The sequence below is a fragment of the Vidua chalybeata genome, chromosome 15 (assembly GCF_026979565.1).
Source record: "Vidua chalybeata isolate OUT-0048 chromosome 15, bVidCha1 merged haplotype, whole genome shotgun sequence".
NCBI lineage: Eukaryota > Metazoa > Chordata > Aves > Passeriformes > Viduidae > Vidua > Vidua chalybeata.
This window is the reverse complement of record NC_071544.1, coordinates 15,884,545-15,954,611: the sequence shown is the minus strand read 5'-3', so window position 1 is coordinate 15,954,611 and position 70,067 is coordinate 15,884,545. Positions and strand designations below refer to the sequence as shown.

The window sequence follows — 70,067 nt, the reverse complement described above, 5'->3', positions numbered from 1 at the left end:
AGGAAGAGGGAGCCTGTCCCAGCCTTCCCCCTCAGGCCTCTGACTGCTGCAGTTTGCTTTGCTAAGCACAGGAACAAAAACTGCAACCATGAAATTATTTTAACAAGACCATGAAAAAGAGGAAAAAAAAAAAAAAGAGAAGAAAAAAGGATGGTGACAACAACAACAATTTGCCCAAGTGATGCTTGGAAAAAAATAAATTCCTCTCTCTAAACTAATTAAACTGTACTATGTGTCCTTGTGCAGTTCCTGGTGTTTTTCTGGTTCACTCAGTTTCAATAGATGCACAAGGACCGGAGCCAGAGCTCCTGAGTGACTAGTTCAGAACAAAAGCAACTCTCCTGAGTACTCCTGAGCAGCCAGCAAATTGAGGGAAAGTTATTTTGGGTTAATCAATGTACTTCAGTTGCAATCACATTTGGCTTCTAACAGAGGAGCCTGCAAACAAGGAATTACTGTTCTGGGCTCAGCTATGGATGGCACTGGAAACACTGGAAAGTGGAAAGTGTTACTGGCTAGACTGTGCTCTTCTCAGTGCCTCCCTTTTTTATTTTTTTTTTCCTTCCTCCTTCTTTCATTTGTGTCCTGAATTTGGTTTGGCAGTTTGATGTGTCCTCTCCGTTTGCATGTTCCCCCCCCCCCCCCAGTTTATTTATTTATTTATTTATTTATTTATTTATTTATTCCTGGCACCAGGAGCCTGGGAAATTATTGGCAGTTGCTTAAAAGTCCCTGCAGGGGAGAATTGCTGCCATGTTCTAGTCAGGCCTGCTGTGTGGAGCTCGAGCAGTTGTGCTCAGCCTCCCAGCAGTGAATCCCTGATTTCTGGAGGTGGATGGCACTGGGAATCCCTGAGGGCTGGGGAGGCAGTGGGAAGGTGCCTCCAGCATCCCCAGGGACAGGCAGGGTGGATCAGGCTCCCAGGTGAACCTACCAGCCCGTGCTGAGCTGTGCAATTCTGAAATGGCTTCAAACTGACAGAGAGCAGGTTTGGAGTGGATATGGGGAAGAAATTCTTCTCTGTGAGGGTGGGGAGGCCCTGGCACAGGGTGCCCAGAGCAGCTGTGGCTGCCCCTGGATCCCTGGCAGTGCCCAAGGCAAGGCTGGATGGGCTTGGAGACACCAGGGACAGTGGAAGGTGTCCCTGGCCATGGCAGGGGGTGGGATGGGATGATCTTAAAGGTCCCTTCCAACCCAAACCATGAAAATTATTTCTTTTGACAATCACTTCTCCTCTGGAGTATCCTGAATACTGGAAAATGCATTTCCCTTCCCCCCCAGCGACTTTTGCTGATCTGAGGTGTAAAGAGCTCACGGGGGTGACCTGGGTGAGGGTCCCCGATGTGACTCTGGGATGCTCGGCCTCGTGTGCCTCTGCAGCCCTTTTTGGGGCAGCAGAGCTGCTGCAGTGCCTGGCCCAGCCCCACCGAGGCTCTCTGGCCCCATGACCTGAAGTTTTGTAGGTATTTACAGCCCTGAAAGCCATCATGTGTTAAACGGGCTCCTAAATGATTGCTCCTGCTGCAGCTTTTCATCCAGCCACTCCTTGTCACTCAGGGATGTGCTGTTCCACACAAAAATGCCAGCTGTCCGGGCACTCAGGCTGTGCTGGAAGAACCAGTTCAATAGATCTGTATCTGCCAGTTCCTGCTCTGCCTGCAATCCCCAAATCCAGCTCCTCCATCCTTCAGGAATCCAGCCTTTCCTACCCGCAGTGAGGGTCCTGCCTGCTCACACCCCAGCCCTGATGTTTCATTCACCTGCTCAGAACTTGGTTGGTTACAAGGTTGAGATGCCCAGAGCCGACTGAATTCATGCAGGATTTTGGGGTTTCCAAACCACAGGTCTGCATGTTACCTAATCTCTTGCAATTAAATTATATGGAAAGATAAAAATCCAGGCAGCTTCCCAGAGAAGTTTGGATGTTTCACATCCCATCTGTCCTCCCAGGAAGATACATAACACTGGTTTAATCACCTGTAAGCTTTCACTTTACAAGGTTGCTCTCCAGGTCAACAGAATCCTGTTATTGGGAGCCTTTTAGAATGAAAAAAACATGTTTTCATTCAAAAAGAGCCCCAGAGCAGCATTGTTGTGCAACAGTGTTCAGAACGTGGCTGTGCCTCCCTTCCAGCCTGTGCCTCCCCAAACTGGGCTGCACAGCAATGGTCCAGCTCTCTCTCAATGGTTTGAAGTGTGATTTCTGCTCCAGATACCAATGAATATTGGATCTAAACCCCTGCTCTGCAGCTTTATGTGCCAGGGTGATTTAAGCACAGCTGGCAGAGTCCCTCTGTCCCACACCCTGGGCAGGGCAGGGTGCCCCCTTGGGCACTGGTCCCACAGAACACCTCGACCCGAGCCCCAGGCAGGCTGAAGTGCCACTCTGTGCCACGGGCACAGGCCTGGCAGCACTCAGCCCAGCTGGTTAAACCCCCACACTGCGTGCTGAGGCTCTCAGCCTCACAGAGGTAAGAGAACACGAGCACATCCAGATCTACAAACCACGAGCACATCCAGATCTACAAACGCTGCTTTTGTTGTCGCTCGTACTCCAAGGAAGGGTAGAAACTTCTGTGGGTGAGACCTTCTGTTTCAGAGACTTACAGTCCATCTGCTCTGGGATACATGTGAACATTTTCTAGTTCAGCTCCTTCTGTTAATTTTTGTTTAGAGGGGCTGTTTAAAAATGTCTTTATCTGGGTTTGCATGTGCCATGCTTGTAGGATTCTTGGGTGGAAGCCACGTCTTGGAATCCCATAACTTTCTCAGGCATGTTTTTCACTGCTTACCGTGCTCTGCTGCCATTATTTTCTTGGCTTTGAAATAAGTATTTTTATCCTTTTTTTTTTCATCCTTTTCCTTTAGCATCAGAAAGCAGCTTTCCTCCAGCTCCCTTGATTAAATGTATAGTTGGACATTCTGCTTTCTGGAGCTGCATCTGAACCAGGAGTGCAGACCTGAGTGGTGAGCAGCAGGCTGAGACAAAACTCTGCTTTGTCCTTGGCACTCACATTTTCTGAGACTGTTTTGTTGAGACCACATCAAAATGCAAAACAGAGATCTGGACCTGTAAGTGTGAAAACTTGCTTACTTAATTGCAGGTGGTTTTGAAGGGCTGTTTATAAACACTTGAAAACTGAGTGTTACAAGAGTCGCCGTGCCAAGGAACAGTTAAAACTTTGAAAAGTCTCAGTGATTGAGAGAAACTAAAGGTTTTGGCATGGAGACCAAGCTTTAGTACCTCTAGGCAATTGTGTAAGACCAAATCAGTTTGGCCTTGAGTTCACCCCCTGGTTTTGGGGTTTTATACACTGAAATACTTGGTCTGCCAGGGCCGTGTCAGGGCTTAAACACTCCAAGCCCTTCACAGGGTGTTAACCACACCTTTAAGGCAGCAGGAAATGTGCACAACCAACCCCAAAGACTCTACACACAGAGCTGAAAGCAGGAGAACCCGAGTTTAATTTGCACTGGGAGAGGAGAGGATTTGACTTCTGAGTGCTTGTGCTCCCACGCTGTCCCCAAAGCCAGCACGTGTCAGCTGGGGCAAAGAGGTGCCAGGTCAGGAGGGTTCTGCTCCAAGGGCTCCCCAGTGACCAAATGACCTCTTTGAGCTGCAGCTTTTCCACCCAAACTCTGCTGGCCTGAGCCTCAATCAGTGCCAGCAGAGCTCTCCGTGGAAAATGCTCCCCGAGCTTGGGGTGCTCCTGCAGCTGCTGGGCATGGCCCCAAAGCAGGACCAGCAAACAGAGGGGTCTGTTCTGCCCCTGCCCCTGCAGCTCCTCACCTCTGGGTCAGAGCCCTCTTTCCCTCCCCTTCACCTTCCCCTCACACAGCTGCCTGCAGTCTCACTACAACCAGCATCCATTTGACTCCAATGAGTAGCTCTAATTAAATTAAGCTGCTTCTATGACCAGCAGGTCAAATTTCTCAACTACAATTGACATTTCCATTCTTATTGTGTCTTCCTTATTGGATTAAGGCTTGATCAAGGAAGATCATTTACTGGGGCAGCATCCAGAGGGACAGAACCACGTCCTGGAGCCTGGTCCCTGCTCGTGTGGTGTGAGAGGCATCTCGGGCTGGGGGGTCACACAGGGCTGTTTTCCACAGCCCTTTGCTGGCCAGTGGTCAACTACAATTTTTCTTGACTGAAAGCTGTTAGCATTCAGGTAGATTTATTTATGGGCTTGTTTGTGCTGGCTGTGGCATGGATGTTTATGATTTCAGCTCCTCTGCTCTCTCCAAGAATGTCCCATTCTGCTGGCAGCGTTCACAAAGGCCAAGGGGAGACCATGTCTTGACAATAAATTTTCTGTCAGAAACCCTTGCAAGGTCAGACCTGAAATATCTGTTATGTAGATTGCATTATGTTTATTTTTCTGTGTGACACATATATATATTCTGAATGTTGAAACACCAACACTTAGCTCTGCAGCCCCCAGGTTCTCCTGCAAAAATGAAAACCTTCTGGTTAAAAAATGCCATGAACTTTAGCTTCTCTCTCTTTTCTTTTTTTTTTTTTTTTAATTTTCTTTAATAGGGATGTTTGGGCTGAGTTTAAAAAAGAAAATTATTTAACTTCTGATTTATGAGGCTTCAGGGTCATGTTTTTAAGCTTTTCTTTGCAGTCATGATATCTAGGGAAAAAAATGAAAGCTAAGACTTTCAGTTAATGAGAATAGTCCAGCAGTTTAGACTTCATGAAAAATACCAAATTCCACAAGGCTTGCAGGAAAATTGCTGGGGGTGTGAACCCCAGCCATGCCCTGGGGAGGGCTGTGAGGAAACACTGGCTGGGCTTCTATCAAGTGAGGAACTTTTCGGGGAACAAAGGGGAAGGGTTTGTACCTCCAGGCCAGTGGTGCACCCCAAACCTTGGTTGAGTTGAGTAAAGGAGGCTGAATTATTGATGTATTCCAGAGGTTCCCAGCTGCATCACAGGCTGGCAAATCCCCTGGAAAACCTTCAAGGCCAGGTTGGACAGGGCTTGGAGCAACCTGGGACAGTGCCAGGTGTCCCTGCCCATGGCAGGGGGTGGCACTGGATGGGCTTTAAGGTCCCTCCCAACCCAAACCTGTCCATGATCCCAATTCATGGCATCTCTCCCCCTCCTCCACCTGCAGCAAGTGATTCTGTGCTACCAAGGCAGGAATTTACAGCTCTCAGCCCTGCTCTGCTCAGGTGTTCAGCTGTTGGTTTCCATCCTCCTCCATCCCCAGCTTGCTGAGGGACAGCAGCTCCAAACCCTGTTTCCTGGGTGGCACCAGAGCCAGCACTTCTGCTCATCCCAAACCCCCTGGGCCACCTCCAGGGCTCAGTGCCAGCTCTCCCAGGTGCCCCAGGAAGCTGCAGGGAGCAGCTGGAGCCCTGCACACCCCGAGGCTGCCTGGGCTGAGGCAGGGATGCTGCTGTGACAAACGAGGTCTGTGCAGGCAGCTCCTCATTTCTATGGTAACGCTGTTCCTGTTCCTGTTCCTGCTCCTGCTCCTGTTCCTGCTCCTCCCTGGGCACGCACAGTCCGGGCTGCTCGGCCCCATCCACCATTCCCAGTCCTTGCATTGCACCAGTCCCAGCCCTTCACCACTCGGGCCAGGATTTAGAAATGCCCCTTTGTCGCAGGGACATCCTTCTCTCTTTCAGGATTTTTCATAGAGCAGCACAGAGGAAAGAAAGAGAAAACAATTTCTATTTCTGCTCCTTGTTTTTCCCATGTGGGATGTGTTTGGGGAATTGTTTACCTGGGGTGATTGCTTGGTTGGATTCTGGTGAGGATTGTTTGGGCTGGTGGCCAATCCAACCCAATCCAACCCAATCCAATCCAATCCAATCCAATCCAATCCAATCCAATCCAATCCAGTCCAATCCAATCCAATCCAATCCAATCCAATCCAATCCAATCCAGTCCAATCTAGTCCAATCCAATCCAATCCAATCCAATCCAATCCAATCCAGTCCAATCCAGTCCAATCCAATCCAACCCAATCCAATCCAATCCAACCCATCTGTGGCTGGACTCTCGGAGGGTCACGAGTTGTGAATTAGATATGGTAGTTAGAAAAGTAGGTTTGTAGTTTTAGTATCTCCTTTAAATAGTATATTAATGTATTTTAGCATAGTTCTAATAAAGAAATCATTCAGCCTCCTGAACTGGAGTCAGACATCAGCATTTCTTCCCACCAGCTTCACCTACATTTGCAATATCCCTTCTCCTCAATTCCTGTAGTGAGGAGGAAACAGGAACGCTCAGGGTATGGGATTTCTCTGAATTATTAATTATCAAAGGTTTTCTGGCCACGAGTAAGGAAAACAGAGCATGGCTTCTCCTTGGGACTTTGCAGGAGGAAAGAAGGTGATGGCTGTGCTACAAATGGACTGGTTTAGCCAGCTTTTGATTGTTTTGGATACACTCAGGGATGCTGCAATGACTCAGAGAAAATTGCTGCTTTGTTGGAGAGACACGTTTACTTCTCAGGGTAATGAGTTGATCTCTCTGATTAGATTTCTCTGCAGTGCTCCTCACCAGTGGGTGTTGGCAGCCATGGGAGTGGTGGAAGTTTTAACTCAAAGGAGAGAGCACAGAGGAACCTGCTTTGCAAAGGGATATTAAAATAATAATAATTTTTAAAAAATTTTTAAAAAGAGCATTAATTGCAGCATAAGCTGATCATATATAACAGCCACATCTTCCCACCTCGGCTCAACTTCTTCAGCTTGAAGCAGCCTGATCTCTGTCAGCTCTGGAGATCAGCAGGAAGCAGAGGTGATTTACAGCCCTACCAACACCTCCCTCAGCTGGCAGAGTCATGGGTCCCACCAGGGCAGCTCAATTCCCAGCACAGAGGGTGCAGAGAGCCTCATCCCTGCCAAGCTGGGGTGGGAGCTGCCTCTGAGCAGGGAAGGAGCTCAGGAATGGCTCAAACCGAAGCACATCCAGCCCTGTGGAGCTCATCCCAAGCTCCAGCTGCTGGGGAATGTCACTGCTGAGTATTCATCTTCAATATTATGATTCACTACAGAGCACGGGAGAACTTTGTTTCAGGCAAACATGACATAAGAGTACAGCTGGCTGAATAATAGCAGTGACATTTTCTACAGCAATTAATTAGAACTGAAATTCCAGTCGGATCTGCCCCTCTTCAAAGGCCTTCTCCAGGCATTCCCACACAGCCACGTTGTGCTTGCACAGGTGGAAATACTGAGCTCACGTAGGCAAGGGCTTGCAGAGGAACAAACTTTGTTTGTTTGGGGAGTTTTTCACAGAGGGAAAAACTCCCCAGCAGTTTTATTTCTCACATTACAGAGCAGGAATGAATTCCAGCCGACACCTGAATATCAAATAATAATAATAATAATTAGAGGGTGAAAAGTAAATAGCTTGTGAAATGGTTTTGAATAATAGACAAAAGCACTGCTTATGCAGGGGGTGTTTCAAATGGAGGGAGAAAAAGGCTTCCCTTGCCCAGGTTTCTCACAGCCCATGTGTGACAGGCCAGAAGGGTGGTTGTACTTTCAAGGCTTCCCTCTTCCTTTCCACATTCTTCCTCAAAATCCTCCTCAGCCCAGCAGGGCACTGGGAACCTCGGCAGTGTTTTGGCAGCTGCCATGTCACCTGGACAGCAAGGCTTGTTTCCATGAGATCTTTGCAGGGAGCGGGACAAGATGCTTTGCCTCCAGCCCAGTTGTTCCTTCCTGCAAGGAAATAAAATTTGGAAGGATAAGATTTTCCAAAACACCATTTTGGCTTAATTTTGAAAAAGGCACAAAAATGTCCAGACCATTTCAATTGACATTTAAAACACATCTTTTTTTCTTTTTTTCTTTTCCTTTGGTTTGTTTTTTAAACCTTGTTTTGATTCAGGCTGACTCTTCATTTAAAAATGCTCTGGAGTTTGGTTATTATGAAGTCCAGTGGGAAACATTTTTTTGCCCAGTGCCAAGCTGCCTCTTTATAACTTCTAAAATATCAAACAAAATTACTCATTTGTGTTTACAGAATTGTCAGCCATCTGAAAACTCCCCTGCTGGTCTGTCTGTACCCATTCCTCTCATCCATCCTTGCCACATTTTGGCTGGGAAGTGCTGATGCACCACAGCTCAACGCAGCCTCCTTCATTCCCAAGGCACACTGGGCTCTGTTTATTACAATAATAATAATATTTAGTGATTTGATCCACTTCACTGGGAAGCCAGGAGATGTCCAGCATTGTGTCTCTTCCCATTTCAAGCCACGCCATTAAAGGTCTGAGGAATTCTCACTTTCCTGAGCTTTTTTCCCCCTGTGCTGCCCAGTGCTCCTCAGCTGCTGCCCCAGAGCTCCTGGCTGGGCAGAGGCTGAGTGCCAGCCTGTCAGATGGAAATGGTTTCCAATCATTCTCCAGAGGGTTTTTCTGGGAGCAGGCAGAAATTCCAGTCTCATTTCAGTCTCTATCTGGCACATTACAATCCCAAATCCTATTACTGGCTACTCTGCACCAGCAGAAATTGCCTCTTCAGCATTTCAGAATACAACTAGTGAGTTCTAGCTCTGAAAAAGAAAACAAGAAGTTTTATCAGGGTTTTGTTTTTATTTTATTTATCAGAGATGATCCCTTCCTCTCACAAAATGCATCCAAGTCAGGATGCTCCCCCAAGCTCATCCTGCTGGGATGAGCCCAGGATGGGAGAGCTGTGCCTTCAGCTGAGGGAATGTTCCTCGTGGTAGGAAAAATGTTTTCCTCCCTCTCCCCCTCTCTCTGCACGTTCTCCCTGTGCACTGACAAACCCAACAGCAGCGAGCTGTGTGTGAGCACAGGGGATGTGTTTGTTCTCCTGCAGGGGAACAAATCACAGATTAATCAGGCTTCTGCTTCTTTCATTGCCCAAGGAAACCTGCAAACCTTAAATAGCATTTGTGGTCTTGTTCTTTACATTCTGGAGGGGATTTTTACAAATTGCTGAGCGCTTTGCTTTGGTGGGCAGGTTAGTTCATGTTGCAGCATTACTGGCTAGTGCTGTTAGGGCAAAGGATCAATAGCATTTTCCACTGGGAATGTGCCTCCCCTCCTTCTCCAGTCCCCTCCAGTCTTTTTGACTTTGTGGATTCTGGCTTCAAGGCAAGCAGTTCCCTTTGCTTTGGGAAGCAGCATCTTCTCCCACATAAAAAATCAGTTTAGCTTGGGATTTTTCAGTTCAGCCTAAGATGTGTAGGTGCCCAAACCCCCAAATTAGATTAATCTAAATCCCAAAGCAACTCTGAAGCATCTCTTGTCGAGGTTCCTTTTATCACTAAGGGACTTAAAAGCAGAATAAGTTGATGATGACTTTGGGTGGCTGATTTAATGCCTAGAATATGTTAGTTCCTCGTTTTTTATCTATTTCAGTGGAATGGATGGATGCCTCAGCAGCAAGTGGGTTCCCCACTTAGCCTGCAGGGCTCAGACCTTCTCTGGTGTTTGGGCAACAGTGTGAGAGTCTGGGGGCACTGAAGTTGACGTGGAAAAGAAACAAAGCTGGTGGACAGCAGGCCATGTGGAGCTGCTTCTCTGTGGCACTGCCACGTCCACAGACGGCACAGAGGTGTCAGAAGTGGACACAGACCCCAGTGGGGCAGAGCTTGCCAGGCTGGGGCACAGCAGGGCAGGGCACAGAGGTGCAAAGCAGCAGGAGAGGTTTCAGGTAAGGACTAAGGCATGAAAGCCACGTGGGCAGGGCCAGAGGCAGGTGGGGGAGAGCGCTGCTTTCCCTGGCAGAAGTGTTTTGACAGCTGTGGGAGCTGGGAACTGGCAGAGCAGGGTGTGCAGAGCTCGGGGCAGGAGCAGCGGTGCCTCGGCAGGGCTGAGGCAGCCCCTGCTGCCAGCAGAGCTGTGTTTCACTGCCCAGAGCTTCCTCTGCAACCCCCTCTCCTCACCCTGCATCTTCCACCTGCTTTTCCATCAGCACTGCATGCAAAATGCCTGGATGGGAGGGCGTCAGCAGTGGGAGGCTGTGGAGCAACAGGAAGAACGGCCGGGTGGCTTTGAACAGGTAATTCCGGCATTGGGGCACGAAGGAGGGGTTGGCTACAGGCAAGTCACCAGGCAGTTTGTGTTTGGGCTCCTCCTGGCACTGTGGGAATAGAGGAAAGGCTGAGATGGAACACGTGGCAGGAGAAATGACGCAGATTCCGCGTAATGCTGAGTCAAAGACTGAGACAAGGAGGAGGCTGAGGCTCGGACTGGTGAAGAAGGGACATTAGTGCCTTCTGCAAAATAAAAACACACAAGGAGAGAAGGTTTGGGGGGGAAGGATTGAGCACATCCTTGGATTCTTGGCCTCTGAGGACAGTTGTCCTGTGCTGTCACCCAGTGAAGTGAGCCCTGGCCTGTCTCAGGGTAGGAGTTCCCTGTATTGAGGTGGTAAAACCCACCCCTGTCCTAATAAAAGAGAGAGAAACCCAGAACCTCCCCAGTGAACATCTCCTAAGGCAGTCAAAAAAACACTTTGTGAAGAGCTCAGGAAGTTATTCCCAGAGGCAATCTTCCTCAGGGGACTGTCACAACACACTCACTCATGAATTCACTACACGTAGTAACAGGTGAGGAATGCACAGAATAAAGCTTTTTTTCTAAAGACAGCTGAGAAAAGCCGAGTTTTTTCAACGTGGATCTGCAGCTTTTTCACTCAAATCAGCAAAGCCAACAACAGGGCCTGAATCAGGACCATCCTGTTTGGAAAGCAGGGCCCTGGGAATGGGAACAGGAACAGGTACATAACCAAAGTGGAAATCATTACACTACAGGCTTGCATGTGCATGGCTTAAAGAAGGCATTCAGGTCAGTCTCCACCCAGGAGGGATCCAAGCACACTCTGTACTGGGAAGGGAAAAGTCTGAGCCAACTATGTAATCATTCTCCACCTTATCATTGCCCCAACATGACTAATGAGCCAGGGACAGACTACAGGGAATGAGGAACATGGAAGCAGCAGCAAAAACAAAGTAGGTGTTTGCAACACCTCTTGTTCTGAACAAGTGCACTGAAATCATTGCCACGCAGCAATCCTTCCTGCAAAGCAGGGGAAACGACCCTAAATCAGGTGTTTGGGTGGTTTTTTAACTTGTCCCCCAAATTAGCAGTAGGTTTTTATCCCGTTGAGGGGGGTGTGAGGCGAGAATGAAGGAGCTGTTGTTCTAAACTTAACTTTTATCTGATTGTCTTGTCCCGTGCCTTCATTTCAGCAGACCCCAGGAGTGGAAATGAGATCAGATGGACAACGGGAGCTGCTGGCTCTGTGCACCAGGTGCTCACCACAGCTGCTCGCTGCTTTGGAGCCAGGGCTGAGCCAGGCAGGGCTGTGAGACCCTGCAGGGCAGGGCTGGGCTGTGCCTGCCACTGCTGCTCATCTTTCTTTTCAAGTGCTGGGCGGGGGGAGATCCTCATCTCCAGTTATTTATAAAGTGTCTTTTGACAGAGCTGTGAGTGAGGGAAGACTTGGCTGTACTGTCAGTGACCAGAGGTATAAAAAAAGCCCTGGCTTTCAGGAACACTAAATTAACTGTGAAATAAATAAATAAAATGAAGAGCTCACTCTCGTTATTGTGCTGCAGGCATCATTTATTAGATGCTGCTGTGCTGTGGAGTCCTTATCTCTCCCTCCAGATAGTGTAAATCAGAACTCCTGTTGCTGACACCCCGAGAGCATTCTCATCTGTCAGAGATTTAGCTGCCCTTTCCTCGTGTGTTTTCCTGGAGAGTGATTTTTTATTTTCACTTTAACCCTCGGCGCTCTCATCATTCATGGCTTACACTCTCAGCAAATAAAGGGCTGGGGAGGGATGCTCCAAGGTCTTTTGTTGCTGTTGATGAACGTTTCTCTCTGTCCTCAGTGAGAGCAGCTCTGTCACAGGCAGATGCTTCAGCCACACTAAAAATGTGCTGCTTTATGCAGGGTAACCCACAGGTTTCTCCCTCTCTCCCCAGCCCAGCTGCAGCCATTGAGTTTTCCCCCTCCCTGCACTGTGCCTTTCAATATTATTCCTTTAATGGGCTTAATGATTTTTCCACTCCTGAAACATGAATCAAATATACAAATTACTCTTGAAGGTACTCGGGAAAAGCTGTGGTTTTATTGAACTCTCAGTGAGAAGCAGCAGCACCTCAGCCAGAGGCAGGAGGAGCAGATCCCACGTGAGGGGTGATCCATCTCAGCCAGGCAGCAGATTTGGTGATTCATCACTGTTTACCATGTTTAAACACATTTTCCATTCATCTTGATGATTTACTGTGGCAATGGGGCTAAAAAATCTACTTTAAATGAGAGGCTGTCAGACTGGCTGGACTCTAGGAAAGATGTCAACTTCTCTTCACAGTGCTAAGGGACTTTGTGCAAAGTCACAGAGCATGGGCTTTAAGTGATAACTCTGCTTTTGGTGGTATTATTTAAATGCTTGTGTGTGTGCATACTTTTATGGCCTTTCTCATTTCTCTCTTGTCACTGGGTGTCTTGGCTTTATTAAAATTGATGTATTTCTCCAAAGTCAATCCAATCTTCCCTCCTTTTGCCATCATGCTCATAACATTCATAACTCAGCTGTAAAAGCTGTCAATAAGGAAACAAATGAGTTTTAAGGGGAAAAGGGCAGTGCCTTCTCTCCCATGAGACTGTATAGAAACTGTTTGGGTAAAAGCCCCAGATTTGGACTGCAGCAAAGAAGTTTGTGCCTTCCTTTCAGCAAAGGTCCTGAGCAAACCAATCTGCTGGATCTGCTTTCACCCATTTTTAATCTGTCTGTGAAACAGAGATGTCCTCAGGTTCTACTGCCCAACCAGAAGGATAGAAAGGGACTTTCTGAGGAACTCAGATTTAAAATTAGGGTAACGTGTTGACAAGCAATCTGAGTTACGATTGAGACATCCAAAAGTGTAAATGGATGGGATGTTTTTGGTGACCAGGGACTGTGAAAGATTAGGTTGTGCTTGGCTCTCTCTCAGTGTTCTGACAGCTAAGCCACACACCTGAATGCAAAACCAGGTGTGTTTGTATACTCTGTAAATATATTTATATACACCCGTGGCTTTAATGATGATAGAAGTGTATATTGTGTGTGTGTGCTCCATACATTCTGGACTGAGATAGCTCCAGTCTTAGTGCAAATAAATTGTGCCAAACACCCTGTTTTTCATACTTGAATCATTCAGAGACAGATTCAAATAGTTGTTTTGTGCCCAGAAAATAGTGCTCTCAGGAGATGGAGGGTCACCAAATCCAATTCCCTTTTATGGTGATTCTGATCCAGCTGTATTTAGCTCCCAAAATTGCTTAAAAATCCAAACAAAGCAACCCATTATTGGAGGAGAACTTCAGAAAGCAGCTCTGAATCCTCCCAGCAACAACTGCTCCACGCTCTGCAGGTTGGTGCTCCTGTTTTCAGCACAGGGAGCACAATCCATCACCAATCCCAACACCCAGTGCTGCAATTCCCAGCCCAGTTGCTGGGGCTCAGCAGGGTTTGACTGTTGCAACACACTTTGCACAAAGAGCAAGAGTTTGGCTACAGAGCCTTGGATGAATTTCAGCCCACAGCCTACAGTAGCAGGAGAAGCCTCAGGAAAGCTGCCAGAATTAAGTCAAGGTTGCACAAGAAGTGGTTTTTTGCTGGCCCAGCAGGTCAAATGTAACACCTCTACTGTCCTGAAGAACATTTATTAGGATCCCAAACCCTCAGTTTGTTCTTTTGGGTGCCAGCAGATGACCTGGGGACACTTGAATTGCTTTGCCAGAGATTTATTGGGTGAACTGTGTCCAAGTCAAGTGGGTCAAGGTAGTAAAAGTTGTTTAGAGGTTTGGTACAGTTGATACCAAGACAGATTAAATTCCCAGTTCCTGTTTAGGAGCTCACCTAATCGCCCTCCACTCCAGCTTGTCAGATGTGTCCTGTTTAATTTCCTTGCTTGTTCTTCATAGGGTGCCAGGGAGAAGAGACTGAGAGGCACCTGCTGCAGGGGTAAGCAGCCATTTAGAAGATGTGTGTACAAAAGTAGGTCTGATAGATCAAAATTGATACAGCAGGAGATAATAAAACCACAGGTCAAATTTGGCTGGCCTGTAACAGATTGGGATGTGGCTACTTTTCTTTTCTAGTGTTGTACTGTAGAATATGTTTGAGGTTTTTTTATTCTTTTTCTTTTTTTTTCTTTTTTTTTCCCTTCCTTTTAAGCTGATGCTTTTAATGCTGTGATTAAAAGATTATTGTCAGAATGAAAATTAATCACATGCAGTGCACTTGGCCCAGGTATTGTGAGAACTTGGAAAACATCTCCGAGACGTGCCTTTGGAACAGAGAGTGTTCAAAAAGCACCAGGACACCAGCCCTGAGGATGATGCAAGTGCCCTTCAAGAGAGGACCTGCCTCCAAAATATAGAATTGTGTTGATACTGAAGCTTAGCAAAGGTATTTGCAAACCTGTCAGCATGGTCTGGCTCATAGGACTAACTGCCAGTCAGTGTGTCCTGCTGCCACCTCGTTAAATTTACTGATAATTGTTGATTTCCATATGTTTTGGAATTAGCTATATTCTGAAAAGGTGGATAAAAGTGAGGAATGAATCAGACGCAGGAAGTCAGCAGAGTCAGCTGTGGGTAACATAACCTGGAAACACACTACAGCTCAGAAACAGCCCCAAGGATATAGATAGCAGCTTTTATCTCCCTCAGATATAGGTCAGAGCAGCAAAGTTCAGATCTAGTTTTGGATCTGAACTAGTTCAATAACATCCAGCAGGAACCTGACCCCAGCAGATTCTGTGTCTGTCTTGGGAGGTTTTGGATCTGCTTCCCTTGCACCTCCATCAGACCACGTTTCACCCATAGCAAGTGTAAAACTGGGTCCAGATCTGCCACCCACAGAACAGGAAAACCACAGGGAACATCTTCTGCCTTTTTAGGAGGTGGAGTTTAGTCTGCAGGGAAACTCAGTTCTGCTGCTCAAACATTCAATTATTGCATTTCTGCTTATTGCTAGAGGCTTTTGGGACATCAATATGTTGTGGGTTATGTGCAAACCCAAGGGAAGGAATGGTCTGGAGAAAGCAGAGGGGAGAGAAGGGTTAGGATGAGCTGGAAGGTCCCCTAAGGTAGAGAAGCCACCATGGTATGTAGGATGATTTGTGTAAGGCAGCAATGCAAGAAGCTGTGGCAGAGGACACTTGAAATTCCAAACTAGGACTGCAGATATTGGACATTTCATGTTCCTGATGGTTGGGGTTTTTTTTTTTTTTTGCTCCTCTCCCTTTGCACGGCACACCTTCCATTTATTTTTCAGAATTTCAATTGTAAGCTTCTAATTTTCCCCCTCACCCTGCCTTTCTCTTATTTACATCCCAGAGATTCTGTGCTTCTCTGAGGGCTGACATGCCCTGGCTTAAACTGGAGCTGCCCTGAGGACAATTTTATATTTAGTAGCTCCTTATGAGCTGCTCTCATTTGAAGCAGCCCAGACTGCCTGATACAATATTTACTGCAGAAATCTCTCTTGCCTCTCCTGATTGCAGTCTAATGATAAGGCTGAGCTTGAGAAGGGGCCAGGGCCTTGCCCAAAGTGTGCCAGGGCAGCAGAGCCTTGCAGGGCACAGTTCCTACCCCCTTTATGCCTTCAGAGTAACCCACAAGATCCATGGTAAGGGATGAAATCTGTCCCACAAAAACTGCTGCCAGGAGAGCACAGCTCTCAGCTTTTATCATTCAGGAGAGGCCTAACCAAGTGCAACCTCTGATATTTTCCTCTCGTATGCTGATATTTTTCTGCATTTATTACAGACTGGCCTTTTTAAGAGTGGTGTATTGATTTAAAGGGTTTAAGAGAAAGATGTCTCCTGCAGCAGGGGTACGAACGCAAAGTCACTTGGTTTCTCCCATCCTCGGGGTGCCAGCTTTTAACAGGGAGCTTTCTGTGTCTCAGTTTTATACTAAGCTCCTGGTTGGAGTATCCAGGTGCTCTGATCTGACTGTTACCAAATCCTGGTCGTAGTGATGGGGTGAAGCTCCAACCTGCAGCTCTCCTCTTTCCAATGGAAAAGTCAGCACTGCAGGTTCACAGAACAGTGCAAGACTCTCAGCTCTCCCCCCAGAGATCCCCCTGGGCTGCTGCAGACAGACCAATCCCTTTAAAACAGCCCCAATTTTGAGCCTGTGATGCTTTTAAGCCTGCAAGCATGTTGGGGGGAGGTGATGCATCACACAGAGCAGTGCCTCAGCTCTGACATCCCGAGCCTCTGGAATAAAGGACCAGCACAGCATTGCCCCTGTGGAGAGCTCCCTTCCTGGAACAGCTGAGTGGAGCAGCCAGGTGCTAACACAGCCTGCTCTCTCCTGATTGTGTTCCTGGAAAAGCTGCTCCATTATCAATAAAGTTTGCACCGATAGCACCAAAAGCCAACGAGGCTCTTGCTGGCCTTTAATAATTTCTTACTCAGCAGATCTTTCACTTCCAGCTCAGCAGAGTGGGCACTGCAGGCACATCAGCTGAAATACAATCTCCGTGCTGGACAGACAGACTGCCAGGCTGTTCCATTTGCAGGCTAGGAAGGAATACAGAGCTGGCACCCCGGGCACTCTGCTCTGCACAGCGGAGCTGCCATCGTGCTCTTGGCACTGCCAGCTTCTCCTTCCTGCTGAGAATGTTGGGTCCTTGTTCATTGTTCACAGCTGCTCTGGGCTTCCTCCTCCCCCACTCACCACATCTGCTGGAAAGGAGGATTTCCCAATAAAGGTGAAGAGAAGGGACTGGTACTCACGTTCCAGATCTAAACTAATTTAGCCAGCACTGCCCCAGCTAGGAAATCTGCTGCTGGTTTGTGCATGGTATAGTGCTGACAGACATTGCAGGGAGGAGCATTAACCCCCTCTGTCCCTTGCAGGAGGTTTACTATTCCAAAAGACCTTCTGTCATTAAAGAGAAAGCTTTAAGCCTAAAAATCTCTTTGACATCTCAGACTGTCTTGGGTTTGTCCCTGTGAATGTGCCCTGTGGAATCAGCACCAAGTGGGAAGCAGAGTGAAGTTTTGGAGGACCCTTGAGTTTGGGCCCAAAGTTGAACTGTCACCTGAAATAAATGCATATGAAGAGTTCCTTTTTTTAACCTGTATTGTTCATAAATATTTCTGAGTGTCCTGGTGGCTGCCATTCACCTAATTCATGGGATCACTGGCTGCCTGTGACATAAGGAGGCTAATGACTGAGGCTCATTAGAAAATGGGAAAGACTCTTGTATCAGCAGATCTGAATGTCAGGCAGGGCTTCCCATCACTTTCAAAACGTGAGAGCTGAAACTTCCCAGAAATTCCAGGTGGTGCTGCAATATCCAAACAGCACTCCAGGGTCACGCCTGGGGAAAGATCCCCCTGGCTTTCACTGCAGCATTTCCATTTTGTCTGAGGTCTCTGCAGCCTCAGGAGCTGCAGGCTCCTCAACCTGCATGGTGGCTGGTCTCCCACTTCCCCTCAGGTGTGACAGCCAGGGGTCCCTGGGTGCTTAAGGAACCTGTTTGGGGTGCACAGGTGACGTGCCAGGTTCCAGCTCCACAGCTGCTGCTCTCTTGGAGGTAGATGCAAACATTGGGTTGCCAGCGCTGCTGCGTCACTGATGCAAACAATTTTCATCAGGGCAAAAGCCCGGATGAAACCACCATGGCAACCAATTTTAAATAGAAACAATAGCCCAGCTCCTTCACTGAAATAAAGGCACAGGACCCAGGGATCTGGTTCCATGTTCCTACAGCAGACAATGCCATTTTTTGAGCATTCATATTTTCTGGGTTTTTTTTGCGTCTTTCAGAGCATCTCAACGAGCTGTTTGCAAATTATACACAATAAATACTGGTGGAATGAAGCCATCTCTGTGGGGCCAGCAGCAGTCAGAGAGCAGCATGGTGGATAAAGCAAGTTCTTGCCAACTCCTTTATCTTTCCAGTTCCAGGATCTCTTAAGTCCCACGCAGAGAAGTCAGTCCAGTTTTTCTCTTGAAGAGCTGCAGAAAACAAACAACAAATCATTAAAACTGAAAAGATGAAATGCTGAATCATGCCTTCCACTCTTTAGAACCCTATGTTCCACTGAGTCTAATTATTTCACACTTGCTACCTAAATCTTTGAGCAGTCTCTCCCAAGAATATTCTCGATGAGGGTTGGAAAAGAAAAAGTTCTGATGAACAGTCTGATAGGGGGACAGTAGTTCTGGTCAAACTCCCTGGAAATTAATGTTGGCTTAGCTCATAAGAATGGGATTTTATTTGGCCCAAACAACCTCAAGCAAACTTGAAATTGCACTGAGGCCAGTACAGTCAATGTGCAGCTGAATGAGGGAAGAGAAACTGCCAGGAAATATCAAACATATTTTTAAGCATTTAAACCAGTGTCTTTTGAGTATCTGAAATGAGGTGAAAATACATTAAAATCCAACCAGATCCCTCTCTCTCCCTTGCTGCAGCCAACCCTGAATAGAGTCAGTGGGTGTAGAAATAGGAAACTACATTTTGCTTTTGCTTAGGTAGTGGGGGTTTACTATTTAAAAAAATCAAAATTAAAAAAAAAAAAAAAAGCCTGACCTACAGCACATTCTGGAAGGGCACATATCGAATATCCTCAGCTCTTAATCTAAGAAGGAACTTCAGTGCTCTGGCATTGTTCTCCCCTGTGCCATTCTTATCTGACACGTAGTATCAGTTGCCAGAAACGCTGTGGGTTTATTCTGTACTTTGTATTCTAATATAAATGGAGCTGAATAGTTGTCATAGTCCTCTGGGCAGGGCTCCTTGCTGCTGCAGAGTTTAATATTGAGGTTGGCAGCACGAGGGTGGCTGATGTAATCCCTTCCATTACCGATATTTACGGCACACCACGTTACAATACAAAGGTTTGGAGACTGGGAGGATGTGACAAGCCAAAAAAGCCAAGCCATTCAAAACTGAGCCTGGCTCTGCAGGGGTCGATTCCCCTCACTGGACGTTCACTGAAATGTCTTTTAATGCCTTCAGGAGCATTTGTGATGCAAAATTCAGGCATAAAGCCCTGATGGCAAAGTCCCCATTGCACACCCCACATCTGACTGCGGGTCTGATTTCAGCATGAGCCAGTGACTCAGGATCACCAGCAAGTGTTGTCCAGAGTCACTCCTGGGTTTCACCATTCTTTGGCCAAACATCACAAGCCTTGGTGTACTGTAACACAGGGGGAAGGGGCAGCACAGAGGAGGGCTTGTTCCTCTTTCCAGCAAACTCCTTCTACTCCTGCAGCAGCCCAGGAGCTGATACAGTGATCTGTACGAGTCAGAAACTACGTGCTGCTTATTTGTGCTTTCAAAGTCCAGGATATTTCCTTCTATTTCTTATTTGCCTCCAAATTTCATCAAATCTGCAACTTCTTCCCGAGGGGCAGAGCAGGGGCAGCACAGATCTCTGCTCCTGGGACAGGGACAGGGCCCAGGGAGGGGCTGGAGCTGGGCCAGGGGAGGGTTGGGGTGGATTTTGGGAAAGGTTCTTCCCCCAGAGGGTGCTGGCACTGCCCAGGCTCCCCAGGGAATGGGCACGGCCCCGAGGCTGCCAGAGCTCCAGGAGGGCTTGGACAGCGCTCCAGGGATGCACAGGCTGGGATTTTTGGGGATCTGTGCAGGAACAGGAGATCCCTGGGATGATCTTTGTGAATCCCTTGCAGCTCAGGATATTCTGTGCTTCCACAAAACCTCCTCAAGCAGCTCTTTCAGGTTCAAGGGTGGCAGCTGAGTGACTCCCCACACGTTTAAGAGCCCATTTCTGTCCTAGAGCTCTCCTGGAGGATTTGCAGCATGTCTTCTGCAGAATCAGCACTTTTGTTGGTCTTAATGGAGCCATTTCTTGTGGAAGACACTGGAAAGGTTTCGTGTGGAAATGAGTAATTTCTATTCCAGGCCACGGAGGAGAGAATACAGCCCACCCTGCCTGGTGCTTGTGATCTAATGTGAAAATAACTCTGCTGGTGTGGTGGGAATGCAGCGTGGTGTTTCCCACACAGATGGGCCCAACCCAAGGGCTTTTTTCCCCAAATTTCTTGAAGTTCAAAGGAGGTTGGAACCAAAGTGCTTCCCTGAACAGTCTAATTTTGTGTTTTAGTTGCTATAGAAGTGGCAAAATGGACTTTATCAAACAAATGCTCTTTGCCTTACCATTCAATCAGTTTCTTGCCATTTGCAATGGCTTCCTTGTGCTGTTGGTAAAAATAATGTTGCTTTTCCAGTATGTCATGTAAAGTGATTTCAGCTATGTTTTTTCCACTCCTGACCTCTGCAATGCTTGCATTTCAGGCAGTTTTACACATTTATTGATTACATGAGGTACTGTTCTAATTTCTAGGAAGTAAGAACATAGCCCTTAAATCATCCATACTCTGAAATGTTTTAATTTCCTCAAGTAAATAGAGCATATTTTGCCAGGAATCTTAAATGCATGATACATGGATTTGATTCCACTTTCACACAGGTCTTGTATAACTCTCTTCACTTCAGTGAAATGACTCCTGATTAGCATTGAGAAACAGGTCCAGAATATGGGGAGGGGAGTGGGTTAATGCCATTTTTTCTGACACTGAGTGCTCTAAAAGCACTCTGAGACTGTAAACCATTACCATTTCTCAGTAAGTGTCCTTGAGAGGACTGGGGAGGATTGAGGAGTTTTTAACCAGTAAGTCACCTCAGTTCTTTCACAAAAGAGTAGAGATTTAGCCTTTTCCATCTCACGGCTGTCTGGTGATTACGTGGAGTCGGAAAACTGGCGGTCTTGTCATCTGCTGAGACCACAACTGCTGCCATCGGGTTAATTCCTTTCCTGGCAGCCTGGAAGCACAGGTCAGGTCCTCTTCTCAGGCTTTGCAAGTTTTCCTGTCAACCAGGAAGGGAAGGGTTTTACAGAAGTGCTCTACAGAGGTGTATTCCTTGCCTGCCGCGGGCTCGTCGTGCCTCAGCGCCTCAACGCGAAGGCTGTTATTCTCCAACAACGCCGTCAAACTCCCACACCTCGATGACTGCTCAAAGTTATGAGCACTCCCAAAATAGGGCTGGATTTTCACAGTGATAATTGAGAGCCATAACTTTCCATCAGAGAGGCTCTGTAGGTGGGAGCAGCAGCACAGACAGCAGTATCAACAGAGTTGAGGCTTTTTATCAGGATGTTATCTAATTTTATTGCAGCATTTATCCCATAATCCTATCAAGGTAGAGCCTTTCTTTAAGGGATGTCTCCTGTGCACAGTTTTGGACCCATCTTTGGCCTATGTGTGAAAAACCCTTTGGGGAGCTAGCTAAAAAAAAACGACTTTATGATGGCCCTAAGCCTTGGTTCAGAAAAATGCTCATATTCAGGAAGGGGTTTAAGCTTTTTGAACATTGTTGAATACTGCTGGCTTCAGTGAACTGATGACTAGAAAAAAATGCTCATGCAGGGTTTTGTTTTCCTTCAAAAGAACTTCCACTGCTCAGGAAACCCACTCATTAGCTCACTTCTGATGCAAATATCAGAATATTTAAATGCAAGTTAATAGCAGAGTGATATTCTCAGTCACTGGAAAAAAATAATTGTTCTTCTTTTAGGGCTACGTGGCCAGAAAGGCTGAATCAAAGAACATTTATGGGCCTCATTCTTATCTGGTGCTCTGCCACCTCCATCAAATAACGCCAGAGCAGCACTGCAGCAGTTGCTGTTGAGATCAGAATCTGCATATAGATATTGTGTCTCTCAAGTTCTAAAAGTACTGTTACATTTGAAGTCAAAGAGAAAAGAGAGAACAAATAACACAATTTACTGCTGCAGATTATTTTTATGCCTGTGTGCTCCACTTAAGAGAATACTCTGTAAATGACTTATTATCAAGAAAAGTTATTTGTTTGCACTAATCAAGCCTTAAACTTGGAGGCATAATACGGAACTAATTATTTTTAACTAACTAATCAACATGTTTCATTCATAAGTTGGGATTTATCAATATAGCACATGAAAGGAGAGAACATATTATTATTTCAATTTAGATAATATGCAAAAAGCAGTGTGTTTGTAATGACCTGCTTTCACTGAATATAATCAAGCTCCAAAGCTCTATTACAGGCTGGAAATAGCAGCAGCTTACTTTAATGAGATTTCTGGCTCTGGGCCCCAGCTGTTCTACGCAAGGCTCTCCCTTTGCTCTATGACCTACCAATATGTGCTGTCACCAGTAATGAGACAGGACCTATTTCCTAACATGGGGAAAAATTGGAAAGCACGAGTTCATTCTATTCTGAGGAAACACACCCTGTTCCCCCTGCAAGGCACGAGGAGGGGAACACTGAATATGCAACATTGCCCCTCTTCCCTCGCCAGCAGAAATGTGACATGAAACCCATCAGGTAAGGAACTCCAAGGGAAAACTGGAAGTCTCTCCTGAACTGCTTCCCTCAGCACACAGAAACCCAATATTCATTAAACTCATCCAGAATATCTTTGTCCCCTTCAAGGACCCCAGCAAAGGACCTCCCATTACCTGCAAGGCACGGGAAGGGGGAACAGTGGCAGCCATGGGCTCTGAATCTTATGGATTTTGTGGATTTATGCTCATCTCAGGGCTGCATTGGGAATGTGCCAGGAGCCAAAGAGCTGCACTTAATTTGCCTAAAATGGAGCAGATTACCACTGCTCTCCTGTTTAATAATGGAGATGCAGCCTGGAGACTACAGATTCCAGCAAGCAATGCTCCAAAAGGAGCCAGGAGATCCAGGGGCTGGAGGTACTCTGGCTCCCAGGTGGAAAACAAGGCCAACCACATTTTGGTCTCTCTGAATTGGACTCCTAATACTGTTCTTTTTGCCTTTTTTTATTATTATATACCAAACTAGTCAGAAATTCTGTTCTAGAAAATATTTGACTAGCTACCATTTGGGGGGGAAGGGAGGGTTATGCTATTTTTATTCGTAAGCTGTCACTTGGGTTCATTAACACTTTGCACGTGAATCTGGGTTTTTTAGGACAAGAAGCCTGTGGTTTTTTCCCCTGAATAACGTTGTCAAGTATTTCAGGAATCTAAAATCCACAAACTATTTCTGTGCCCTGAATATAAACCTCTTTGGAAAAAGCCAACGAACATTTTAGTCAGAAAATTGGAAGGCGTGTGCTTAATGCACTTTGAAATTAAATGATTTGATGCTTTTCAATTTGTCTTTTTGCCCTTCCCAAATACCCAAAGGCACTAGCCCACTTTGTAAATGAGCAGGCTATGAAATCTTACTTTGAGAAATGAAGGTGTCACCGAGTTGCAGTAAAAATTATACTCAGCACCAGCGTACTTTGAAAGCCCTGGCTAATCGGCCCCTGACACAGCCCCGCATTCCTCCTTTATTAAGAGGAATTAAATAAGCAATTATTTATTTGAGAAGTGGGGGGAAAAAACTTCCAGCTCCCAAGAGATTGAGAAGCTTACTCTCCATGGGATAAACAGCTTCTTTCCCATGGAATTCACTGGATGGCCATCGCTCTCCAGGTGCCTCTGGTGGTGTCCCTGGACATGCTGTCTTGGCTCATCCCCTGGGTGCTTCTTTCCTTCTACAATTTCAAAAATAAGATTACAAAGTGAGTTTTCAAATTTGAAACTCTGTGCCTGTGTGGAATTTTTTTTTTTTTTTGTCCAGCTCAAGGAAGAATTCTTAAATGAAAGAAGAACAGCACACTTGCAAAGGTCACATCGACGGATTTTGAAGTGCAGTGGTAAGAACACCACAGCCTTTGCAACACTACCTATTTCCTCTTCTCAATTATTTATGTATTTATTGTATTTTACATGAGCCATGGAAGCTAGAGGCATTTTTGCAGTGTCAGGTCATTCTAAAGTACATGCCATACAAAGAATAGGGCTAGAAAATAGTTGTATGTAATGCTGTTCATTAATATTACATAATTACTGCACACAAAATAGTTCTCTGGGCAGTGATAAGGATTTTTTTCATAAAAACTAAAGACTCCAAGGCAATTTATTCCATTAAAGGGTTGCTTAACATATGAGGGCATATCAATATATAGTACCTTCACCCAGCTGCAGCAAAATGACGAAGCCAGCTTAGTCAAATGAAGCTATTAGCATGTATAATGTGCTTTACACAAGAGTTAAAAGGTTTATAAAATCCTACTTTGATATTGCAATGACCAAGCTGAGATAGGATCTAGCAAGCAGCAGTTGCAGCTGCATCAGCACAAAAATGAACTGCTGGGTTTTCTCTGCAGTCTAGAGAACATTTTCTGCAGTCTTCGGAAATTGCTCTGGAATTAAAAATTTTTCTGTACGTGTAGGCTAATATTAGCTACTGACAGCTTGCCTGGGGTTTTTAGTTCAGCCTTCCTGGAGCAATTGTTTAGGAAAAAATGTTGATGCAGCTTTTCAGGTCTGTTGGCTGCTTTTATTACCACTGAATGTGAGCAAGTCCTGTGTCTTCTATGAGACACCAGACCTAAAGGAATGTGCAGGAACATCTGAGTGACTAACAGCCCCATAAACAATCCCTTTGAATTCTAATATATCCCACTGCACCCTTCCTAAAATCCCTGCGCTGTAAGTATAGGATTAATTTTGACTTTAAATTTGATTTACTAAACTGTGTTAATATGAGGTTGGGTGGACAAGATACAGCAACAAATTTAGTATAAAACTGGAGATCTGAACATCCTAATAGGTCTTTTGACCTATTCAAGAAAACATCGGTTGCAGGTTTTGAGACAGAAGAAACAGCTGATAATTTTGCCTTTAGAAAAGAGATTCTTATTCTTTTTCTGCTCCTTTTCTTCTAAGGCAGAAGATGACTTAAATGAGACTTGATTTCTGTGTTTCCCCACCAACAGTGTGAAATAGATGCAGCAATCTGATGTTTCTGCAGCGTGAGCAGTGTCAGTGTTTGACGTTCGGGTGTTGAGTCACCGAGGGCTCACCTTTCCCTCCGGATGACACCGTGACAGCTGCAACCAGCAGATGCCTGAGAGCTGGCAGTGCTTTGATTTAAAGAAGAGAGGGTTGCTGGCAAGGCATTTTCACAAGGAGTTCCTTCTCAGCTCCGCAAGTCCTTTCACTTCTTCACTCAATGGGACCTTGATTTGATAACACTGGGAGCGTATCACAAACGGCACATCTGCTCTGCCAGGATGAGCCGTGTGACTGAGCTGGAGAGCTGCTTCCTGGGGATCCCACTTGCTTTCAGGTTCAGTTTATCTGTGAGCTTATCCTACTAAATTATCATTAGAAATTCCACCTCTTGCGAGGCACACGGCCTTTTGAGCACACCTGACAAAACACAAGATGTTCCCCTGTGCTGTGTTTCACAGGGTGTGGGGCACTGAAAGGCTGAGCAAACCACAGACCTCGGGGTGACCTTGTCACTCTCTACAGCTCCTGAAAGGTGGCTGTGCTCAGGTGGGGTTGGGCTCTTTCTCCAGACAGCACTGACAGAACCAGAGGACACAGCCTCAAGCTGCACCAAGGGAAATATAGGTTGGATATTAGGAAAATTTTTTTTACAGAAAGGGTGATAAAGTTCTGGAATGGCCTGACCAGGGAGGTGGTGGAGTCACCATCCCTGGATGTGTTTAAAATCAGACTGGATGTGGCACTGGGTGCCAGGGTTTAGTTGAGGTGTTGGGGATGGGTTGAACACCTCAACTTAAAGGTCTCTTCCAACCTGGTTATTCTGTGAATTCTGTGATTGTTTCTGACCGAGCAAAAGCAAGCACACGGATTTCTCTACACCAGTTCAGCCACACTCAGTTTTTCCTGTGACCTGGGTCACAGTCAAGCATTTCTTATGTGACATTCACAGCAAGAGTGGCAGAATAAAAACAGGCTAAGAAACTTAATCCTCAGAGGAGAGCAGTATGTTCCCACTTGGGGTTTAGTCTCACAGTGAAGAGGTTGTTAAGGGGTTTGTGATCCTGGAGATTGATGCTGGGGGGAGCCTGGGTAGAGCACAGAGCCATTGGCAGTCGTCAGCTAAAGCTGCCTAATGATGGCAGCCGGAGTGGCCAGAGGAATCCTCTCCTCCAAGGAACCCAGAAGAGTTAAAGTGCTTCCAGAAATGAATCCATTAGATGCTGATGGTGATTAGCAAAAGGTACCGAGATGACTTAAAGTACTTCGAGTATCATTCAGACTGAAACCTCTTTCGGGTGAAAAGTGTTGGATACATCAGGACTGAGCTGCAGGGACCGATTTGGCAGCAAATCTGGGCACGAATCTCACCAGTGTGTGCGAGCAAATGCTACTGAGAGAATTCTCCCATTTCCTTCCCATTTCAAAAGTCTTGAATACTCACTGTTGAGCTGAAGGTTTTCTAATTATTTGAATCTTATGTTTCAAATTTCATCCAAATGTTAGGTCATGGCATAAGCTATGGCAAAATCAGTGTGGTAAAGGAGTTAATTTGACTGTACAGGAATTTGAGCTTACAGCTTGAGTGATTTAAAACTCTGGAGCAACCTGGTCTAGTGGAAGGTGTCCCTGCCATGGCAGGGGTTGGAACTGGATGATCTTTAAGGTCTCTTCCAACACAAACCATCTGTGATTCTGTGACACTGTTGTCTTCTGTATTCTTTGAGACTCTCTTTACATAATCCAGCCACCAAAGTGAGAATTTCCTCACAGGTGGTTAAATCCACTTATTTATAGACAACCCTGACTTTCTTCAATAATTTATTCTTCTTGGTAAATAATGCCTGCAATCCCTGCATATCGGTCAGGCATTTTTTTTGTCAAAGAGGTTGAATAAACAGCCACAAATCCTGCCGGGCAGCTGAACCATCCCAGCACTGGCCCTTGAGGAACCTCCCATGATTTCAGCAAATGATGTTTGTCAGGCAAAGGGATTAAAGTCAGATTTTAGAAATTCTGCTCGTATCACTCCAGTCCATCTGCACCTACCCTAACGCACTGCAAGGGTGTGCCTGAAATTAAATTAAGGACATATACTCAGTCTTTCCCAAACTATTCGTGGAACAGCAATCTGCTGCTGGAGCCAGGTCCAGGACAGAAGTGCCTGTTAACCCTGAGCTGTAAGATGATGATAACAACATTATGACTAGAAAAATGCAGAGGAAAATAATGCTTAGTATCAGATGAGCTCACAGAAGCTGCAGACAGTAAACAAAAGGGGAAATTATAACCCACCCAGTCATTACATTTTCACAATGATATTTTCACCATATGTAAACAAGACCGTTTTCACACAAAGAAACAAGGTGTCTGTGATTGCAAAGAATAAGGTTTATTTAATAAAATTGTTGGGAAATACTTGGTTTGGTAAAAGTATCATCCAAATGACAGTCATGGGTCTGAGAAGGAGTCTTGGAGCAAATAGGGGACAGCCCTCTACTAAAAGAAAATTTTTGAGGAAATTTCTCTGAATATTTCCTTTTGAATTTGATTTTTCTAATGGTGTACCTACATATAGTTAGTTTAATGTCACTATATTTTGATATTAATTTTTGAATTATATTTTCATTTGCATGCTGTTATCTGTCAGCGTGCAAAACCAGCGCCCATCCCCAAAACGAAAGTAGCGCATAAACCAGATCTGCAGTAGACAGACTTTTTGATGCTTGCCCTTGGACTACTTCGGTTGCACGTACGGAGGAAATTCTTTGCTGTGAGGGTGGTGAGGCCCTGGCACAGGCTGCCCAGAGAAGATCTGGCTGCCCCATCCCTGGAAGTGTCCAAGGCCGGGTTGGACGGTGCTTGGCGCAACCTGGGACAGCGGAAGGTGTCCCTGCCGTGGCAGGGGTGGAATGAGAAGCTCTTTAACCGAGCGCGGCCGCTGTCCGTGACACCGGGCACCGACAGTGACAGGTGACGCCCTGCCCTGCACAAACATGGCGGCCGTCGCGCTCCTCACTCCAAGATGGCGGCGCCGCCGGCATCCGCCTGACCTCCCGCCCACACCTAAGATGGCGGCGGCGCCGCGGGCGGTGCGCGCCCAGCCCCGGGGTGGCCGCCCCGGCCGGGGAGTCCCTGCCCGCACCAAAGATGGCGGCGCGGCGCCGGGCGGAGCCGGAGCCGGTGCCGGGGGCGGGCCGGGGGCGCGGCCGCCGCCGCCCCGGAAGCGCCGCGCGGCCCCCGCCAGCTGGTTGTCATTTGGTGCGGCCGCTCGGTCCGGGCGGCACGGGCTGGGCAGCGGCCGCGCGGCGACCAGCGAGGCACCGGCTGCGGCGGCCGCCGGGGGGGTGGGGGGCGGGGAAGGCGGCAGAAAAAAACACACGGAAAAAGACGCGAAACGAGGCGGCGGCAGCGGGGGCTGCGCGCCGGGGACACGTCGCCGGCTGCCGAAAGCTGTCGATCGCCTCGTCCTTCCAGCTCCCCGCAGCATCGAGCCCGCGGAGATTCCCTCCCCCCCCCGGTGCGGCCGGTACATGAGGGGCACGGCCCGGCCGCAGCCCAGCCGAGCCGCCGCAGGGCAGGGAGCGCCCCGAGCCGCCGCCGCCGCCGCCGCCGGAGCCCCGAGCGCTGCGCCCCGAGACAGAGCCTGCCCCGACCCCGCCGGGAGAGCCGCCTAAACACCTTCCATGGGGGAGAGAGGAGCCCGGCCGGCCGCGCCTTCCCCTCCCTGCCGGAGGCTGCTGCGCTGCTGAGGTAAAACCCCTCCTGCCTTGCCCGGCTCGAGCGAGGGCGGGGGACGCGCGGGGCACCCACAGCCCGGCCCCGCTGGATGCCCAGTGCCTGAGGAGGGAGCGCGTTCCGGGGGCTCGCTGGGCTGCGGGAGCCGCGATTCCCGGGGAAGGAGGCGAGCCCCGCACCGCAAAACACCCTCCCGGCAGCAGAGAGCGAGAAAAAACCTCCTTCCCCTTCCTCCTGCACAGCTCGCTGTCCCCTCCCTTCCCTTTCCCGAACGGTGAACGCTGATTTCTGAGATGAAAACCTTCCTCCTCGGACAGTCAGGACTCATATGAAGGACACGTAAATATTGGATCATAAATAAGAAGCGAGTCTGGCGAGCTCAGAAACCCAGCCCAGAAGGAGCAGCATCAAGAATCCACCCTTCTCCTGCACAACTCACTCCCCACCCAACACACAGAGAATACTGATTTCCTGAGATAAGATCTCACCCCTTTAAACAACCACACACGCACACACACGGTGTATATTATTGCTAAACATAATAGGTTAAACCCAGCAGCACGGGATAAAGCCTCTTCTGCAACTCACTCCCCCATTTCACCCTTCTGAATGCTGAAATCCTGAGGTAAATTTTTCCCTTGTCCACAGCAAAGACTCTTTTTGAACAGGACACAAATATATATTAGATTATAGAGATGTATTAAATTATTCCAGATTTAAATCTATTTTTTGCTGCCAAGGGGTTGAGGGACCAGACGTCATTGTATTTTTTTTTATCTTCCCTCTTAACTCATTTATGGGCGAGTCAAGGCTGCTGAGGAGGAAAAAAACAGGATAGTTAGAATCTCTGTATCCTTATTTCCCAGAAGCTTATTCTCTCATTGCTGTGCATTTCCTTTAGAAAAAGGAAACCTCTTATTTTGTGAACCAAAGATTTATTTTTCCCTTCCTCCTGGCCAAAGGAAGGAAACGGACGCAAATTGACACATTGAAATAGTTGAAGAGATCTATCTTTTGCAAAAAGACAAAAAAAAAAAAAAAAAAAAAGCAAACATCTTTATCCAAATCTGAAATAAATAGCGTGGAGGGAGACACTGGAATATTTAGCAAAAACCAGGATACTTGCTAATCTTGCCTCACAAGAGGACAGGCTAAACACTAAACATCAACTTGTTTTTACAGGGAGGATTCAAACCGTAAATATAATAAATGGGGGATTACGGGTTTGGAGTGTTAGTGCAAAACAACACTGGAAATAAGTCAGCTTTTCCAGTCAGATTTCATCCACATCTGCAGCCTCCACACCATCATCAGAATGCAACCCCCAGCCCTGCTGCTTTTATAAATAATAACACAGCTGCCAATGGCAGTAGTGCTGGGTCAGCTTGGCTCTTTCCTGCTCCAGCTGCCCATAATATTCAGGATGAGATTCTGGGGTCAGAAAAATCTAAAACTCAGCAACAGGAAAAGCAAGAGTCCCTAGAAAAACAGCAGCTTTCCCCTGGTCAAAGTCAGGAAGCAGGCATGCTCTCTGAACCCGAGAAAACTAAAACTGAAGAAAACCAGGGTGATAATTCTTCAGAGAATGGCAATGGAAAGGAGAAAATAAGACTAGAATCGCCGGTTTTAACAGGATTTGATTACCAAGAGGCTTCGGGGCTCGGTACTTCGACACAGCCCTTGACATCCACCGCATCTTCTCTGACTGGTTTTAGTAACTGGTCTGCAGCTATTGCTCCTTCTTCTTCTACAATAATCAATGAAGATGCAAGTTTTTTCCACCAGGGAGGGGTCCCTACTGCCTCAGCTAATAATGGTGCTCTGCTGTTTCAGAATTTCCCACATCATGTCAGCCCTGGCTTTGGGGGTAGCTTTTCCCCCCAGATCGGACCCCTCTCCCAGCACCACCCTCATCACCCCCATTTCCAGCATCATCACAATCAGCATCAGCAACAGAGGAGGTCTCCTGCAAGTCCTCACCCACCTCCATTCACACACAGAAATGCTGCTTTTAATCAGTTGCCTCATTTGGCCAACAATCTTAACAAGCCGCCTTCTCCGTGGAGCAGCTACCAAAGCCCGTCGCCCACCCCGTCCTCCTGGAGCCCCGGCGGCGGCGGATACGGTGGCTGGGGAGGGTCCCAGGGCCGAGACCACCGCCGGGGACTGAACGGAGGCATCACCCCCTTGAACTCCATCTCGCCCTTAAAGAAGAATTTTGCAAGTAATCATATCCAGCTGCAGAAGTATGCACGACCCAGCTCGGCCTTCGCTCCCAAATCCTGGATGGATGACAGCTTGAACAGAGCTGACAACATTTTTCCTTTTCAGGTGAGCGCACTCTGTTGTATCCATAAGAAAAAAAAAAAAAAAACCAAAAAAACCCCAAAAACCTCCCCAAAGAGCATTAAAATGCCCTGGTTGTGGGATTTCTGTGCTTGCAACTGAAAAAAACCATATGGCTAACTCAAAATGTCATAGTGGGAATGATCCTCCAAGCTGTGATTCATGGGGGTTTTTTTTAACAGTGATGGTCATAAATATCTATTGCGCACCAGCCATCTGTATTGGCCACTTTGCTTCAGCTTAATACTTACACACAGACAGAAATAGCCAATGGAGAAATTCACTGACAAGTATTTCAACCAAGAGGAAAAAGGAAAACAAAAAAAGTGCCTGGTGGAGTATGAGAGATCTGAGGCCTTTGAAAGCATTCAGCAATGTACCACATCTGAGAAAAAGTATGGAGTGATTTTATTTGGTTTTACAGTATCACATGGGCTTGCAGTGCAACATAATTTTTGTAGCATTTTTGGGGGAAACTTTGCTTTTTGCAAATAATGGTAATCAGTGCAGTTTGCTCTCCTCAGGAATGGCAGCAAATTTTGGTTACAGGCCATTAAATGAGCACTAAAAATAGATGTGGATGAGATCAGTTGGTGGTCTCCTATGTTTTGCTGTGGCCTTCTCCTGGCAGGAGGCAGGTTGTCTGGCAGCTCAGCCTCTCCTTCTGGGCTGACTTGTTATGAATTTGAAAAGAACTGTATAATGTTGGACCTAATTTGCAGTAGGAATTAAACCAGAAGTCCCCTTCTTTTCATCTGACCACCAGTTAAACCCAGCTTTTATGTGTGTGTGTGCCTTTTGTAAACTCCTTTAGGGTGAATTAAAAGACCCAAGAGTTCTTTTACATTTCCAGGGTTGTTTTTCAAGCTCTTCAAATGAGGGCAAAAGTAAAATTCTCAACGTGATTGCAGTATTTCTTGCCATGCTGCAAGAACCGGGGTGACCTACTTAAATAGGATTTCAAAGATACAAACTGTGCAATGTGTCTCATGATGTAAAAAACCAGAAATACATTTAACAGTGACTTTGTGGATGTGGGGATAGTTGGGTTCTTTGCAGACTGCAGGGTTTTGGTGGTGTGCAGACCCTGCTGACAGCACAGCAGCTGCTGGCAATAACTTTCCTTCAGAGCCTTTTTCTCCTACTGCAGTGGTACTGACTGCTTCAGTATCAGGTAGAGCCCTTCCAAATTTAGAAAGCAGAGTAATAATTGATTTTAATGTCAGGATTTATAATGAATATGATGAAGCCATGTCCAACATACCCAATTTATCCAGTGAAACCATTAGAAAAGGGGACCCAGCTGGAGCTGGTCTTTTTTCAGCCTCACTGCAGCGAGCCTTGGCTCACGGTTTGATTCACTCTGTACCCTGACACGTAGCTGATGTTGAGAGTGACAGAATGAGATCAAGTGTGTCCTTGCTGCTGTATGTAAGCCCCAAATATATACACAGGCAGAGCAATGTGCTTGGATTGGCATCAAGGAAATTTCAGGGAACTGGCAAAGTCAACCTTGACTTCTGGATGGTGTTCCAGACACAGAATAGCAGACACAGGGAGTTTGATCACGGTAAAGAAATGATTTTGGTGTAGCATGTTGGTGTCTGTTTACATAAACACCCTGATGAAGCTGTACATGTCAAGACCAGGTCTGACACCCCTTCATGCCAAGAAAAGGAGAGTGTGGAGGGAAGTGCTCTCCAGCCTGTTCTTATCCCTTCTGTGAGGAAAAGGGCAGAGCAGCAGAGCAGGACTTCAGCACTGCAGCCCTAGAAAGATGCTGATTAATATTGAAGCCATCTTGGACAACCGCTTATTACAACTTTTTTTTTCTTTTGTATAAAATCTTTAGCTCCTTTGGTCACTTTAGCTGAGTGTTGAAAAAGCACAGTGAATTTTTGAATCACTGGAAACAAATGATGTAAAATTTGACCTTTGATGTATTTTTATTTTTTTTCTTGACTATGCTGATTCTATTCCTGACTCAAAGCAGAATTTTGCTTATTACATATTTGTGTTCATGCATCTTATCTCTCTCTCTCTTTCTCTCTCTCTGCCCCTGAAGTATCCTTGCTGATGCAATCATGTACTGGACAAGGCTATTTTGTTACTGGAATCTTCTTAGATTCCTGTTTAGGAAATAATTGAAAGCTGTCTTTGCTGCAGCAACATAATGGAGTAATTCGATACAACAATCCCTTTCATTTAATATTTATGTTTTGCTGCTTAAATCATTAACAAGTGGTGCTGCAGTCTAGTGAAAATGAGTTTCTTTAGAAAGCAAAATGTAAACCAGCGATTGCAAATATTTGGGGGATCGCTTTCTTTTTTCTTTTCCTCAGAGGTTGTGTCTATTCCAGAGCCTGGTGGCACACAGGATTCTGGCTGTGTTTTGATGGAAATCTTGGGGTGACCAGGACTAAGAGCTCTTTTCCTCTTTGGAAAGGATGGGATCCCATAATTTCCCTATAAGCCACTGACGTGAACTCCTGCTCCCTTCAAACATCCCTGCCTATGGGATGAAATGGGTGCTCCAAATGGTGCAGATGAAAGGAAAATACTGTGGTGATCAGTTTGATAACCTTGCAATTTGATGATGCCTTGCCTTGGCACTGAGAGCTGCATGCAAACCCTGTGCTCTCTGCTCTAAGTGTTTTCCATTTGGAATCCTGTCTCCTGCAATTCCCAAATGACAGTGTCTGTAGGAACCTCTTACAGGGCTGGAACTGGCAGCAAGGTCAGAGAAGACTTAACCAGATCTGTTAATGAAATTAAGTTTTGATGTTGTGCTTTAGCCACTGGGCAGGCTCCCCCCTTCAAAGATCTTTTGAAAAGAGAAAAGCCATTGTTCTTTGTGTGTTCGTTTGAAAAGGAAATGGTCTCCAAATGAAAAAAATGGTTCCTGAATTCAAAAAAGCAAAAAACGGAGTCTTTTGGCTCTCACAGCCCTCCATGAGAATTAATATATGAAAATGCTTTGGGTATGACTGTGGCACCTTACCAAGTTAGTGATTTTTAAGAATAATTCCCTGTCCTTCTCTCCCAGCAGCACTGACAAACTTGGTGCTCAGTAATTGCGTTTCACGGCAGCGCTGCCTTCAAGATTGTTTTGGCTTTCCTTTGGCTGTGTACTTGCACTTCCTCATGAGTGGAACATCCTGCCTGTTATGCAATGCATAAATCTTGCTTTGATAGGCATTTCCAGCTTTCCAGATCTCATCTTCAGTGCGTGATGATGTTTTTTAAATGGCTTTCTGAAGGCACAAGCAAGTGAAGCAATAGTGCTCAGCTTTCTGTAAAAATGCTTAAAAAGAATTTGTGTTTCTTCCTGGAATCAGGCTCGAAAATAACTGCCCATTTCAAAGAATTTTGTACATGAGAGCAGTTCATTGTATCCACTTGTTCAAAATGTTTTTTTCCTTTCTTCCCCAGTGGCTGGTTTCCAGGTATATAACCCCTTCCAAATCCAGCCAGGGCCTGTGCCAGGGAGACTTGCTCTTCCCCCAGGCAGATATGGAATGTTTGAGAAAACACATTCGTGATTACAAAACGTGTTTGAATTCCGACCTCTACGTCAGCATTTGTTTGCCCACAGAAATGGCCTGATTTAATAAGTGCATTAAACAAATTCACAGGGAGCTGGAATTAAAAAAATAGCCTCTTGAATGTGTTTGCCAAATTTTCCTCTTGAAGGGATCTTGCAAATAAATTTCTTTACCATTCCTATTTATTTTAATATTTGGGTTTGAGGAACCTATTCATAACTCACTATGACTGGCTGCACAAAAAGAGCTTATCTGTTTTGCAGAATTTAATTTTTTTATTCTAGCAACAGCAATTATTCCCAATAATTTCGAGGTATCATTTGAAAACAGAGCAAATCCTTGAAGCTGGGTTTTTAAACCTGTTCCCCCATTTTTGTGTAACTCCATCAGCTGTGCAGTAATTAGAGTTTTGTGTGCTGCTCCCCACAGCTACTGATCTGTGGGATTAGCAGCGCTCTAATGTGGTATGACATGCACAAGTTAAGTGCTGTGGAAGTTAACACTGTTCTTGTTTTATAAACTTACTCCTGACGTTCATACTTGGGCTTTAGCCCTCCTGTGTGTTTTTGACCTCGGGGTTTCTGTTTAAAGAGAGCTTTTGTTAAGAAGCTATTTGAATTATGTTTGTCTTTTTCCTAAGATTAAAAGGAGTACTCTTATTAAACATTTTGCTTTGAAAGTTGCATACTTAGCAGCCCAGCAAGGAGTGAGAATGCAAGATATTGTGGAAAATCATTCTGGAAGATACATGATAAACTAATGTGCAGCTAAAATAGAAACACACGTGTTACAAACATTACCAGTAAAGATTTGTCATTTCTAACACTTAAAAAGTTCAAGTCGGACTAAACTTTGTGTTTTGTGCCACTTCATTTTTCCAGCTCTTTCTTATTGTTCCCTGGTGAAGCTATAAAAGATGACCTGGGCAGAATACAGCAACATCCTTTCAGGAAAAACCTGTTTATTCAAAGCCTTTAATTCACTGGATACTGGACTGGGAGCTGGAATACAGCATTTGCAGGGTGCTGGGGAGGAGAAGCTTCCCCAGAAGCAAAACCCAGTCCAAATTTGTGTTGCAGTTGAAAGAGAAGTGTGGAACTTGTATTTATGATGATAAATATGGTGATACTGGCTCTCCTGTGCCTGAGATGTGGCTCTGGAGTTGTGGGAAATGGGAACAGGGTTTCAGAAAGTTTCAGGCTTCTCCTGCTGTAATTAAGGTACAAATGTAGCTGTGAGGTTTTTGATTTTGTTCTGGTTTGACAAAGATGTAAATGTCTAAAACAAGCCCCAGTTTTGCAACTACACCTACTCCATAAATGCTGATCAATTTATTGATGCAATGACATCTTTTGCATTATTATTGATGCCTTGGAATTCAGATCAACCTTATTTTAAAAGATCAGGCCCAGCCTTAGCTACCAGCAAGTGTTCATACCTTGATTTTTTGGTGCAATTTGAGATTTACCACTGGGAGGCCCATCCTGGGAAGTGCTCTCAGGTTCTGGCATCTTAATTATTCAGGTGATGGTAATGCTGTGGGTGCAGACTAAATATAATGACTCTATAAAAAGTTAATAGTTAAATTAAGTGTGCATTTTCCTGATGTGCAGGAGAATGAATGTATGGGATTTTTAAATTCAAAGTATGATCTTCCTGTGCAGGAAAAATTCCCGTGGAATTTCTTTTGCATGAGAGGATGACCCAGTGTATATCATACGTGTTATGCACCAAGTGACTTTTTTTAGGGATGAAATATAAATAGAGATGAGAAATCAAGTTGGAATAGGAATTAGAATTTAATTTTTTTGTAGAGGGTAGAGTCCAGAAGTGGTTTGTTGGTTACTGTAGACATTTACAGGCTCAATAACTCATTTTTCAGATCTGGAGGCTGTCACCTCTTGCACACTGTGCAAACAGCACTGCTTATTCCAAATTATATTTAATGAATATCTTCTGAAATGTTGGCTGAAAATTCAAACACAGTCCTGTATTAAGACTGCAGGTTGATTTCTTTCTTTTTGGTTGTTTTGTGGTTTTAGTTTGTTTAATTTGGTTTGTGTTTTGTTTGTTTGGGTTTTCTTTTATAATTTTTTATTGTGGCCTCGTGTTTACCTGGTGTCTTTCTGCTTCAGTTCTGTTTCCCAAGGGTAAAAGTGTGTAGCCTTTGAGCCCTCTGATAAAGCAACATTTTAGATGCCCTAAACAAACTTGTGTAAAGCCAAGTTCTGTTGGAACGCAGGTAAATAATACCAGGCTGTGCTTGCCACATTTTGTTACTGAATTGTACATACTCTGCTTTAGTCCAGGGTAGTCATTACCTCTGTATATTTTCTTTATCAATAAATAAGTGTAAAATAGCAATCCAGCTCCAAAGCACTGTAACTTTGTGAATTGCTTCATTAAAAACATCACCATATTGTTATTAATTCTCTCTACATGAAATCTTTTAAAGAAAACATTTTTTTTTTTCCTAAGTTCAGTGTGATTTATGTTCTTTATAAGTAATATGTATCTGAGAAAAGCTCACATTTAGCTACTGGTTTGTGATCAATATCTTGATTTTTAGAGCTATTTTTGGATGAATTATTAGAGCTATTAGATGGATTAGCTATTATTTAGATTAGACCTGTTTTTGGATTAGAGCTTTTGGGATAAAATGCAGAGTTATGCATTTCTGCAGGGGTTTAGCCACTGCCACTAACCTTCACCTATTTCTATAAATGCATAATAAATGGATATATTTCAGATATGGTTCTGGTAAAATGTCTTGCAAGATAAGACTGGTGAAATCTGTGCTGCTGTTCTCAAAGGAGTTGGACTATAAAAAGGACTTTAATTTGTATAAAAATTCTCAAAGTTACCAATGGTGACTTCCTCTAGTAAGGTGCAACCTGTCAGGGCAAATAATCAACTAAATTAATTTTTTTTTTTAATAATAAACACTGTGCAAACCTGTGACCCAGCTGAGCTTGGTACCTTGGCTGGTCTTTATTTAGGCTTGATATCTTTTCACTGGGTAGATGTAGAGTGTCTTCCTTACCTATCCCAAGTTTTAGCCATTCCTGCTTTTCCTGGGTGGGAATATCACCAGTTAATCTGTTGTTTCACTGTGCAGGGTTGTGTTTTAAAGTGTTTGCAGTGTGATTTGCAGCTTATGGACCTCACCCTGGAAAAGGGACAGCTTGTGGTTCACTTGGAAAGGAAAATAAATTCCTCAGCACCAAAAGCTTCCATTGGAGAATGCTCTTCCTTGTGAGCCAACCAGTTCAATTCCATTTTTTCCCTTCAAATGTTTAAATTCTCTGTTGTCAATATTTAAAATGAGCATTGCAGCAAAACCCTTTGTTACTCCAGCTCAGCCAACACAACACAGATATTTTAGAGAGGAGAGTTGCTTCAGGCTCAGGTGCTCAGCACAATAAACTGGGAATTACTTGGCCTGGGTCACTTCCTTTGTGTCTCAGACAACTGAAATGTGAAGTGCCACAATTCCACAAAGATTTGGAATTACCGAGGTTCTGCACTTTGTGAAATTTGAGTTTTGTAGCTGTTCATGGGGTGGGCTTGAGGTTAACACAAGAATTCAGGAAGGAGAAGCTGCTGAGGGACATCAGGTTTTCAGTAAATGCTCCCACCTGTGTTTTAGGCTATTTTTGTCATTTTGTGAGGCCTGCTGGAAATGCAGAGGTTGCCTTTTAATATCCATTCCCGAGTTACTCAACTGTTGGATCCTAATGGATCCAAAACCTTGTATTCACTCCTGCTAAGGGATTTTAATGTAACTAGAGTTTGAAATAGATAAGAAGTAGCAATGCTTAAACCAAAGCAATAAATTAAATCTGCTAGGACAGGCAGAAAAAACTGTAGGAAATCTATGAAAACAGAGAACTGTAAGAAATCTGTGAAAACAGAGAACTGTAGGAAATCTATGAAAGAAAAACACAAAATTCAAGGATTTAAATGCTCCTGATATTTTCTCTAAGGTGCCTCAATTATCTTGTAATAGAAATGACCAAGGAAATCAATCCTGTGGGGAGATAGGGCAGTGCTGTGCTTTTTATAGCAAATTTGATATTTACTAGACTTAATAAAGGAGCTGCTTCCAAACTCTGGCCTTTTTAATGCTATTTGAGACACAGCACATCCGGGTTGGAATACGTGGCCTGTTCTGTCTCAGTAATAAACTGTTCTGAAGAGAGGAAAAATACCAGGAAATTCGATTGAAAAATGGTATTTTTTAGTGATCAGAATGTAATTTACAACTTGGAAATGGATCAGGAGCTGGTGAGTTCCTGCTCTTGGAATAGTTTGGGGTATTTTAAGTCCAGAATGAGGGATCAGTGAAATCAGGAACGGCCCTTGCAACACACAATCTCTGCTGCTTCAGCACTGAAAGAAAGCACTTTATAACTCACCACTGCCTTTAAAAATATTCCAAGCTGGATTTGTGTGCTTTGGAGAAATTTCAGCTTCACAGCCAGTGTTAGGGACAAAAAACACACTCAGTGCTGGAATAACAGGAGTTGTGGAGAAGGAGTCAAGAGCAAAAATGTCCAAAATTTCTCTTTCTTGTTTGAACAGAGACTTCCCAATGCTTGAGCTCAGTTCAGAGGGGATTCCTTAGAACAGGAATGAAATAAAATCTTTAAAGCTGATGGTAGAGAGCTTCTTGGACAGAAAAAAAAATTAATATTAATATAAATGTATAAAATTCTATCCAAGTCCAAATACACAGAAAGCATGGATATATGAATAATATTGGGAATTAAAGTGATTTTTTTTCCTCCGTTTGGGACCTTTTATGATACTGTAAAGATTTCAGAGATTACAAGAAATTTCAGTTATTCTGAATTTGCCAATTAAATGAAAGCAGTGCCAGGGTATTTTACGTTGTGTTTTGCTTCTATAACATCAGATTTGTAGGATGTGGAATTGATTGTTTGGTTGAGAAAGTCTGACCTGGGCATGTGTAAAATGATGGCTTTGGTTAATAGGAAGGAGAAATTGGTATTAGACTTCATTGGTTATGATTAGATTATTATAGATCAGATTCATATTTAATAATATTTAATATTATTAAAAGATTTTAATATTATTAAAATAGTTAATCTTTATTAAAATATTTTAACAATTATTTCATAATACTGTAATTTTTGATATTCCTCTATCAGAGGAAATTTTTAATATTCCTCTATCCTTTGGTATATGGTTTTTGCTTAACTCTGCTGTGGTTATGTAGAAGAAATTGGAAGTTTTTGTGGTTCAGGTGCTCATGTTTAACACTGGCTCTGTTTGTGTTTGCTTGCAGGATCGCACGAGGACTTTTGACATGCACTCACTGGAGAACTCCCTAATTGACATAATGAGGGCTGAAAATGATTCACTGAAAGGTAAATTTAGACAGAGACTTATTTCCTGCAGCAAATAACTGGGGAGAGGAGCTTACTGAAAATAAGAGGCTCCGTTTTGGGTAGGAAAAGTGAATTTCCCTTGTGCACCTGATGGCTTTTTTTGGTTGTGTGAATGAAGCTGTTTCAGCACAGGAGCACTGAGGGTGTCTGTCCTGGTCCAGAGCAGTGCAGAACACAAACCCAGGCTGAGCTGTTGTGTTATTCCCCAGGGGTTTTGATCAACTTCTGGAATCTTGTGCAGCACAGCAAGAAGTAACTTTTTGCCTGATGGTGTTTTCTTGATGAAGTCATAGGTTTTTCTGTCTTGGGAAAGAATAAGGTTTATCCATGTCCTTTTGAGAAAAACAGAGTATTTTGTCTTTTTTTACCTTTTTGGAACCATTGGGAAAGGAAAAGGGAAACTGAAGTGACTTACATTTGGGATTTATCTCTTTTTTTCCTTTTTTTCCTTTTTTTCTTTTTTGGCAAAGGTAGTTGTGCTTTGGAAATACCTCAGCTTACAAAGTATTCAAAGTATTGTCTGCACATAATTTTGTCTGAATAAAAACTGCTTATGGTCAACAATTCAGAGCTGTAGTTTCATGTCCTGTAGGATGAGTAATCCATTGCAGTTCAGTGGTTACATGTATGAGTGGAGTAGTCAAATTCTCACGCACACTCCTTATCTAACCACACACTTTTGTTACCAGTCATGAGACCACTGAAAAAAAAAAAAAAACAAACCTGCACTTGCGGTTTCTGCAAGTAAATTCCTTTTGATATCAAGGCTTGTGGTGGTAATGAAATCTGACTTGTTTTAATAGTGATTCTTGCTCAGAAGACCAGCCTTTGATAAACTGGTGAGAACTTGTGTTTGTTGCCTTCTCTGTGGTCTGGAAATGCAATTCGAGTTTCCCATCCCCAGAGCTGTGCAGAAATTCAGAAATTCAGTGTGGTGAAAACACCACAAAATACTTCCCTGTTGAAATGACAGGGAGAGCCTGATGTGGATAAAACTGATGCCAAGTGAATTAAAACCCCAAAATACCTTCCCTCCTTATGCAATGGGGGCCAGGTTTTTATTAATGACAAGTATTAACAGCTTTTATTTGGTTTATGTTCTGTCTGGCAACATCCTATGGCCCCAGAATTGCATACAGAACCAAGAGTGAGGCGCTCTTCCTTGACTGAGCACCTGGGATTTGCCCCTAAACCTTCAATCCAGCTGCCAGGCACTCCCAAACCAGGTTACAGCTCTGAAATCTGGCCCAAGGTGACAATGCCATGGGACAAATAAAATCTCCCTTTAAATCTGGATTCAACAAAGTCAGCTTCATATGTATTTATGGTCAGCTGCTAAGCAAGGGTACTTCTGAAAGTAGCTTGATATTTAGTTTCAATGCTTTGAAAAGGTTCTTTGCAGTTGAAATATTTATTTTTGACTGCTTAGCATGTTTTAAGAGTGATGGAATAAGTATGTCAGCAAGGAATACAAATAGTTCTGACACACATTAATTCCTGCTTTAGCCTGAGTGTTAATCCCCTCTACAAAGTCATCTGTGGCTTCTCCAAAGTTCTGTGTGCCTTGTCTCACACAGATTGAAACACGGGGGTATCAGTCAGGTCCTGGGCTGGAATTATTGCTTAGATTCCTTGTGAATTATTCTGTTTCACAGTTAACAGTTACATAACTGTACAGGAAAAGCCTCACAGCCCAGATGAGACATTAAGTGCCTCTCAGTGAAATATTTTGTTGTGAAGCCTCATTTTTCAAGGATCTCCTCAGCAAGAACCTGAACCTTGCTTCCAGTGAAGTGTGCAGTGCCTGAATTTGGCTGTGCTGCTCTGGCACAGCACTCAGTGACTTAATTCCTGTCGGGTATTTAAGGAATGGATCTTTATTCAACCCAGCATCCGCCGGGCCCTGGTAACTGCAGAGATCATCCCTGAGTAGGGTGGGGTCTGCAAGGAGAGGAAATACCTTTAGTTAAACCAACTGATACAGCTGGAAAAAAACTGTAAACTGCTGGGACAAAACATTCCACATCAGGCCTGGAGTGGGGCTGCTGATCACGAGCCCTTTGTGTTTATTTTCCATCTGCTAACACAGATCCTGCCTCATGTTTTCTCTTTCCTTGCCCCATCTTTATTTAAACCTCGGATATAGAAATCTTTAAATAGGACAAATTATGGCTGTCAGCTCAAATCTTGTTTGCTGTTTCAAACACCTGCATTTAAATCAGCAGCTCCATAAGAAGTTTTTCAGTTTGCATTTTAAATGGGTTAATCAGTGCATTGCAGTGCTTTGAACTAAAGTTGGATACTCTCAGAAAGGAAAAGCTTCTGGGTTTGAGACTTTAAAAATAGCCTGGACAAGACAGTAATAAAACATACTGTGGAGAGCAAGCTCAGAATGGCATGGAAATAATTCAGATGATCTAATAGGTCTCACTGCTATCTTGTGAGAGGTTTAATCCAGCCTCAGCATGAGTTTAGTGTGTAACATTAACAGCAACCCTTTCATATTGTCATGGACTGCCAGAGAAAGAGGAACTGTGTAAAATATCCCTTCAAAACAACTGGGAGAATGGGCATGATAATAGACATCAGTCACAGTTTGGAACCTGCTGTCTCTGGAACATCAGTTCCATCTTTAAATGATATCTTCAGAGCAGCAGGCTGGGAATTCTGTACTAAAATCAGAATAGGAATTCTTCCAAATGTAACAAAGTACATCCATAGTGTGTTCTTTGTGACTGAGGTGATTAAGCTGTGCTAGCCTGGGATTTGTTTAGGTCAGTAATAATTACATTCTTAGGTTGTCTTGCTATATGAAATAAATAATATTTTCTGCACGAGGTTAAAAGGTGAATCTTACAGTGATTCAGTACGCTCAGTATTACCTTTTAATGCTTTGAGTAGGCATTTTACCATTTTCTCCCCTTCTTTTAAGGTATATTTTTATCCCTGCTCAAATCCTCTTCCTTTGCTGAGCAGCTGCCATTTCAATATGTTATTTTTATCCAGCCCAGTGAGTGTGCTGCGTGCTGCACAGCCAATGTCAGCCTGCAGAAGCCTTTCCCTGGAGACTTAATTGCATCTTCTTTACAATGTACTCGGCCTCCCTGAGCTGAGCCTGGGATCCAGAGCCTGATTTTTGAATCTGGGTCTTCCAGATGGCAATTTGAGCTTTACTGTAATAGTAGTAGATTGACTAAATATTTCCTTGTTAAGTGACACTGAAATGTCTTTAAATGCTTTATGACTAGTTTGCTACTGAAATATGCAATACTTCAGTTGAGAATATCAGGTTATTGCCTGGAAATGATGCAAGGTGGGATGGATGGAAGCAGCAGGCCAGGACATCTGCTTCCAGCACTGCAGAGCACTCCCGTAAAATCTGGGTGTGAACAGCTCAGTGTCTGCAGGAATGCTGTGGCTGTGACACAGTCTGAAAAACTAAACACACTTCTGCACCAAAGGGAAGGGTTTAGGAGCGGAGTAAGGTTGAACAGCAGCCCTAAATTTTAATTTTGAAAAGCCAGAATGCTGCAAAGTTGCACCATTCAGGATTTCTCTGAGTAAGTGGAGAGACCAAGCTGTATTTTTAAATCATCAGCCCCTTAATATTAGCCTGAAAATCCATGGCAAAACTGAAGAAAATATGTAAACCTTATAAAATGTTCTTTGATTAAAGGGATCCAAAGAGTTTTGAGAGCTTTTTTGAATATTGGATAAGAATCTGAACTGGTTGTTTTTTTTTTCAAGCTGTATGAATTATGCAGCGGATTTATATTAATGGAGTAGAACGGGACATTTGGGTTTCTGTGTGATTCAGAACATTAATGAGAACCTGCTGAGAATCAGTCCTAATTCTCTTTAGGGAAGTTTAGGGTCCTTTATATATGCACAGGACAAAATCTGACCTCTTTTAAAATGTAAAATAATAGATGTTGAGGTTTTTTACAGCTGCTGTGGTGGTTGCACCTCAGACTTTGGGATTGATCTCCTTGGCCAGAACCTAAAGGTTACTCATTTGCAATTTTTTAATGTATCCAGCTTCAAATAAAATGAACAAACCCTTCCTTTCAGGCTGCAGGCTGTTCAGGTTTGCCTTCATTTTCTTTGGAAACTGTTGATGAGTTACTGTGTGAATGTTTCGTTCTCAGGATCTTCCTGAATTTTACCTCCTATGCCAGGAAGGGCTAATGGGATTTGCAGACCTGAGTGCCTATTAATTAAGAGGAAAAATAATTGTTTTGCTATGTTAAAATATTGTAGAACTGGGTCTAATAGCACTGAACTCCAGCCCATGCTGAGGGAGCTGGGATGGGGGAAATCCTGTGGGAATTTTATTTGAAATCAGCTGTTCCCATTCCTGTTGCAATCCACTGATTTCAGGTGGGTTAAGTAGAAGTATTACAACTTTTGCTATATTCTAAAATATTAACAAGCAATGGCCTGCTTTTTTTCCAAATGCAGCTAACATTCAAAATTTGGGGGCAATACTCAATATTTTAATTTTTTAATTAAGTGAAGTGTTTGTTGAATTTTCCCTGCCTTTCCAGTATTTGGGATTTATCACAGCTTTTGTTTAGAAACAGCCAACAATCTTGTAAGAGAATGAAATTGCCTGGGCAACAGGAAGGGACTAAAATCTTCTATTAATAAACACTGAGATCAGATTCACAGATTTGAACCTGCCACAGAAGTAATGGATAAAACCATACATAATGTTTGATTTTACACTCATTACCTCATAAACTTCCAGTCATTTAAATGGATATTTGGGGTTGTGGCTTCAATGAAATCATTCAGAAGAGATGCTGGATTTGGTGAGAATTAGAAAGGTAAAAGTGGATTGGGAAGAAAAAAATCATGTCTGAAACTTGCAAAAAAAAAAAAAAGGAAGAAAGGTGACTTGGCCTTAGGTAGAACACAGGGAGGAAAGATCTGCAGTGAGGAGAGACTCCAGGAGCTGGGCCTGGTCAGTCTGGAGAAGGGAAGACTGAGAGGGCATCCCATTAATCCCTGTAAATATCCCCAGGGGGTGTCAGGGGATGGGGCCAGACAAGAATTACTGAGCAGCTGAACCTTTCTGATAATACCTGTCTGTTAGAGAAATGCTGGTTTTGACAAGGCACATATCAAACAATCATCAAACAACTCTGGTTTTACTTCACCCCTGCAGGATTTTGAGGTGGGGAACCTTGATTTATGCTCTGTCCAAAACGGAGCCATTTAGCACTGAGCCACAGGGTATTGATGGAATCACCCTTTGAGACCAGGAAATTCCTTTTTCTGCCACCTCAGAGCAGTACAAAGATCCCAGGGTTTTCTGATCTTAATCCAATTTGGGCATCAGTCAGCATTCCTGTGCAATTCACTGGAGCAGACCTGTGTTTTTCTGTCCAGTCATTTCTCCCAGGCCCCTTGCCATGCTGTCCCATCTCCAGAGCCTGCATGGAAAATTAAATGCCTCTCATACTTCTCAGACAAGATATTTCCTTGGAATGTATGTGCTGTAAATGATGTGGCAGTCAGAGCTCTTTAAAACACAGCAAAACATTGAAATAGTGCTGAATATCTTCGTGTCTAGCTCGGTGATTTGCTCTTCAGAAGTGGTACAGCCAACAAAATCGTTCTGAATGCCGTGACAGCAGCCTTGCTAATCTGATTAAAACCTTTCTAAGGTTTTCTTGCTTTCTTTTTTATAGTAGTGGCCTCGTGAAATTAATTCCATCCTTTTTTTTTTTTTTTTTTTTTTAAGAAGTGTGTTTAATCTTCTGCTTTGTTTAATGTCACTGTCCACCAAGTAGATTTTGGTTTAGGTTTGTTGGTTTTTTTTCTTTTCTGAATTCTTGCTTTGATAATCTCTGACCATTCTGGATCATCTTCAAAGCTGCCTTCAATTTGGAGCTGTATTTCATGAGTGGTGTCTGTTCCTTGTTTTAGAAGACACTGAACTCTTTTGCCTCCCTGCCCAAACTACCTGTCTTTTTGCTTTTTGCTCACTTTGTTCACTTTTTGCCTTGATGTTGAATCGTTTGAGTCTTTTGTTAGCCACGTTTTGCATGATCTCTGCTGTCATGTTTGTGAGCCTTGAAATGGCATGAAAGAAGCAGGAAGAAAAGCCTGAAGTGCTTTTCTTAAAGCTGGAGTTAAAGAAGAAATGGGTGTAATGAGAAAGGGGATGAGTTTTCAGCAAAAATGAGGAGGTGAGTGCTGAGGTGTCAGTGTAAAAGGGAAAAATTTGGTCTTAGAAAGTCATAACTTCTTTAGTCATGGGCAGTCATTGCTTATACCCAAGAGTGACTAAAACCTGAATTTTGCAAGAATTATTTAAGTTACTTCAAGAAAAAATCACGATGCATATACAAATTTTGTATTGAGCATCCACTTCTTTTAATACAGCATTAGCTAGAATGATAACAACTCTTGCTGAGACAAATTTGAGAACACGATTTAGAGTAGATTTATCCATCCTTGGCTTAATGCTTTGTGTGCTGGAATGCAGATTGGTCAGCTGTGAGGGCAGGTTTTTTCCACTCCAATGTTGATGGTTGGGTGTGATATTCACATTCTCTGTCCAGAGAATGTGAATGTCACAGCTGGAGGTGAGTGGAGCAGTGATGTGCTGCCTCCAGGTAGGCACATGTCAAACAAGGTGCAGGGAGTGGGGTTTCAGCTTTGCTCAGAAATCCCATTAGCAGGAATCCCAGCTCAGCACTCAGACTGGGTGTGAGGAAAGGATAAATGTTGTGCATGGAATGTGGGGATACTTATATAAATATGTACTTATATAAATACTGCTGGTGCCTGGTTCCGTGCAGCACTTTGGAATCCAGGCAAGGGAAATGGTGATTCTTTTAAAATAATGTTTTCATTTTCTCTTCCCGTTTGGATTGTGGGAAGTGTGTAGCACAGTTTTGTCCCATGTTACTGGGAAATGAGTGTCCTACCTGTGCTCTTCACTGGAAAAATGAAAAATGGGGAAGTGTTCCACTGCAGAGACTTGAGTGTGCTTCATCACAGAACCATGAAATGGTTTGGGTTGGGAGGGACCTTAAAGCTCATCCCATTTCATGCCCTGCCATGGGGACACCTCCCCTGTCCCAGGCTGCTCCAAGCCCATCCAGCCTGGCCTTGGGCACTGCCAGGGATCCAGGGGCAACCACAGCTGCTCTGGGCACCCTGTGCCAGGGCCTGCCCACCCTGCCAGGGAAGGATTTCTTTCCAGTATCCCATCTGACCCTGCCCTCTGGCAATGGGAAGCCATTCCCCCTGTCCTGACACTCCATCCCTTCGAAATTGTCCCTCTCCATGTTTCTCGTTGGCTCCTTCAGGCACAATGAGGTCACCCCAAATCCTTCTCTTCTCCAGGCTGAACAATCCCACTTTCCTCAGCCTTTTCTCATGGGTTGTTGTTGACTTGCTTGTGTTCCTGTTCCCTTCTTGTTTGGGAGTGAATTAAGAGGATGGTTAAAAAAGGAACCAAGGCCTCGTGTTGCATTCCAGGCTGTCTTGTGATCATTCCTTCCACAGACAAAAATAAGTTGCTTTGAACCTATTATTGTACTTAAGGAACTGCAGGTTTAGATCTTGCAATGTAAATCCAGCTCTTGCAAGTCACAGGCAGGTGATCCAGGAAAAAGCCTGGACAGAATTCCTGGTGCAGGAATTGCTGATGGGTGGACAGATACCAGAGCTCCTGGGGTGAAATGCTGCATATAAAGAGTCCAGGAGCACAGTGATACAAGCCATGACAGCAGACATTTGGGAAGGTTTTACACCTTCTCATAAATTGTTCAATAAATTCTCTACTAGGTTCAATAAATTGTTCTTGTCACTCACAAGATAAATTTTATCTAGCAATTTTTAGCATATGACATCCAATTCCTCCCTTCCCTCCTGTCAGAAATTCTGTCATTAATGAAGTTACCACGTTTGAAGTAGTTTTGTGGCTGAGAAGCTGATTCCTGTAATGCTTTTCCTTCTCCCAGCTGCAAACTCTGCCTTTCATTTCTTATTTTTCAAGTGAATACAGTAATACTTGAAGTGTTCAAAAGATAAATGCTGCCAATTATTCCATATCATAAACTGGAAGATGTATTGAGGCAAAAGATGGGATGTTTTTATAACTTGGTGTCTATTCTCCAGCAGTCATACATGAATATAAAATAAAGCTCAGTGCCATGAGCAGCAGGGTGCCTGCTTTCCTGAAATAAAGAATAATTCCAACTAACATCCAGTCTCCAGCTGATGGTTGTGCTCCATGATTTGCTCCTTTGCTTTTGGTTTCTTATCTCACGCCCTGTGGGGGATCCTGGAGAAGAGTTGTAATCAAATGCATACAATATTTAAAGCTCCCACTTAAATTGATTTGCAGTGTCCCATTGGAATATAATTGGAATTAAGGAACAAATATTGATCCCTGGTAGACAAAGCTGGAGCTGTGGCTAGGATTTGTAGCAGGTTGGTTTAGGAGATTTCTCTGTGTTCTGCTGTTTGATAGCAAAGAAACTTCAAAGTTACCTTTGAAGCTTCTGTAGTTTTGAGATGAAGGAGACTGAATTGGGTTTGTCACATTTCAGAAGTAGTTCAGTGGTTGTGGAAATGGAGGAAAATCCTGTCTGGAGGTTCCTTCAGTCCAGAGGCCCCGCTGGTGTGACACAGCAGCAGCGAAGCAGTGACACTGCTGCTGGGTTTAAAGCCCTCACACAAACTCACCTCGGGGTTTCCAGAGTTAACCTTTTCTATCCCATTTCCCCTTCACCCTTAGGCTTGAGCTGTGCAGTGCCCATCCCTGGAGGGGTCCAAGGAAGGCCTGGACGTGGCACTCAGTGCTCTGGGCTGGGTGACAAAATTGGGATCGGTCACAGCTTGGACTCAATGGCCTTGGAGGCCTTTTCCAACCCCAATGATTCTGGGATTCAATAATTTCTGGAAGCATGGCCAGGGCTTTTGGGCTCAGTTGCCAGTCCAGGAGTGACCTCGAGCTCCTGGCAGAGGTGGATTTGGAGCTGGAGTGGCAGAGTTGGAAGCAGGATGTTCCCTCCTGTCCCTGCAGCCTGGGAATCAGGGGATCCCAGGGGCTGGAAGGGACCTCTGGAGATCTCCAGCCCAAGCCCTGCCAAGGCAGGCTCACCTGGAGCAGGTGGCACAGGGACACATCCCGGTGGGTTTGGAAAGTCTCCAGAGAGGGAGAAAACTGTGGGGGGCTTCTTCTCAAGGATAATTCTTTCCTGGCTGTGACTGCCCTATTTTTCAGTGGGGAGGATTTTCTTCAGGCAGATTAAAGCCCTAAAAACTTGCAGCTCATTCCACAAGCCTTGGAAACAGTCACTTTCCCTTGCAGTGCTCTCAGCCTCTCCTCCAGCCCTGCTCATTTGATGTAGAAAGTTGTCAACACTCCCTGTTTGCAGTTATTATGCTGAGAATCTGCTTTCTGCCACTTACTCAGGTTCTGCCTTTCTACCATGTGAACCCAATTAATTCAACATAATCACAGGTAAAACAGTGTTACCTACCAAAGGATTTTGCAGGATGATCCTCCACAGGGTTTTTGAAGGAAAGAAACCTGTTTACTTTTTGTCTGTCAGTTGTTTTGTGACTGTGACCTGGAATTGAAAATTAAAGATTCTAGTCAGACCTGTACTTGAGTGCTATGGAATAACAGAAACTTCATTTTGTTCCTGTTCTTGACAGAAGGAATGGTAAATACTTGTCTTCAGGCATCTGGCTTTACTTGAAATAAAGCATAATATTTGCATCTACAGTAGTACTCCAGTTTTTCAGCATTTGTTTGGACATTTTGGACATAAGGTAGAGCTGTATTTAACATGTTTTTTAAAATCTCTTTTTTACATTGTGTTTCTTTAAAAGTAAATTAGGAGGAAAAATACAAATTTTGGCAACTCTGCTGCTTAATTTTGCAGAATCAGTAATTCCAAAGGTGCTAATCCTTGGTTTTACTGCGCAGCAAAATTTAGGCTTCTTTGCTGGTTTCATGCTGACTTTGACATTGCTGAAAGTGTGTCAAATATAGATTCTTCAGATGTACGTACAGAGCTGCTTAGTTTTTGTAAGACTGTTTTAAGATTAATAAAATATTATTGGAATAGTTTTCACTCTTTGAAGTTTGGTAGCATTTGAAATCCACAAAAAAAAAGGGAACCTCTCATATTCCCTTTCAGTGGCTTGGTTTGGAAAACCATTTTTAGGACAGGGATCTCATCTGACAGTGTCAGAGATGGCTGGGACTGTAAAATGCAAAGTTCTGACATGGAATACATTCACTGTCAATGCAGATTGTTAGCATTTTGTTCAGTTTGTTCTGTATTGAGAGAATTTCTCCTGGATCAGGTGTCCTGGGCTGGTGCCATGCATGAGCAGTTGTTCCACAGGCAGCATGCAGTAATTCCACATCATGTGCTTGGAATCATTTGCCTGGAATGAGATTAAGTGCCTGAGCTGGGCAACGTTTCTGCACACATGCAAATGTCTCATGTTAGCACTCATGGAAGTGGTGACTGACCCCTTTGTGTTTTAGATCTGAAATCAAGGAATGCATAAAAAAGAGAACTTTTTCTGCCTGCTTTAGAACCTCAGAGTCACAGAGTGGTTTGGGGTGGACTCAGGACTTTAAAGATAATTTTGTTTAATCCCCCCTACCATGGCATGGACACCTTCCACTATCCCAGGGTGCTCCAATCCTGTCCAACCTGGCCTTGGGCACTGCCAGGGATCCAGGGGCAGCCACAGCTTCTCTGTGCCAGGGCCTCCCCACCCTCGCAGGGAAGAATTTCTTCCCAAAATTTAATCTAAACCTTCTCTCTGTCGGTTTGAGGCCATTCCCCCTTGTCCCATCACTCCACTTGAGAACACAACTTTTCATGACATTACCTGCTTTTATGGTGAAAATGTCATCTAATAATTAAATTGTAAGGCTCTTTTAAATGGAGAGAAATACTTATGTGTGTAATACATGCAGGTAAATAAGATTCTGATTTAACAAAGTGTAGGTAGCTCTCTGCAAAATCCCTGCTTGGGTCTCTAAATTTAATAGAGATAATTTAACCAAGTATGCATTAAATAGAGATGTTCTTTACAATTTTCTTAACTTTTCTTCCCTTGGTTTGGTTAAGGGGATGTTTAATTTGTTCCCTGGTGAAACAGGGCTTGAGGTGACCTTACAGAACCTCTTGTGAAATGTCCTCTTACCTGTGGCAAACATGTGATCCATGTGAAACGTGTTGTGAAATACAGAGTGATGATAAAATCTCTGGAGTGAGAATCAGCCCTGCCTGCCCTCAGAGAGTACTTGGGGGGAAAGGTAGTAAAATATTAAGAGTTCATGTTTGTAATGGCCTGGTGCACAGCGTTGGCAATCTTGATGTAATTGCAAAGTACAGTTGAGGGTAAAAAAATGCAGGAATAAAGCTCTGCTGGTATAATGGCTAAAGCAGATTGTGCTGCAGTTATTTTTCTATAATTTAAAAGTAAAATTTAGGCAAGTCAAAATGTTTTCTCTGGTAGATTCAAGGATATCCAGCTCACTTTTAGAAATAATCCTGTGGAACTTTGATAGTTCTGTTTCTGTAAGTTAAGTCCTAAGGGAAACAAAAGTCAGCCAGGCTCCAAATCACCTTCCCAGCTTCAATGAAAGCCTGAAACGTTCTCATATTGGTCATATTTACTTTCCAACTTAAACAACTGCTCACCAATGTTAGTAGCAATACAGAAAACCTTATTATACCCCTTAAAAAAAAAAAAGAAAATAAAATCTATCCTCTGACACTTTTCTCCATGTATGTAATATTTAACAAACAGCTGCTGATGTAAAAATACAAAATACACCTGGAATCAGCAAGAACCAGGTGCTCAACCTGGGCACACTTTGTGCAGCACAGACTTGGAGCAGGTTTGGGGTTTGAGTGATTTAGGATCCCTGCAGCATTTTCCAGGGTTTTTCAGCAGAATGTGTTTGTGGGGTTATACCCAACATGCTGACAGCTTTTGTGCTGCTTCTTCCTCTAGAGGGAAGAGAGCTCAGCACATTTAATTGGAGGTGTAGACACAAATTATATTAATTTTTAAAAAAGAAAGGAGAAAAGGAAGGGGCCAGGAACCCATTAAGTGTCTCAAATGAGGAGAAGACAAAAAAAATCTGAGTGAGTTGCTCATTCTTGATGTTCCTTAAAATGAAAGTAGAAGCATCAGATTTTTGCAAAAGATCATTGACTTTCTCTATGGCTTTATTTCCATCACAGAAATAAAGGGAGGGCTGAAGGGACAAAATAATTGAAGCAGCTGCTAATAGCATTTTAAATTTCAGGCTGGTTTTATTGGAAAAAACATCTCTGCATTGGTTATTAATGAGCAGTTGAACCAGTTGCATGAATACTTTGTATTTTTTTGGTTTTGTAGCAAAATTCTTGCTCAGATATCTCACGAGATAAATAAATCTTAGGCCCTTTATGCAATTATCTGAACCACTGAAGAAATGGGGAAGGGAAAAACAGCTTTGAGGAATCCAAAGCAAGGCTGCAGTTGTGTCATTTCTCAGCAAAGGATGGGTAAGGGTTATGATTTACAAATTAAACCTTTTCCTGTGCTTGGTGGCAGTTTAAGGCTTCATTTGTGCAGCAGCTTAGCTGGGAACTTGTGTAGCAAAGCCTTCTGTTAATCTGAATTTCTGAAAGCCAGAAGGGGGGACTCAGCTCCTTCCTGGCCTGCCAAGAGAGCATTCCTTGCCTCAATGCTGTTTGTATTTCACAGAGTTTCACATTGTGTGAAATTAATGGCGTGTGATGAACCCTGCATTCAGGGAGCAGAGAAAGTTTGTATCTGTGCTGTGCTGGGCGAGTTTATAAACTGTGGATCCTGAGAAATGTTTTGAAATGTCAGATGTTGGTATTTTGTGGCTTAGATGTGAAGCAAACGCTGAAAACAAGAGGCAAATTAAGAAGAGGAAAAAAAAATCATAGTATTTGGTTCTCCAAACCTAGTATTTGGCACTGGAAATAATTCCTAGCTGGTGGCTGAGCTTTATTGGGGTGTTTTTTGTCCTGGTAAAGGAGAAAAGTGCTCTTGTCTGGAGTGCCTCAGGTGGGGAGGCTGTGAGGAGTCCCCTGGCCTGAGCTGTGGTCTCACATCCAGGGTGCAGTCGTGTCTGGGTGTTGTTGCCAGCAGTGGGTGTACAGAGAGGAGGAGGCCGTGTGGTTTTGTCAGTAATTCAGAAACCACAAGCAGGACTTTTCTGGCTTTATAGGCAGAGCTGGCTTTGAGAGTGCTTGATGTGCTCCAAAACGTGCAAAGGCTGCTGGGCTCAGTCAGGGACACAGCAAGATTGCTCTGTGATTTCCTTCCATTTCTCCTTTGAGGACTGTATCAGCCTCCTGCATTTCTAAATTCAAAATTACCATGGAAAAACTATGCTTGTAAAGGCCCTCAGCCCTTAAGATTCTCCCACAAAACCTTTGCCTCAAGAATATGCTCCAGTCTGAAGACCAAGGTTTTGTTAATTTGTGTTCTTGGTGTTAATTGTGAGTCTCTACCAGAGGAGTGAAATGATCTTATGGATGTTAAATAATCATGAAGTAAATTGGATTGATACAGTTTTTATTTGGAAAGAGGAAATGATTCCTGTATTGTTGTGGTTTACAAATATTTAAATGCTTAAACTAATTGCTGGCCTCAATTTTGAATGGGGAAGCAAAATCAAAGACATGATGTGCTCAGGGTTTCTCACAGCACTTGCCAGGAAGAATCCAAGTTTTGAAAACAGTTGGCCTGCTTTCAGAAAGAGATTTTAATGAGATTAAAAGAGAAAGAATGTGCAAGTTTGATTAGAAAGTTTGGCCGTGCTCTGACAATGGGTTCTTGCAAGCCAGCACAGAAAATGCTGTTGTTTTTAGGGGAAGAATTGATTTGTTCTGAAACGTGAAAAGCAGGAATGAGTGGGTAAAACATTATTGCAGCACAATGTCCTGGGTTAGTGTGAGAGAATCCATCCTGTTGGGCACACTGCCGAGTCTAGAAGGCAACTTCAGTGGCCCAGTTTTCTCCTTGATTTTTCAGTTTTTCAGCTGGTTATTTGCCAGTCAGAATTGAACCAAGGATTTTGTGGGTTGTGCAAAGCAACCTGATTTCAAAACAGAAGGTTTCACACCAATCTTTCACTTTCCTTGTGTCAGGGCTTCTCCTCCAGCTTGGGTGGAGAGCAATGTTGGAATATTCTGGAGCTTGGCAAGGCAGGGAGAGCCTGGTGCATGAAGAAAGATCCATTTACTTATAGGCACACCCCCAGGAATAGCTCAAATAAATAAATAAATGTGCAAGTTCAGGGCTAAAATTGCTTCCAAAAGTCTCTTTGCTTACCCATATCCACTTGGTCAGGCTCCTGTCACCGTGGTTTATCAGTAAGTAACAGAGCTGGGCTGAGGAGGCCAGGGGGGGTGGGAGGGGCAGCTTGTGAACACTTACTTTAAATGACCTGGATCTGCAAAGGCTCGAGAATCACTGAGTCAGTATAAAGGCAATAAAACGAGGTCTTTTGGTCCTTATAACAATGATTGAAAGGCTGTTTTCTTTCTCATTTAACATGCAGCAAGGACATATGGGAGAAGGCGAGGTAACAATATTCCTCTTTAATTTTCTAATGTTGACAATGTCTCATGGGAGAAATAACATTAAGTTTTTACTAGAGGGCAAAGTCCAAACTTTAAGCTTATAAGGGAGCACTTCCACATACGTTTACATAGTCTGCATGCCATAAATCAGCATTTTAACTGGATTAGGGAGTACCTGAGGCTGAAATGATCACAGTGGACATCACCTGGATGGTTTGTGACCCTGGGGGGCTGTGTTGCTGTGTCTGTGTGTGTGTGTGTGTTATGAATGCCAATGCTGGAGGAGTTTATTTTGGGAATTTTGGGTGCTGATGGAGCATAAATGCAGAGAGTGTCTGACCTGCTGGGTTCAGTGTGTGTGGAGTTCTCCTGCAGCAGCTGAGGGGCCTGGAAGGGGTGGTTAGGTTTGGGAATTGCTCCCTCCCAACAATACCTGCAGGACTGGGGTCTTAAGAGATGAACCAAATGACATGTGCACCAGTTCCTTAGGAAGAAACAAGGTTGAAATCAATATTACAATATTTTTATCATAGTAGGAATGAGGTTTGCCCAGCTACAGAAAGAGGCCTGATTATACTTGACTGTTACTTTTATTAAAGGTGTGTGAAAGATTCTTGAAATTTTAAAGAAGGCAACCTGACTGAGCATTCCATTTTTTATTCATAGAAATTCTACGGACTGTGGATTTTACTACCTTTTTTTTTTTTCCTTTCAGCTTCTTAGCTGTCTGGTTTTTGTCACAGAAAATGTCTGTATCTTGGTCAGATTTTCTGTTTTCAAGATATTTTCCTTTTTAAAACCAATTTCTTTCAAGGGGAGGAAGCAAAACCAGGATAAATTAACCTCACCAGTACATTTCTGTGGTGGATTGGGATGAATCCTGAAAAAACAGACACAGTGTATCACATCATAGACAACAGGAGATGTATCCTAGAACTTGTAGCACGCCTCATTACTTACTCTCCCTATATATATTTATTCCTAAAATGCTCCTTAAATGAATAGAAGTCTCAGTTTGCTGTGTAGCTGTTGAACATTGGAACTAAAGAGGGAATTCATGGCAGAGAACAGCTCCTGTGCTCTACTTATGATATTATACAGTGGCATTTATAACAAAGAACCTTATTTAAAAAAAATATTATTAAGGAACTCTATGATAAAGGATTATCATAGAAAGATGCTGGACTGCAAGGGGAACATTTCTCATTTTACAACATTTTCTCTTAGAGTGAGGCCATTAACAAAACTCTGTTGTAACACTGAAGTAAAGTTGTAGGAGGGACAAAATTTTCAGTCTTTGCAGTAAATGACAATGTAATGTTTTCCTCGGGTTGTTTTTGTTATTTACTAGTGGGTGGTTTATGACATGTTTTGATATCAGGTAATTTAAATGTGTAATATATTTAACTGGTAGGATTCTTGTTTTCCCATTTTCACCTTGAAATTTTATCTATTCCCTGCAAGAAGCTGTTCACTGGAAAATGGAATAGATGGCTTGATATTGTGAAAGCCCCAGAAACCAAATTGGCTGTTCCCTTCCCTTTTTATACTTTTTAAAAGAAACCTCATTGGAAACACAAAATATTATGGAAAGCAGTCAGCTCGAGCACCCGTTAAAAATCCTGGTTTGTTATGAAGAGGAACCTTTCCTCTGAAATGAAGCATTTGAGCTGCTGGATGATGCTGGAAACTGAAAGGGTGCAATGAAATCGAGAACATAACTGCTCATTCAGAGGGCAAATCACTCCCAGTTCTGCTGATGCAGCAACTGGTGCATTTTCCCCAATTATTCCAACAGTGTGCGCTTTGTTCTGTTAGTATGGTTTTTTTTCCCCTGTTTTTCTTTTTTTTTTCCAACCCCCTCTTCAGGTCAGTCCTCGCTGTTCCCGATGGAGGATGGGTTCCTGGATGACGGGCGTGGGGATCAGAGCCTGCACAGCGGCTTGGGGTCTCCCCACTGCTTCTCCCACCAGAACGGGGAGCGCGTGGAACGCTACTCCCGCAAGGTCTTTGTAGGGGGGCTGCCTCCGGACATCGATGAAGGTACAGAACCTCACCCAGGGCAGAAACCTTTTGTCTGCCAGCTCAGGGATGGGTGTTCTCCAAGCTTTGATATGGAAATGGGTCTTTAACGCGTCAGATAATTCAAGTGAGTTTAGGTCGTGGCGTTGCTCTGCCACCGAAGAACAAAATCACGTTGTCACACGTTAAACTGATTTCAGCAGGATAAAAAGTACAAAAGTGCAAAATTAAACAAGTCAATATCACCTGTGGAAACTCATCAATCCATTGCAATCATTTTACAGGCCCCAGAAGTCAGTAGCAGGAAAAGCTGCTCGTAGTTTTGTGAGGTCTGTGTGGGGTATCAAGTCCCAGCTCTATGTTTGGTTGCTCCTGTGTAGTTGAGGTTGTTTCCTGCAATGATTTTTGTCCTCTGGTAGCTCCTGACCTGTGCATGGTGAGAACCCAGACAGGAATGGATCTGTGCAGGGCATCCTGAGGGACCAGAGCTTTGTGGTGGTCCATCACACAAATCCAGGTGGCAGAATACTGCAGTCGTTATTAAAATACAATTAAAAAGTCAGGTTACAGGTGTTGTGCAGCTTCGTTTCACCAGAGCTCTGTGTGTATGAGCCTGCTGGGATAGTGGTTAGAAGAGATGCAACAATAAAGCTGAAGAGTTTTTTTCTTAATCACAGAATTGTTTTAATCCCCACTTTTTTTGTGTCAGAGCTTCTAATGCCCTGCTGTGACATGGCAACCTGAACTTCATGTCTTCATGCTCTCATGTCACCCATGAGAGCAGTTGAAGCTGGATTATTATAACAGTATAGATGCAGTGGCTCAGTTCCTGAGAATTAATGGGTTGTGAGCTTTTATTTATAATTATCAGTAGAAAGAGAAGTTTGAGCTTTGGCCTGTCTTGTTTGATAAGGAGTGTTCTGTCTTGTCACAAAGATGCCCCATCAGCTGCTGAACCTGGAGGGTCACAGAATGTTTGTTTATAGGATGAAGCTACCTGAAATCAGTGTCTTTCAAATGCCTTAAGTTCAATTTATTTTAAGCTGATGCCTTTTTCCTTCTCTTCCAGATGAGATCACTGCAAGTTTTCGGCGCTTTGGACCTTTGATTGTAGACTGGCCACACAAGGCAGAGAGCAAATCTTATTTTCCTCCTAAAGGTAAATACTTGCAAACCAGTAAGATGAGCATTTTAGAATGATTTTTTGGTGATAAAACACAAGATTGGTCTGACAGTGACCCAATGTTTAGGGGGGAAAAAGAATTTAATCCTTGGGATTGTTCTATACTGGTGAACTTTCAAATATGGCTTTGCAGTTATTATTCACTAAAATAATTCTTCCTTAACTTCCTGTTTTTACTTTATTCCATTTTTCCCTCTTCCCCCTGTTGCTGTACATGTAGTAACAGCTTTTTAAAGGCACTAAATGCCTTCCACAGCAGCTGGGAAGGATTAGTCCCTTAGGTGAAAAACCAGAGCACTTTTGGGTTGGAAATGTGTGCTGAGAGCACTTTAAATCTTTTCCCTTCCTGTGTGGCAGCGTGATGTCAAACCTAATTCTGAGTTAAATTCTGATCCTATAGACAAACAGACAGCAGCAGTGATGTTTGTGTTTTCCCTTGGCCAGGATATGCATTTTTGCTGTTCCAAGATGAAAGCTCTGTGCAGGCACTGATTGATGCATGCATTGAAGAAGATGGAAAGCTCTATCTCTGTGTTTCCAGCCCCACTATCAAAGACAAACCGGTAGGTGGAATTGTCAGGGCCTGCACGATTCCCGAGTGATAATCACAAATTGGGCTCTTCACATGCAGCTTTTCCTGTATTCAGAACATTAATGTTAAAATTTCTTTAAGGTGTCAAATTAAGAAGAGAAAAGACCAACTTACTGCTTTTGAACTAGACATAAGAAAGTTTTTTAGTTCTAGTTACAATGCATATTTTTATCAGGAAAAGATGTATTTCCAGACAGGTATTTTATGCTTGCTAATGATGAACACGTAGAATTCATATTGTCTGAGTGTTGTATGTAACAGATAAATCCTAAAAAGCATACCATGGCATTGAACTGTAAATTATTAATATACAAATGGTTGGGGGGCTGATGCAAGTCTGTCAGTAGTTGGGGAGAATTCTCCTCTAGTCCTGTGCTTCAAATTTTGGCCAGATGTAACCAAACACAAAGCAGCACAATAACTAAACAGGCAACTCTGGAGCCTGCTGCACTGAGATAAGGCTGGGACAACAGGAGCAGTGCAGATCTGTGTGACCAGAGGGGTTGTACAGCGCAGCTCAGTCATGATTAAGTAAATATGTCAGCAGAGGGTGAGGGCTTTTTTTTCCCCAGAAATTTGGGTAACAAGGAAGTGATGAAATTTAGCATCCTCAAATGGTCTGTCTTAAGAGAGCTCGTTACCATTTCATTTTGAGAAATGATTGCTGAACAAGTAGAGTTTAGAAAGTACAGCTGTTTAAGAAGTTTTCTTCTCTGTAGGACGCTGTTGTAATTTATATGACTGAGACACTTTGAATTGTGAATGGTTAAAAAAACCAGGCTTTTTGTCCGTAGGTTCAGATCCGGCCTTGGAACCTTAGTGATAGTGATTTTGTTATGGATGGTTCCCAGCCTCTTGACCCAAGAAAAACCATTTTTGTTGGTGGTGTTCCTCGGCCTTTACGAGCAGGTACACACTGCAGCGCTGGGCATGTTGGATGTGCAGCCTGGTTTGGGGAGCACTGGGGGAAGCGAGCCTGGCAGCGAGGGAATATTGAGTGTGGTGACACAGTGGGGGACACGAACCATCCTGAGGTGGTGCTTGGAGAGAAACAAGCGAGCCTAGAGCCCTGTTTGCTTTTGCTTTGTGCTGCAGTGGAGCTGGCGATGATCATGGACCGGCTCTACGGAGGGGTTTGCTACGCCGGCATCGACACCGACCCCGAGCTCAAGTACCCCAAAGGAGCTGGGCGGGTGGCATTTTCCAACCAACAGAGCTACATTGCTGCTATCAGCGCCCGCTTCGTCCAGCTGCAGCACGGAGAGATTGATAAACGGGTAAGGCCTGCGCCCCCCTGCTCCTCTGCAAACGCCCTCCCTGCCTCAGAGGTGTGCTTGGCAGCGTTACACCAGCTTCATCCCATTTTTAGTGCCTCTCAGATGCAGCAGGGGATGAAAGCGGAGTGGTGGGGAGCTGGCGGTGCTGGCACGTGGGAGGTGACTGTGAAAAAGACTTTCTCGAGTTGCTGAGTGTAGTGGGAAGTGTGGCGGCTGCCTTGGCCTTTTCCAAGAATATTGCGCTCCTCAGATGCTCCCAGTGCAAGGATTTGTGGTGTTTGTGAGATGCAGGGAGGGAGGTGCCTGCAAGGATGGGGCAGCTCTTACTCCTGCTCTGCATCCTTTGGGAGAAGAGGCAGAAGCACCCCAATGTGTGCTGGGTGCCCAAGAGCATCCTGGTAATGCCTTGTAAACTTGTTCCTGTGCCCTGCAGCCTCCCTCCACAGCCTGTGCAAAGGCTGTGCTTGCTTATTTCATTCCTTTATTATTGTATTCCTTATTATTTTAAATTGGAGCAATCTGCCAAATGGATCAGCTTTCTGCCCTCCTCATCTCTCTAAAATGTAACTGCCAGTTACAGTGATCTTCAGACCACAATTTTGGGAAACTCAGATGCTCACATCTCCTCTTGTAATTCATCCTCTGTCTCTGGATTTTTCCTACATGACTGTCACTGCTGATCTTAATTTTAAAGTTAATACAGTGGAAAACCTCCAAACTTGCCTGATTAGCCCATTATCTTTTCACTTCTGCTTTGGCTATAAAGCAGAATTGTAACAACAATTTGACTGTGGGCCTGTGAATTGGAATGTCTTTGTTCTAATCTTGGCTCTGAAAATAAGTTCTGTACAGCTTTGAACAAATAATTTGGGCTGCCCTTGTGCAACTTGTGCTTGCATAAGCAGACACTTGGGTGAATAGGTCCATTGAAGCTGGTGAGACTACAAATTTAAGTAAGTACTTGTAAACTCTGAAAAAAAATTTTGTAATCTATTTCCCCTTCCTTCTCTCCCCCACTCCCTATTTCCTCATTTTTTGTGCAGTTTTTGTGTGGGGAGATAAAGCTCAGAGAGGATTCATTATAAGAGAAATAGGGTGCATGAGGGAGGTAAAAATACAGCAACACTAGTTTTTATCAAGGTTCTATTTATTATTAGTTTTCCAATACTGTTTTTCTGTAAAAAGAAAAATAAAATTACTAAAAAAAACCCCAGTAACAAGAAGGGATTTCCTGTAAAATTAGGCAAGGAGGTGCAGCTAAAGGGTGTGCTCTGAGATAATGCACAGGAGGGGTTCAGTGGCTGGGGCTCCCACCCTCAGTGGAGAACTGGAACTGAGGCTTTCTCTGGAGCTGGGAAATCCTGTGTGCCCAGCTCAGGGAGCAGTTACAGCCGTGTCACACTCAGAATTAGTGTGACAAGGACACCTGAGCTGCAGTTTGGCCTCTGAAGGTGGCTGAGCAGAGGGAACGGAGCAGAATCACCACATGAAGGAGGCCTGTGTGGCGTCTTTGTCCTTTTAGCACTTGGAGAAGGCAGCACTCCTCAAAAAATCCCCAACCTCCCACTGCACAGCAGATTAGGGGATGGGGAATGTGGTGTTAGGAATATTTGCCTGCTTCTGCTCTTGTACAAATTGACTGAGTCGGCAGGGCAGCGTTTTGGGAAATGCAACTCGAGCACTGAAAGAGGAGAAAAACAGGTCATTAAAAAGGCTGCTGTGCTCTGACTGAGCAGTTTATGTGTCCTGTAAGCAAAAATGACATCAAACTACTGCAGTGCCATCTGGACTGTGATAAAATTGGGTGGGTTTAAAAACCCAGGAACTCGTGAATGTCCTTATTTGCCTGAGGTGTGTCCGAGGCCTGTGAGGTGCAGAGGGGAGCAGCCCCAGGCCAGATGCAGAGATAACAGCAGAGATACCAGTCACAGCCTGGGTGTTTGAAAATGTTGGTGAAAACATCACATTCAGTGAGCTTCAGAGAAGGTTCACAAACCCTTCTAGAGCAGGAACTTGTACCTATATTTATTTCTGCTGTTCTGAATTCTTGCCCATCACCTGGCCCTTAATGCCAGCAGCGTAGGAGGGCATCAGTCCCATGTTAAGCCTCTCATTTGATCACAACAAGATCAGGTGGATTTCCTCTTGCTGAGAGGACTAAGCCTTGGAAAAAATACAGAAATGAAGTGTTTATTTAGAGAATAAATGAATTGTCTTAAGGTTGAAAAATGAGACTGAAATTTGCAGGCCGTGTGCATATTTAATCAGCAGTTACAGTGTTGTATAAAGATTTTCCATTCCTGTCTGAAAGGGATGGAGCTTTAATTGGGCATCAGAAATAACTCCCAAAATTATACAAGGTTTTGGATAATTATGAGCCTTTCTGTAAATCAGTGACAGCAGGTGTCAGACTGGTGGTCAGCACTGATTTCTGGGGTTTTTCTGAAGGATGAAAGAGGGGGTAGAAGTGTTGAAGTGCCTGGAATTTGGGGTGTTCAACAGCCACGTTCAGGTGTCATGAGGGGGAAATCTTGGTTCTGGCATTCCCTACTGCAAAACTTCTGGCTGCCCTGCTAAAACACGGGTGTGGAGTTAAGAATTTGCACTGAAGAATGACCAACTTGTCTCGTTTTGTGGCTGCAGGTGGAAGTTAAGCCATATGTCTTGGACGATCAGCTGTGTGACGAGTGTCAGGGCGCCCGCTGCGGCGGGAAGTTCGCCCCGTTCTTCTGTGCTAACGTGACGTGTCTGCAGTATTACTGTGAATATTGCTGGGCTGCTATCCATTCCCGTGCCGGCAGGGAATTCCACAAGCCCCTGGTGAAGGAGGGAGGGGACCGCCCGAGACATATTTCATTCCGCTGGAACTAAAGGATCGCTCATTTGCAGGCCTCCAATTAAGTGCACTCTTCTGTTCCTCCCCACCCCGCCCCTCACTCACAGCATGTCCTTTTGTAGTAGTCTGTAATTTAACAATAGTCTAATGAAAGAATGACCTATAATGGCTATTTTATAGAATCTTGTCATTGAAAACTGTATTGGGAACTCCTTTTCGTATCGATAACATGTTGCAAGTGAGTTGCATTCTCTTGTCTTTACTACCGAGAGAACACTTAATTTCCTGCAACGTTTTCTTAGAGGAGAGAAAAAATATTAAGAGAAGAGAATTGAAACAATAGAGTATTTTGGTTTTTTAATTAAATTATTGTTAATAAAGAACATAATAATACTTTTATTAAATAACCGTGTAACAATAACACTATCAGTCTGTTCTGACACTTTTCCCCCAGGGAAGCCTGTTTTTGCCTCTTTTTTTTTTTTTTTTATTTGTTTGTTTTTGGATTTTTCCAGCAACAGATGAAGTTAGCATTTACCTACCAACAGGAAAGAGCATGTTTAAAGCAACAGAAATGCATGAGCAAAGTTGAAGCAGCACTATAATAATGATCTTTTTTTGTTTGTTTTTTTCTTTTAAACTCTTTTAAGGGTTTTGAGGCTGAAATTTTAGCTCGGTGTGTATCTGACCGTGCCTCTGGCTACCACCCACATCCAAATTACTAACGAGATAGGCAGAACTTACTATATTTTCATCAATATGATTACATTTTAAGAATTCCTGAATGTAAAAGTTGAGTAAAGTTACTACTGAGGGGGGAGTGCACTTTTTTTTTCTTTAAGAGAACTCAATTGTCTGGTTACAGCCCTAGATATCCTACCAAAGCTAGAGTAATGACAACTAGTGAACTGGCATTTCCTCTCCTGAAGGATAAATATATAGATTTTATTTTTGATGGCTATATATAACTCTATATCCTAATATACTAACATTCATCAGGGGCCAGCCTTTGCTCTCCATTTTGACGTGAAAAAGTAGAAAACCTAAAGATACCTCAAGGATATCACTGATTTTTACTGGAGTTTCACTATTCCATTGTGGCACACAAACTCAAATTGGCTGCTTATTGGTTTCCCATCTTGGCTGTAAAGTCAGTTTTGGATCCCCTCAAATTTAGCTGTAACAGAAGGCGTGAACCCAAGGAGTTTCCAAACCCTGCTCTGCACCGCCGGCCGAGTTTTGTGCATGGAATGGTGCAAGCGTGCAGATGCCTTTCTTATTCTTCCTGTAGAAAGAATCCCAGCTCAGATCCCAGCTCTTCAGAACTAATTGTGGGGAGATAAAGACACGCAGGTGGAAGTGCCAACACCGCTAATTAACGCCGGCTTTATTGGAACTCAGTCCTACCTTGAGAAGCATCAGCCCAGGACACGCGAACCGAACGCTGACGAGTGGGTGCAGAGGGTTTAGTTTGAAACAGATGAATGAAGGAGTAGTTCTGAAAATTGATTTTTAGTACTTTTGAACTAAATGCCCTGGCCAACTTCTCCACCAAGGATGTAGCAGTGTGCAAACAAAGTGATTCTGTGGCAATCTCTGCCCGGCCCCAGGGGCCTGGGACCACCCGAGAGTCTCCCAAACCAAAGATTTGCCCAGGCACTGCTTGGAAAACATCTGCTCCCTTCAAAGCCCCCCTCATCCCTTTCCCCCAGCCCCCATTATCTTTATGATAAGCAGTTTTTTCTGTTCAATGCAGGCTTTAATGAACTGATACCTTACCAAGTTCCAAAGGTCAAAATGGAGACATTTGCTGTCTATGAATCAAGTATAGCAAGGGAGCTGCTTTTACTGAAATCCCTGAAAATATTGACAACAGTAATGCAAATGCAGAGTGCTCTTGTGTAGATTGTCAGGGACTTTTTTTTCTCTGAAGTACATAATTCTAGTTGGAATGTTCCTTTCATTTTTTTTAATGCTTGTAGGTGGCTTGGGGTGTGCTATTGTGCCGATCCTACCCAGCAAACAGGTGAGGTGGGTTTCCATTACAAGAAAATAACACTGTTTGAGAACTAGCTTTGAATAATAATTTTTTCCCTTTGTACATGACCTGCTGAATTTCGGTACAGTGTTTTTGTAGCTAACTTATTTTGTCATGCACATAATGTATATTTGTTATGCACTACTTTTGTATATCTTGTTTTTCCAACAGTGAGCATTTTTAGGCACACTTTTCACTGACGGGATATCTCTTTATGCAATACCTCAATTTTTCATATTGCAAAGAGTAGCTTTTTGTACTTTTATTACTGAGAGATCTTCATATACTTCATTTTTTAATATAAATAATTTTAATAAATTTTATTTTCTTATATTCTGCTTTTTATACATTTCAGTGCTCTGCATACATTTTGAATTATGGATGTTGTGCACTGGCAATGCTATTTTAGAATCTGCAGAGAAAAGAAAGCATGTTGCTTAAACATCTTAGCCCAGCACCAGGTATTTGGTGTACATATAATTTAAGAAATAGTATATGTAAAGTTGAGAATTAAAGAAGAAAAAGCATGAAAGTGACAAACGACACTTGTCTTTAGACCCATGAAATTTAAATGCATAAATATAGTGTAGAAATTTAAAAGTCAAGAACCATCAAAATTGTCTACCGCTTCTTACTGAGTTTTTAAAAATTATACACAAATGCAGACGTTTTTGGTGAATGTTTAGCCATTTTTATTATTAATAAAGAATCGATGTTAGGTGTTTGATGCAGAACCGTGTCTGCTCTTTTAAATTATATTTAAAGAATAAAAGAGAGCCTGCTAGGTGGCAGGCATGTAATGTTAGTATGCATGACTAATGTAAGAAATCGTTATTCTACTAATATTCACTTGTGATTGTGTGACAAGCGTGTTTACAGATCCTTTGGTTACACTTCGATTTACAGGGCATAAACAATTCTCTCCATTACTCTGTGCTTCAACAGTGCTGGCCAAGCCTCCTGATGGCACGGGGCTCTCTGGGGTTACCGTGTAGCCCCAGGCTCATTAACGTGTAATTAGCTACCGGGGGGGGGGGGGGGGGGGGGGGTCATTAATGAGCAGCGGCGTTCCAGGGGGAGTGACAGAGTAATTCCATGGTTATTTTTGCAATGTAAAATAAAGTGTTTCTGATTATTTTATATGTAAAGGAACCCCACTGCCCCGTGCTTTTTTGGTATAGTCTCTACTTCTCCATACACAGACCTCTGCAGAATGCAAATTTCAACCTTGCAGTGACTGAATTTAGCGTTTTATAAGGATGCTGTTGGAAAGACTTGATAATTCACCCCTTGTGTTTTTGAAGAGTTCAAACCTTCTGTTCAAAGGTGATTTAAAACTTGAATGTGATGGATTGTGGCAAGTTAACTTCAAGTTATGTGCAATACCTATTTCAGACTTCTGGAAGATCTTTGCAGTGTAATTCTTTGTTTTTAATTGCAGACATTTAAAAATGTCATTTTCTACTGTTCTAGTAAATCCTCTTTCTTGCTGGTGTTTCTAAAGAAAAGAATCAGAAATCAATCTTTCTACTAATGTAAATTTGAGATTATTTTTAAAAAAAAATGGAATAAAACGTTTTGGTCATTTGCTTTATTTTATTATCTTATTTTAAAGCTACTGTGATAGCATTGTAAGAATTGGGACAATATTGTATTCAACTGTTTTATTTTTTATATTTTTAAATTTTAAAGTATAATTAGTTTTTATAATTTTCATCAGATTTTTTTGTTATATTTTTTGGAAGTGAAACTTTTAGCAAGTGGGTGTCTAGTTTTTACTAATCCCTAATATGTTTTTCCCCCAATGTATTGCTCATATTATCAGAAGGAAAAGTTATTTAAGTATGTCAGTTAATTGTACTACTTGGCTGAATTTCCATATAGTTTTTACTGTGTATGGGGAGGTTGTAGTATTTATTATAGCATTTTAAATAAGGGTAATTCATTTTTTATTAAAGTCATTTTCACGTTTAAGTTCATATTTTTGTATGTTCTACTCTAAGTTATATAACACAAGTTACTTTTTTTAAAGAGTTCATTTGTTGAAGTGCTAGTGAAAATTAATGTTATTAAATAGTTTGCAAATGACTATTTATACCAGTATGCATATAATTTTTAAATATTTGTAATGTGAGATGTTGAATGAATAAAACTTTTAACTCAATGTTTCTCCTTAACCTTTTTATTTTGAGCTTCCTGTAGGACCTCGTTCCTTTGTGGCCGAAGCTCGTGGGGCTTGGGGAGGGGATTTTGTTGAGCTGTGTGGGGTGAAAAGGGTTTTAGGGGAAGTTCTGCTGCCCTGGTCTGGTCACAAATGCAGCAAAGGTTCCTTGGGGAGGTGAAGATGCAGCAGGTGAGGAGAGAGCCACTGAGGCACAGGTAACCCCACTGTGGTTTGGGCTGGAAGGGACCTTAAAGCTCATCCAGTGCCACCCCCTGCCACGGGCAGGGACGCCTCCCGCTGTCCCAGGTGGCTCCAAGCCCCATCCAGCCTGGCCTTGGACACTGCCAGGGATCCAGGAACAGCCACAGCTGCTCTGGGCACCCTGACAGGGAACAATTCCTTCCCAATACCCCATCTGACCCTGTTCTCTCAGTGTGAAGCCATTCCCTGTGTCCTGTCCCTCCATCCCTTGTAAAGGGTCTCTTTCCATCTTTCCTTCAGCTACTGGAAAGCCACAGTTGGGTCAACCAAATCCTCCTTTTTTCCAGGCTGAACAATCCCAGCTCCTTCAGCCAGAGAGAGACCAGAGACCACCATGCAGTGGGACAGAGAGAGAACCAGAGCGGGGCCAGGGCAGAGCCCAGCAAGGCAGGGACAGACAAGGAATCTTCTTTAATTGTCTCACGCTTGTGATCTGACAGTAACAGAGGGAAAGCATCTGACATTTTAGAGAACTTGCTCGTTTCAGCCTTTAATTTAAAATATCTAAACTTGAAATCTCTGGAAAGTCGTGTGAAGCGTTGCTACCTTACAGATCTGCTCTTTGAGAGCTGTTCAGCAAGTGCTTAAGGAATCCCAGAGCTGTGCTGCTAATCTTGAGTGCCATCACTGAAGGAATTGTGGTGCAAATGCTCAGTGGATGGTGAATCTCATTCCGTGCTCCGGGAAACGCAGGTCCTGCAGCTCTGATGGGATTAGTTCTGCCAGTGCTGATCCCTTCGCTTGCTTTTGCCTTCACCTGGTGCACTTGGAGCAGCTCCTGCCTTTGGAAATTGATTTTTAACAGGAATGTGAAGCTTTGCTGGTGGTACCATGCAGATATTCCCAGTTTAGTGCCATGACTGTTAGAACAGAAAGCTGGGATGCCTGGGATCAGGAGTGGCTGGAGGTGCATTGCCTGCCCAGTGAGTCAGGAATTCCCCGGTGCTCGGTGCCAGCCAGGCAGCACCAGACACCCTTGACCAGCTCCAGCTGTGACTTGGCTGGGAAACTTTATCCCTCTGTTCCCTGCACTGGGATTGTTGGGAAATAGCCACAGATCTTGACATTGTTTTCAAGTGCAAATGGTCTTTCAGATAGCATGTGCTTATTTATGTGTTCATGTTTTTTCACAAGTGTGACAGACTTGAAATCTGGCCCTGGAGTATGGAAGGGTTGAGGGGCTTTGGATGCCCTGGTGGTGGAACGAGCAATGCCCTTCACAAACAGGGCACTCCCTGCCTGACTCCAAAGTCCTGCAAACTTAGAGAGTTTCTCAGGATCCAACATCTGATTTACAAATGGGGATTACAGCATATATTCATTCTAGAATTCTCCTATTCTGAAGACTGCAGAATCCTTGGTGAATGTTTAAGTTTTCTTACTACACAGAGTCTAAAACATTGAAATAAATAAGGGGAAAGGTCTGGATCATTCAAAACTCCAGATAATCTGTTGGGAGTGATGGGCTGATCATTGCTGGTAAGTTTCTTGGGCAGTTGACACAACAAACCTGTTATGGGTTTCACTTTGCACTGAAGCTGTAAGTAAATGCTACAGGCATACTCCAGAAGATGGAGGTAAGCCCTGCTGTGTGGAATTCCAGAATTCCCACCGTGTGTGAATTCCAGCTTCTTCCTTCCAGCGGGAGCTGCCCCCATCACAGTCCCCAGAGCTCTCTCGGGTGCCACTTGCACTGAGCGAGCTGCCACGTTCCAGGCCGGTGCAGGAGGTGGATGGAACCAATCTCCCCCTGATTTAGAGGCTGAGCTGATCTCCAGGACGGGCTCTGAGCTCTCAGGTTGTTGTGGGACTCTTTCTGCTCAGACTCTCCAGCTGCCACTCCCAGAATGCTCAGTGCGGCTCCAGGGAATCTGGGACAAGCCATAGCCTCGGAAAGGGGAGATGAGGAGAAAAGCTGCCATCCCTTCCTCTGTGTGAAATAAGCTGATTCAGTTTGTCAGAGTGAAAAACAGCCTGTGGGATAAGAATATCCTCACAGCTGTCTGTGCACTCAGAGGAACTGAAGGGGGTGAATCAGTGCTCTGAATACATCACTGAAAGTCTTCCTGCACCCCCATGCTCTGATTGATGCCATCAGATATCACCTGTTTTCATGGCACAGGAACTATAATTTCCTGACTTCTTGTAGGGCTTGTCAGAGAGACAATTTGATACTAAATGCTGTTTTATTTGGATGCATCTCTCCCTAAGGGAAGCTGCCTCAGTCACTTTGTTTATGGAGCGTGGGACACCGTGTTCTGTTAAGGCTCCTCCATGAAATTTGCTGGTCTCAGTCTTCCTGGTATACATAAAATATAGAGATGTATTAAGTCAGTGCTTGATTGCATTTTTCCTCCTGAAATTTAATTTGGTGAGTCATGAAAGCTGAGATTAAATCCTCTGAGCACAGCACAGGTCAAGGATGACTGTGAGGACACATTTTTGGGTTTGCATTATTCTTAATGTTTAAAATGGACGTAGTTTTACTGCTGTCAGCCGTGGGGTATTTTCTTATCCCAAAACTTTGAGTTGCTCTGCTTTTCATGGAATTGGAGAACATTAGTTTTGAATGGCAGTGATGGGGTAGATGCAGTGGACACACATTGTGTGCCTCAGTAACTCAGACCAGATCTGAAATCTGTGGAAGGAGAGCAATGCATTAAAAAAAAAAAAAAAAAAAAATCTCTGCCAGCCTTGTCCAACCCAAGGCTTGAAAAGAATGTTTGCTCGGTGTAAATCACCATCTGACATCACTGCTGACTCACGGACCAGGATCAGTTTGCTCAGGGATTGTTCAGGCCTTGCTGTGCATTAAGTTGTCACTTTGGCCAAGTGTCACTTTCCAAGGCAATGCTTGTGGCTTTAAGCTGATGCCCAGTGCTGGGAGCACGTTCATGCCAAGCGTTTCTGAGTTTAAATGGCATTCCTTACGTTTCTGAGGCATTCTCCTGGAAGCAGCAGCCCCCAGCTCTGCTGCAGTGGGCCAGCTGTGCATGGACAGATGTTGCTCTGTACACACTGGCAAAATCAGCCCAGCTCTTCCCTCAGTGGAAAGGGAATTTGCTCAAGCGTTGCTTTTGCAGAGGGTGTCTGTGGAGCAATGTGAGGGCAGAACAAAGCAGTATCTGCTTCCATTGTCTCTGCAGAGGGAGCAATCCATGGAGACAGAGCCCCACTCTGCT

At 43.8% G+C, this 70,067-nt stretch overlaps 1 protein-coding gene and 1 long non-coding RNA gene across 3 annotated transcripts in view; both read left to right on the top strand.

Annotated features, from left to right (window-relative positions):
- Positions 1–200, top strand: part of LOC128795676 (uncharacterized) — a 100,201-nt gene extending 100,001 nt beyond the window's left edge. Inside the window, exon 3 of the long non-coding RNA XR_008433602.1 lies at positions 3–200. This is a non-coding gene — a long non-coding RNA (uncharacterized LOC128795676). The remainder of the gene's footprint in view (positions 1–2) is intronic.
- Positions 201–28,155: 27,955 nt separating this feature from the next.
- CPEB4 (cytoplasmic polyadenylation element binding protein 4) lies at positions 28,156–62,843 on the top strand. 2 transcript variants are annotated; one of them, XM_053956232.1, is made up of 9 exons: positions 28,156–30,926; positions 39,798–39,879; positions 54,491–54,514; positions 56,382–56,555; positions 57,604–57,693; positions 58,162–58,280; positions 59,104–59,218; positions 59,405–59,586; positions 62,230–62,843. In XM_053956232.1, exons 1-9 carry the CDS (start codon positions 29,805–29,807, stop codon positions 62,455–62,457), a joined length of 2,136 nt encoding a protein of 711 aa, XP_053812207.1. In that variant the 5' UTR covers positions 28,156–29,804; the 3' UTR covers positions 62,458–62,843. The 2 variants fall into 2 exon arrangements, with proteins under 2 accessions (XP_053812207.1, XP_053812208.1); XM_053956233.1 differs by lacking the exon at positions 54,491–54,514 and having other exon boundaries at positions 28,158–30,926.
- Positions 62,844–70,067: the final 7,224 nt, after the last annotated feature.

Excerpts from the sequence above, each read along its gene's own strand:
- CPEB4 (XM_053956232.1), top strand. The coding sequence starts at position 29,805 with ATGGGGGATTACGGGTTTGGAGTGTTAGTGCAAAACAACACTGGAAAT. Across the intron at positions 56,556-57,603 it reads GCCTCCGGACATCGATGAAG|ATGAGATCACTGCAAGTTTT; the intron begins GTACAGAACCTC and ends CTTCTCTTCCAG. Across the intron at positions 59,587-62,229 it reads ACGGAGAGATTGATAAACGG|GTGGAAGTTAAGCCATATGT; the intron begins GTAAGGCCTGCG and ends TTGTGGCTGCAG.